The sequence below is a fragment of the Colobus angolensis genome, unplaced genomic scaffold (assembly GCF_000951035.1).
Source record: "Colobus angolensis palliatus isolate OR3802 unplaced genomic scaffold, Cang.pa_1.0 Scaffold136, whole genome shotgun sequence".
NCBI classification, from domain to species: Eukaryota; Metazoa; Chordata; class Mammalia; order Primates; family Cercopithecidae; genus Colobus; species Colobus angolensis.
In genome coordinates this window covers 4,444,549-4,516,637 of record NW_012114444.1, presented here as the reverse complement: position 1 = coordinate 4,516,637, position 72,089 = coordinate 4,444,549, and positions in this window count along the sequence as shown.

Genomic DNA, 72,089 nt, shown 5'->3' with positions numbered 1-72,089 from the left:
TTACCCCCAATTGCTTCAAATCATTAATACGCTGGGAAAAAATGTGTGTGAGCCACCGTCGCAGGCACGTTCTACTCTCACCATTCCTCTGCCTGACAGTCGGTGTGAGTTAGTGCTCATCAAGTGACCCATACGGTTGCAGAATCCACCCAAGGTCAGCACTGACCCTGAACTGGGAGCTGGACACATTGCTCTAGTCCAGGGGGGTTGCACAGCCCTGCGCTCAGAGGGGCCCTGCACTCCACTGAATGCTCTGCAGTTCTGACCTGAGATGCTCAGCACCTTTTCAACAACGACCCACATTTTCATTCTGCTCTGGGATGGCAAGTTCTGCAGCAGATCCTGCATCCAGTCTGTCCTGCTGCCCCTCATGGGTGGGGTCACTTTGGGCACCGTGCCCAGCTTGTCATGCCTCAGACGAGAACCTCACAGTGCTGGGTGTCGTGAGCACCTGCAGAAGTGACACGAAGGGCTCGGCATGGTCCTCAGTGCACAGCAAACAGCTGGGAAGTGGTGAGGGTACGATGACACATGGTCCGCTTTGGAGTATGGCACTGAAGTGGGAGCTGGGCTGAGATGCTGTGTTAGTCTGGTTTTCACTGCTCTAAAGGCAAACCTGAGGTGGGGTAATTTATAAAGAGAAAAGGTTTATTTGGCTCACAGTTCTGCAGGCTATACAGGAAGCATGGCGCCGGCATTTGCTTCTGGTGAGGCCTCAGGAAGCTTATGATCACGGTGGAAGGAGAAGGGGAGCAGATGTGCCCCACGTGAGAGGGAAAGCAGGAGAGAGAGAAGGAGGCTCCAGGCTCCCTGAAACAGCTGTCACTCATGTGAACTGACAGAGTGAGAATTCATTCATTACCATGGAGAGGTCACCAAGCCATTCGTGAGGGATCTGCCCTCATGACCCAAACAGCTCCCACCAGGCCCCACCACCAACATTGCAGATCACATTTCAACGCGAGATCTGGAGGGGATGCACATCCAAACCATGTCAGATGGGCTCCCCATGCCAGATTCCTCACCAGCCCAAACTCCTCACCACCTCAAACTCCTCACCACCGCACCACTGGCTCCCCACCCCAGACTCCTCACCAGCTCCACCAGGCTGATTCTCCCTCTGGCACTGAAGGAGTCTGGACTGCTTTACCCACTCCCACCTCCAGAATGCCACTGCAGCCTCTATCCTCTGCCCGGGGATTTCTCAGGGTCTCTACCACTCACTGGCAACATTTGCACAACAGACTATCTCCTTTGTTGTGCAAATGTGATCACAAGCTCCTTGGGGCTTAAAATTCCCTGGGATTTTACATTTTCTTCAAGAGAAATGGCAACTTTTTATTTTTTCTTTGTGTGTGTGTGTGTGTGTGTGTGTGTGTGTGTGTGACAAAGTCTCTCTCTGTCGCCCAGGCTGGAGTAAAGTGGGGTGATCTCTGCTCACTGCAACCTCCACCTCCCGGGTTCAAGCGATTTCCTTGCCTCGGCCTCCTGTGTAAGAGAAAGGACAACATTTTAAACCCGGTTTGTAAAGCCCAACCCAAGGTGCCTCCTCACCTCACTCATGTCTCTCCCCCTAACTCTCTGTGTTCCAGACAAACTGGGTTTCCTTTTGTTGCTCTAAGTCTCATTGTCTTCCTTGTCCAGGGCCTTCATGCATGTCTATCTTTGATGACTCTTACTTCATCTAAGGCTTCTTCTGAAACTGCTCTCTTTTCAGAAGCCTCTAGACTCAGAAGCTGCATTTAGCATCTGACACACGGCCACTACCCTCTGAATCATTCTCTCCACCACTCCTCATATCTGTCTTCCCTACAGAGCTCCAGGAAGACAGAGCCATGGGGCTAAACCCTCCAGTGCTGCTTCCTCAGTGCTTGGCACATAATAGCTGCTCAACAAACATTTATATCCTCACTGAGAAATGATGGCTTGAGATCTCAATAACGTAGGAGCTACCCACGATGTCATATTTTTTTTTTGGAGAGACAGTCTTGCTCTGTTGTCCAGGCTGGAGTGCAGTGGCATGATCATAACTGGCTGTAACCTCAACCTCCTAGATTCAAGTGATCCTCCCACCTCAGCCTCCCAAGTAGTTGGGTCTACAGGTGCACGCCACCACCCTTGGCTGATTTTAAAATTTTTTGTAGTAATAGCATTTCAGTATGTTGTCTAAGGTGGTGTTAAACTCCTGGCTTCCAGCAGTCCTCCTGCCTTGCTCTCCCACAGTTTTGGGACTACAAGTATGAGCCACTGTGCTTAGCCAACTCACCATGTCTTTTAAACATTCAATTTGCAGTTAAAGGGCACATTCAAGACATGTTATGAAGCTGGCTGTGGTGGCTCACGGCTGTAATCCCAGCACTGTGGGAGGCTGAGGCGGCCGGATCACTTTAGGTCAGGAGTTTGAGACCAGCCTGGCTAACAGGTGTGAAACCCCATCTCTACTAAAAATACAACAATTAGCTGGGTGTGGTGGCACACCTGTAATCCCAGCTACTCAGCAGGCTGAGGCAGGAGAATTGCTTGAACCCACGAAGTGGAGGTTGCAGTGAGCTGAGATCATGCCACTGCACTCCACCTGGGTGACAAAGGGAGACTCCATCTCAAAAAAAAAAAAAAAAAAAAAAAAAGCCATGTTATGGTGATCATGTGAAAATGGACAGGAAAAGTGGTGCTCCTGCTCACCAGGGGACTCTGAGGCAGAAAATCAACCACTCTGAGCCTGTTAACATCATTGGCGACAGGGAACCCAGGGTGCCCGGAATGGCCATCGCACACATTCTCAAACCTGCAGGAACCACTGGCAGCGGCAGGCCTGAGTCTCATCGTGTTTTATTTAATGCTGGTGTCACAGAGTTACTTATGGCCAAATATCTCAGGACAAATTATGCACTTTGGAGTTTAAAATATCTTTTTTTTTTTTCCCAGTGTAAAACCAATACATCCTCATTAGCGTTCTGCAGTATTTGAATTTTTATGTATCTTGTAAAACAGAAAGCCCCTCCAATAATCCCCGCAATCCTCCAGCAACATTTTCTCTGTAGATATATGCTAGCAGCAGGTTGTTAACGTATTACAAAATGAGATCAAACTATAACATTCTTGTACAGCTTGCTTTTTAAACTCATCAACACATCATGGATTCCTTCCTATGGGAGTACCTACCAACCTCATTTTTTTGAAGTTTTCTCTGTTACTCAGGACAATGAAATGACCATTGTTGATTTAACCAGTCCTCTGTTGCTGGAGATACGGTTGTTTCCCATTTTTCATTATTATTAACCATGCTGCAAAGACCATTAAAAAGGTTTTCGCATAATTGAGTGAGGGATTCTGCGGGCAAATTTCTTCCTAGAAATAGAATTTATGGGCAAATGGCACAAACATTTTAAATATTAATTGACATTGCCAAATTGCCATCCACACAAACTTGGGCAAAATGTACACTTCTAATGATCTGTGGAAACTTCTACCAGGAAGGATGCTTTTGGGTGGAAGTGACACAAAATCTAAATCAAACCAGTTTAAACAAACAAAATTGTATTGGATCACATAATGGGGAAGTTTGTCATAAGGCATAAAGGATGTGATCAGAGCCTGGTTCTCTCTGGCTCCCTGCTTAGCTGTTCTGCCTGCTGTGTCTGTCTTCCTCCCACACGAGTTCTTTCCTCATGGTCACAGGAAGGCTGCCAGCAGAAGCTGGGCTACAGGTTCCAAGGTCTGCATGAGGAGAATGCAGCTTCCCAGCACTCCTGGCGCAAGCCCTGGGAGTTGCTCTGATTGGACGACTTTGGGTCACATGCTCACCACTGAACCAGTCAATATGGCTGAGAATTGTGACATAGGGGTTGGGTGAGCTCAGGGTCACATGATCTTGCCCTTAGGGATGGATGTCACCTCTGTTCAAGCCTTGTGGAGGAGATGGGGAGACTGGCCTGGCTTCTTGAGTGTGTGGCCTGGATGGTTGCATGGGGTCCCTGTTCTCAGAAGGGACCTGCTCTTAGTTTAATTTTCTGCTGTCACCATCTTACAAATTCCTAATAATTGTTGAAGAAGGGGCTCCACATTTTCGTTTTGCATCAGGACCCACAAATCATACAGCCTAGCTGCTGAATGACAATTGGGCTATTTCCAGAAAAAGGGGAAGATAGCCGAGCTGGGAAAATGTGAATGTCCTCTGCAGTGGTCTGTGCTAACATGATTCAGATGGAGTTTCTCCTTCAGTGGTTTTGTCACTTGCCCTCTCTAGTCCTTTTAGTCCTTTTCCCTCCACATTAAATGGCAGTGTTGGGTGAGGTGGCCTCCAAGGATGTTTCAGCTGTGCTGTTCTCTGATTTATGATGTCTGCCTCACTTATGCTATGAAAACCCCAACCTTGCACCAAGTTTATGGACATGGTGATATTCTTCAATGTAAGTTGCCTAACTTGTATCGGTATTAAAAAGTGACCATGAATTACAGTCAAGTGCTGCATAGTGATGTTTGAGTCAGTGACAGACCCTGTATAGCATGGTTGTCCCATAGGATTGTAATGGAGCTGAAAAGTGTCTATCGCCTGGTGACATGGAAGCTGCCAAAACATCATCGCACAGCACATTCCTCACGTGTTTGTGAGCTGGTTTAAACCTACTGCACTGCCAGTTGGAGAATAGTCTAGCACATACAATTGTGTACAGTGCATAATACTACTTAGTGATTACAAATGACTGTGTTACTGGTTTATATGTTTACTATACTGTACTTTTAATCATTAATTTAGAGTGTACTCCTTCTACTTATAAAAAAAAAAATTTAACTGTGAAACAACCTCAGGCAGGTATTTTGGGGAGGATTTCTAGAAGGCATTGTTCTCATGGGAGATGACAGCTCCAAGCCTGTTTTGCCTCTGAAGACAACGTGTGGAGGTGGAAGGTGGTGATATTGATGATCCTGACCCTAGGCTAATATGTGTGTTTCTGTCTTAGTTTTTAACGAAGAGTGAAAACAAAAACAAAAACAAACAACATTGTTTTTTACAGAAGAAAGCTTATAGAGTGAGGATATAAAGAAATTATTTTTATACAGTTAAAATGTGTTTTAAGCTAAGTGTTATTACAAAAAGTTAAAAAAATAAAAAGTTTATAAAGTAAAACATTTACAGTGAGCTAATGTTAATTTTTTATTGAAGAAAAAAGATTTTTTTTGAAAGGGAGTCTCTGTCGCCCAGGCTGGAGTGCAGTGGCATGATCTTGGCTCACTGCAACCTCTGCCTCCTGGGTTCAAGGAATTCTCGTGCCTCAGCTTCCCAAGTAGCTGGGATTACAGGAGTGTGACACTACACCTGGCTAATTTTTGTAGTTTTATTAGAGATGGGGTTTCACTATGGTGGTCTCAAACTCCTGAACTCAAGTGATCTGCCTACCTCTGCCTCCCAAAGTACTGGGATTACAGGTGTGAGCCACCATGCCTGGCCTGAAGAAAGAAAAATGAATGTAAATGGATTCAGTATAACCAGAGTGTACAGTGTGTATAGAGTCTACAGCAGCGAACAGCGATGTCCTAGCCTTCACATTCACTCACCACTCACTCACTGACTCACCCAGAGCAACTTCCAGTCCTGCAAACTCCGTTCATAGTAAGTACCCTATACAGGTGGGCCATTGTCTATCTTTTATGCCATATGTTTACTGTACCTTTTCTATGTTTAGATACACAAATACTGTTGTGTTACAGTTGCTCACAGTACTCAGTACCGTCATGCTGTGCAGGTTTACGGTCCAGGAGCAAGGGACTGCCCACATAGCTCGGGTGTGTAGCAGGCTGTACCCTCCAGGTTCGTTCAGTTCTCTCTGTGAGGCTCCCACAAGAGGAAACTGCCTAAGGATGCATTTCTCAGAAGGTATCCCAGTGGTTAAGGGACGTATGACTGTAAAAGAAAAGAACCAGCTTCAAGAATCAGGAACCTGCATTGATGGGTCTCAACTTGATTCATCTCTTAACAACCACCAGTGTCATGGAAAATTTCCAATAAGAAAATCCCAAGGTTTTGGGAAATGCTTTTTGAAGATTTTTGTAAATTGGTAACAGTTTGGTGTCATGGATTAGACATATTTTCATAGTTGGCTTTCGTTTTTACAAGTAACCCAATTATTTTCGTCTAATTGAGGAACACAGCAGACACTTAATGACATCTAAGTATTTCTGACGTGCGTCTTTCCTTTTCATCCTCATAAATGATCCGATCCATATATTTCAGAGAAAATTATTAGGTTGGTGCAAAAGTGACTACGCTTTTGGCCATTACTTTCAATGGCAACAACCACAATTACTTTCGCGCCAACCTAAGTATATTATGGCTCACACTCCAAAAAAGTGATTAACATTTAATTTAGTTATCAACACATGAATACACTCTCTTGTTAAAAAAAAGAAAAGAAAAAAGAAAATAAAAAGAAATGGAAGCATTCCAGATGAAGGCGAAGTCCCTTTTGATCAAACGTCTCCCACCTCCTGTTCTCTGTCATCCCTTCTCAGCCCTCACCCATTCCGAGGTAACCATCTCCATCAGTTCTGTGTCTCCTTCCAGAATGTTTCCATGCATTTATATTATGGATATAGCTAGCCAACTAGATTCTCACAGAATATCGATCAAGTAAGTGGTTTTGTTTTGACCTAAAAGGCCTCATCATGGCCATCTCTCTCCCCCCTCAACATAGCTTGGTGAATTATCCGGTAATTCTGTGCAGACCTACCTCATCCGTTTCACATGCAGGAGAGTTAGTGCTGCGGAAATATTCGTCATTTTATACAGCCTTGATGGGTCTCTAGGTTGACTTACGGTTTTCACAAAGAAGTGCTGTGATGAACACCCTTGAGTGTGCCTGTGGGGTCAAGGTACCACCCTCTGCCTCAGTGAGGGTGCTGAGGAGAGGTAGAGGCCAGAGGGCAGCTCCGTGAGGCCAACTGCGACATGGTTCAGGGGGCTGTTCTCAGGGTCCCATTTGCAGCGAAGTGGAAGCAGTGAGGTTAGGCAAAGGAAGGCCGCGGTGGCCCTGGGGGTTGGGGTTGTGTCCTGGAGTAGGGATGGCTGCCCAGAGCCGTTCTGAGCTAGGGCCACAGGGTAGGGTGCCTGCACCCCCACATGTGTCAGTCACTGGATGTGGGTTGCCCTGGGGAGGGGGCATGACCCTGACCATCTTGAGCAGTCCCGGGGATGGGCTGGCAGGGGTGTGCGGTAGGGACCTGGCTGTGGCTGTCGGCCATGGGCACCGAGCAGCCTGAGGCCCCAGAGGTCTGGTTCTGAGGGAGGCAATGTGCGTACAGCAGGGCCTGTGAGGTCTGCACAGGGAGTGAGCAACGCACAATTGCGTTTAATGAGCCCATGCACTTGAAGAGTGGGCGCTGTCAGGAGATGGGTTGCTTGATTTTAGAGTAAGGAGACAGTGCCAGATAATCCGAGGCAAGTTCTGTGGCACTTGGGATGCATACCTGCGTTTTTGGAACCATTTCCAAAAGCGACCTTTATGTGCAGCTGCCTACAGTTGATCTCATTCTGTATATCACGTAGTCAAGGGTCACTTTACCACATTTTTTTTTTCCATGCAAATGATTTTTAAGGTAAACCTAGGAAGCTGGACCCTTTCTGCATGCCGACTAGTGACTCAGAGCCCAGTGGAAACCTCCAAATGGAAACGGCCACTCATTAATACACACTGCACCCTGCTGGGGGCAGCCACATCAGCTAGAAGAGCTTGAATTAAATTGGGGTCTGATAACTTATTTTTACGCAATAAATTTTATTAAACATAAATGGAAATCATTAGCTGAAACACTTAATTAAAACTATGGCCAGATCAGACGAATGCTAAGGCACGTTCTCTGAATTTATTGCCCAGTGATCTACAGGCTTGCTCAGTAATAGACTCCCAGAAACCTCCTTAATGAAGCTATTAAGTGCATAAATATCGTATGTGCCAAATGGCAAAAATTTAGCAAAGATCTAACCCAATTTACTTGCTAAGTAAATAAGCCCTGTCGAGAGAAGCCATTAATTTATACTGATGACAACTGTAGGATGAAAACCCCGTACCTGCCTGAAAACAGGCATTTTCAACAGGCAGTTTATTGCATCTTGAGGCTGGGCAGCGAGGAGCTTTTCCATGCTTCTTGCTCCATTTCCTGAATTTTTCTTCTTGTAAATGTAGAACACGTGCCATGGGCCACAGAGCCACTCTGGCTTTAATCTGCTGTGCTTATTGTGTGGAGTTTGAAGTTCCTTCTCAGGGTCCCCTCTTCTCTGCTTGCAGATTTCGGTGAGTTCTCGGCTGACTTCAAACCTGGAATTGCTGTGGTTTTGGAAATCCAGGTGAGCTGCAGCTGGGGCCTTGGACCCAGCCTCCCCACCCACTCCTACCCTTAGAATCTGGCTCATTTGAATGGTCAAAGCTTCATTGCTAAAAGCTGGGCTTCAGACTCCTCATTTAACAGCTGGGCTGGGTAGGCAGGAATGCAAAGGCCTGAGATGGTGGCCGCAGGTGGGCGTTGCAGAAATGGGCCGTCCTTTCCCTTGCTGACCTGGGTTGACTCCGTCTCTTGATCTCAGCCTCACTGCCTGCTCCGGCTGCATCAGCAGCAGCATAGTGGCCTTTCCCGCCACCTGGAGTGCCCCGTCCCCAAATAACCACACGCTGCTCCCTCCCCTACTGATGCCCGAGTGCTGCCCGCTCACCTCCTCTCACCACGGTGTCCAGTGGGGCTCCCACTCCTGTCATCTCCCCTCCCTGGCTGGTGCTTGCTTCAGAACTCCTGACACCACGTGATGTATTTTTATGTTTTTTATTAATTGTCCATCTCCCCTTCTTGAATGTAATGCCAGTGGAGCCAGGGGATGGTGTGGGTAGTTGTTTTGTTCATTTGAATTCCTAGTGCTTTATACAGTACCTGACTCCTGGTAGATGCTCTCTAAATATTTTTTTTTTTTTTTTGAGACGGAGTCTCGCTCTGTCGCCCAGGCTGTAGTACAGTGGCCAGATCTCAGCTCACTGCAAGCTCCACCTCCCGGGTTCACGCCATTCTCCTGCTTCAGCCTCCAGAGTAGCTGGGACTACAGGCGCCGCCACCTCGCCTGGCTAGTTTTTTGTATTTTTAGTAGAGACAGGGTTTCACCGTGTTGGCCAGGATGGTCTCGATCTCCTGACCTTGTGATCCGCCCGCCTCGGCCTCCCAAAGTGCTGGGATTACAGGCGTGAGCCACCGCGCCCGGCCTCTGAATATTTTTTGAATAAAGAAGTGAATGAATGAGGGGATGATACGCAGCAGTCACTTGGAGCGCCCACTGTGCACCAGGCACTGTGCTAGGACAAGAACCGCACTTGCCCTTAAAATGGTTGCCATCTATTGGGGCTGGAAATGAAGTCAACAGGAAGTTGCATGAAGCAGGTTGACTCTCTGGTGGGGCCGTTCATGGCGAGGAAGCAGCACAGGGAAGTGTGCCTAACCGGGTGGCAGATGGGGAGGGCTCCTGAGAGGAGTGCAAGCTGAGCTCATACCCTGGTAGTCTGTTCCTGTGTGTAGTGGGTGATAGCTGTGGGGGAGGCGCGATCTCCCTGGAGCATCTGCACAGTGAGGACAGACCGCCAAGGAACTCCAGGAACAGGAATGGAGTCCTCAGACCAAGTGCAAGGAGAGAGAGTGAGCCAAGGGCACAGTCAACCACGTGACCTGGTGCTCAGCAGGCAAGAAGGAGCAGGAGAAGCATGGCCACTCCTGGAACAAGGAGACTGTGCTGGGGGCCGGGTGGCCCAGGCCAGACCGCCATGCAGAGAAGAAAGTGTTAAAGGCAGAAGCAGACACAGTGAGGTTGGAGGCTCTCCAGGGTTGGCTGACAAACTTTTCACATGGTCTAATCCCCACTTGACCCCGTTGAGACCGAGGCTGCTCAACTGGACGTAGGTCGGCCTGGCTTCGAAGCGCGAGTTATGTCACTCTGAGAGTAGGTCCTAAAGTGCAGATGTCTTTGGGTGATACTTTCCAGTAGCCTGTGGGCATGGCACCAAGTGACAGTGACTTCTGTGCCTGAGGAGTGTTCTGAATGCAGAACAGGAAGCGCCTCCTCCGGGTTGGGAGAGATGCCTCTGCCCCACCTGCCCAGTATCTGCCTCTGTGCATAGGAGTACCGGGCTTTCCTGGAACCCGTGTTTCATGACAAATGGGGCTGGAGATGAAGTCAGCAGGAAGTTGCATGAAGCAGGTTGATTCTCTGTTGGAGCTGTGCATGGCGAGGAAGCATCAGCAAGGGAAGTGTGCCTGACCGGGCGGCAGATGGGGAAGGATCCTGAGAGAAGTTAATGCAAGCTGAGCCCACATGTGCACGGATAGGCTCCTCACCACTCTACTGGGTGGAACAGTGTCCCCCCAACAATCCCTGTCCGCTCAGAACCTCAGAATGTGACCTTATTTGGAAATGGAGTCTTTGCAGATATAATTGGTTAAGATGAGGTTGTACTAGATTAGGGTGGATCTTAATTGACCAATGTCCTTATAAGAAGAGGAAAATTTGGATGCAGAGATGGACTGAGAAGAAGACCGTGTAACAACCCAGGCAGACACTGGAGAGGCATAGCTGCAAGCCATTGTTATAAAAATGGAGTCGCTACATCAACCGTAGTAAAATGGGGTGCACCCCCCCACCACATGCCTGACTTATCACAAGACATCCCTGCTTGTATGCCTATGACAGGAACTATGCAAGGAACTTCTCAAAAACACAAGATTCCTGGTAAGCCACTTATGCATGCATATGCACTTGTCCAACACTGGCTGCTTCCACCAACGAGCTAACACCAACTCCCGCAACAAGCCTCTGTGATCAATGGTCTTCATTTCACAACAACTTACTGTGGACTTCTCCATTTTGTCTTTAAAAGCTTCTCCGGGTCCCAACCTCTTTGGATGTGCCTATGGCTCACCAGAGAATGCATATCCTGGATTGCAATCCTCTGCTATTCCCAAATCAACTCTTTGGAAAGTATCTCTCTGTGTTGTTATTTTACGAGGCCAAGTAATACCAGGGATTTCCAGCAACCACCAGAAGCTGGAAGAGGCAAGGAAGGACCCTCCCTAGAGTCTTCAGGTGGAAGATGCCTGGTGGACACCTTGATTTCAGATTTCTGGCCTCCAGAACTGAGAGAGAATAAATTCCAGATGATTTAAGCCACCTGGTTTGTGGTGCTTTGCTGGCAGCCCAGGGAAGTCATATCACGCCTTTTGCAAATCGACCAATTAATAATTAAGAAAATGGCCTGAGATGGTAAACCAATGAGCATTTTGAAATTCACAAAAATTTGTTCTCAGGTTTGTTATCCTGGGTGAATCTTCTGAAGCTGTATGTTAAACACACAAGATTCCTATGTAAACCATGATGTCTTCACAATATCGAGCATATTTTATCTTTTAAAAAAGTAAATTACCCATCCTTGCCCAAAAAAGTAGATTTCTGTTGATCTATATTTTTATTTAGAATAAATTTGATGAAATCAGGTGGTGGGACAGCTGGCCCAGCTTGGAATAATGATCCCTCTGGATATATCCTTGTCTTGTTCTCATTTACAACCTTTGAGGCATAAAAGCATATTTTCAAAAAACCAACGCTTCTATATGAAAGCAGATTTATCATTCAGATCCATCATTAATTTCCCAATGACATTCTCCCTGCCCATAAAAAAGACTTAGAGCTCGTTAGGAAAATTTTATTCCAGAGAAAATGGTCTTGGGACATGGTTTGCACCGACCTCTTTTAACCTCTGGTTCTCTGTGTTATTATTATTAAGCAATAATGTTGCTTCCTGCCAACATAACTCTTCCCTCTTGGTACTTCAGGAATCTACGGATGGGTTCGGTTGCGGAGGGCAGATCAGCACTTTGCCGTCGCCCTGTGCTCCTGGCCAGTCCCCGTGCCGCTGCTGGGATGGCAGTCTTACATCATCTTTTATGAGTACATCAACTTATTTGCAATTAAGTTCAGATTGTCTAATAAAATCTGGTGACATTTTAGCTTACAGTTTATGTCCCAGTAAAAGGCTCCAAATGTTATTGCCATAAGAATCTATGTGGCAACCCAACATAAACCTTTTATTTCTAGCTGGACAGCTGACTCTGCGTTTAGCAACAGGAGAGCAGGGAATTGGAGGACCAGGTTTGGCGGGGCGGTCGTGACTGCAGCCACCTCCTGCGGGTTGTGTTTTCTCTGTTGGGTTCCCCTTCTCCTACTCAAAAGCATCCAGCACTTTCTGAAGAGGAGGCCTGGGAAATGTCTGGACATGTCTCTGTTGTGGGCTTTGGGTGTGAGCCACAGAAGTGAGAGTTGAGGAAACCTCAGAGACCGTCAGGCTTCCTCGTGGGATGGTTTTGGGTCTTTAGGAAATTAGGCCTTGGCACGCAGCGTAGGTGACTTCCATTACAGTCCCATAGGTGTCAAATAGACATCTGGCTTGGAGGTTCTCCACTGAGAGCCACCATGGGTCAGTGTCTGGAGACGTTTTTGGTTGTCACGCCTGGGGGCAGTGCTGAGAATAGTGTGTGTACATTCATCTAGTGGTTGCAGGTGGGATGCTGCTGACACGTAACATGCACAGGGCAGCTCCGCCACAAAGAACGATCCAGCCCCGAATCTCAACATGACAGAGGCTGAGAAATCCTGATCTAAGTGATAACTTACTAAGCAAGGCCTTGGCGTTCGGAAGTGGTTGCCTGACTTCCTTCTCTTTCCCTTTTGAGTCATGATTTTGTTGAGTTCTTGAAAGTGACAGGCCTGCTGTAAATAAAATCACTGGATAAGGTTGCGAGAGTGGGTGGCCGGTCAGACTCCAACGCTTGCCTGATGTTGGGGGCGTGGCCGGCCAGACTCCAACCCCTGCCTGACGGGGGAACACAGTGAAAAGCAAAAAAAGCACCTGGTGTTTTTAGGAGACAGGAGACACAAGAACTGAATATGTGGGCAGATTTGGGGGAAGAAAGAAATGAGCCCCAATGACCTGCTTCAATTTTCTATTGAAAGAAATGCAACTTGGAAACTTTTTTTTTTTAAAGCACATCCTTTAAAAAAATTGCCCAGTGCATTTGGAAGTAGCCTTCCAGAAACCCTTGGGATTTATGACCCCAAAGTATGCTTACGGGTGCTCCCAACGAACCTTTAGGTGTAATGTGGATGAAGTGTGGAATGTGCCGTGACTCCTTTCTCTTAAAAGCTTACAGATTCCAGAAATGAAACCAGTTCATGCATAAAATATCTTCTCTGAGAGCACGGTCATTTTCATGCTTCCCCTTGTGTGGGGATCAGGGTTATAAAGTATTGTGGTTATACCAGAAGATCCTCAACTGTGTGGAAAGAGGCTCCTCTATTTATAGCTCTCCCCATCGTGACTTACAGCATATGCGTTAATCTGCCTGTGAATTCTGAGCTCCCAAATGCCAAAGGAGATATGCTAAACCCTTTCCCCGTGGCGTTCTTCCAGACAGAATTTAAGAGACACCAGAGGATGGCACATTTATACTGAGCTTGCAGTTTCCTAAACATGAAGAAGATGAACGGCTCTCAGTTAAGCAGCACGGGTCAGATAGGAGCTTGAAATTGAATGTTTGAGCTGACAAGGGAGAGAAATACTGTGAGTGGCCCCATGAAGTTAGCTGGATCTCTAAGCTTCCTAAGACACCATGATTAGAAATAGATTGAGGTCAGGGTATGTGGTCCTATTCGAATTAATGAAAAGCCAAATTGCTCCTCAGAATGCTGGTTTTTGTACTGCATGTCAGACCGCTGGATTTTGTGGGGGTTTGAAATGCCCTTTGCAGAGGTCGGGGGACCAGCTGGGCTCTGTTCTTTTCTCACCTTTTGTCTTCTCTCTCTTATAATTTGAGATTCCTAATATGATTTCCACGAAAAACAAAAAAAAAGACTCTGTTTTTAATTCAAAAGGTGAGGCATGGTTAATTAAAAGATTGATGTGAACTGTTTTAAAAGAAATAAATAATTTGTTGACTTTTGAGAGCTGAAGAGCCTTGGCAGGGAGGAAAGTAAAGGGCTTTGCTATTGATCAGACCTTGGTCAAAATCTATGTGCCCCTTACTAGTCCCATGACCTCAATCCTGCTGATTCTTAGTTTCCTTGTCTTTAATAAGGGGCTAGGAATTAATACTTTCAGTGGGCACTGGGAGGTCATAAAGAATGACACCCTCAGCTCCCTTTGATGGCAGCTGTGGCAGAGGGTCCAGACGACAGGTCTGCTTAGACAAAGAGTTGGGTAATGATGGCAATTGGTGAATGGAGGTCTTGGTTCCCCCACCGCAGGTCCCTTCTGACCTTTCTAAGCCCTGAATCGTTTAGAGGTCTTTGGTAGCAAGCAATAGAAACGAGTTCTATTTTAAGCAAAAATGAATTTGCCTAAAGTCTGCTGGGTGGCTGGAATGGACAGGAATGCTGTAGGATCAGGCTCTTGAGCCAGAGAGAAACCAGGGCAGCTCCCTTCAAAGAGCGGAAGAGATGGGAGTTTTTTGGGCATTTCCAATGGAAACAAGCTGATGCCCTTTTGTTTCTCTTTCTTTCCTGACCTGACTGCTTCTAACTTTGTTTGGGTCACAAGCCTGGTTCTTAAGGGAGGGCAGAGCACTTAGACTAAAATGCATGAAACCTGTGCACAGTGAGGCAGAGGTGAGCTCTCCAGGTACACCCAGATGTTATTAGGAAGTGGGAAGGGATGCTGGGAGCCAAAATGCTAACTGTACACTGCAGGCTTCATCTGTCGCGAGCTTCAGAACACCTTGCCCACCCAAAGCCATCCTCCTCTCTTAAGTTTGCTTACTTAAGCCACCCTTAGCTGCCAACTGGATAAAAAGTATGGTCAGTCCCAAATCAGCTGCCCCTGCTTGTTTATCAGAAGTCAGGCTTTTACAGAAGCACTGGCTGCCAAGGCAAATATTCTTGTCAACACCAGGCAGGCAAGTGGCATACGCTACCGTCTCAGGGAGTTAGAGTCTTTCCAATGATGCACTCCAAAAACTTGATCTGAAATCTCAAAAGTTTCCAAGTTAATTGATAACCAGGGTCCCCAGAAACGTGAACATTCATTCCCAGCATCTTTCCTAAGTAGGCCCTCAATATGTGGATTTGGGATGAAACCTGAATAAATGATTGGCATACATGCCGTGATGCAAATGCCCAGCTCCCCTGTGTGTTCCCTGTGCAATGATAGCTTTAGTATTCTGTTGGAAAACGCCTCAGATTTGTTTTAAAGGTATCTTATTCTGTAAGACAGTATAAAGCAATCTAGGAAAAAACGAATAATACAGGCATATAGGCTAATTAAAAAAAGCTTGCAAAACTAAGAGAAACAAACAGCCTCTGAGTTTCATGCTTATGAAATATTTATTCAGTGTCAAAGAAGACACCGAAGTCGGAAATGAACTTTGCAAAGTAATTACTTTTGATCCCGGCAAAATCCATTCAAAGGCCTTCAGGTAAACATCATCTTTGATGGGCGGAAGTTGGGTTGTAAAGCAACATTATATTTTTAAAGGAAACAAGGAGTGCGTCCAAGTAAGCCACTTGCCCAGGGCACTGTGGAAACTGTTCCTGGGCGGAACTTCCTAGATGTGCTCCTTGCTTTCCCTGTAGAGGTGTAAATAGGAGGAAGATGAGATACGATCAGATGGCAAATAAGAAAGCCACAGGCAGCAAGACCATGAGAGGGGTTTCATCCTTCCTTGAAAGACTCTAAATGTTGCACACATATTTTAAAAGAGAGTATGTGCCACTAATTTTGATATAGATCTTTAAAATGACATTAAAATGGAAATACACTCAAACTAGGCATCTCCTGGGAAAATGTCAGTAGTTATGTTACATTTGTTTTCCGTTTTGTTCCAGTGCTCCTGTGAAAATAGCTTTACCTTCAGTACTCCCAGAGTGGGAGAATACAGTTGTAGGGGAGAGGGGAGTATGTGTTTTTTTTAGTTTTAAATGAATTCTCCAGGGAGGGTTTGCTCTGTGTGATACACGCAAGCCTTTTCGAGGACCGAGCCCACCTGGATATTGATTCCAGGGGCATGCGTTTGCCTGTATTCTTTTATCTTCAGATTTTAGGCCCTCTTAGAGGAGGCCAGGGTCTATTCCCAAGCTTTAGAAGTAACATCATTGACCAAAGAGCCCTGTAACAAAACAACCCAGGGTTCTAAGTTCACATGTGGTTCGTACCCCGTAAGACTTAATTTCCTGGCTCTGAAGCAGAGTCCAGTTGGAGATGACTTGATGGCTTCAGGAGATGTCCCAGGGCTATTCATTTCTCTTTAAAAATTTTAAATCTATTTATTTTTTTCGAATTGACAAAAATTGTATATATTTACCATGTGCAACGTGGTGTTTTGAAAGATGTATATGTTGGGGAATGGCTAAATTGAGCTAATTAACATATATATTACCTCACACCCTTATCAATTTTTGTGGTGAGAACACTTCAGATCTACTCTCTGAGCAAGTTTTCAAAGTCCAATACATTGGTATAACCGTAGTTGCTGTGTTGTACACAGGGACGCTTCTTATCTAGGTTCATGTAGCCACCACTTCACCGTCTCATTCTGGGGGCATGTCAATGTCAAGTCTAATGGAAGTAGGTTCCCATCTATAAATTCCCCATATAAAAAAAAAAAGAGTAAAACATTCGAGCCCACCTCTTTGCTTTCATAAAACCTCTAAGACATTTTCTTATAACTCGAAAGTCATTTCTAGAACGCTGCTCTTGAAACCCTCCTGCTGAAATCTTGGGGCAGCACTTAAAGAAAGAAAAAGAAAAAGAACAAGAAAGAAAGCCGAAATTCTCTTTTCCTCCTCAATTCATAGGAAGAAGTGAAATTCTGCCTAACCTTTTTAAAAGAAGAGCCTGAAATTGGCCTATCTTTTTCCTGGTTGGATCACAGAGTAGAAAGGAAGGTGAGCAATAGTAATATTGAGAATAGTAATAATAATAATAATAGTAATAATTCAGAATAGTAATAAAGGTCAAATCATCCTCCAAAGAGGGCTCGAGACTAATCTTGGCCTCTGTAATTGGAGCAGTTTTAGGTTTTGCGGGTGTGCTTTGGAAGGTCTGGAGACAAAGCTGGAGGTGTTTTCTTTGGGGTTATCCCATAGAGCTGATCCTCGCTACTCCTTCAAAGTGGAGAAGTGGAGGGCAGCTTCCATCATGTGATGAATGCTACTGAATGCCTAATGCAAACCAGCCCTGAGCACCAGCTCTGTGCACAGGGGAGACATTAGGAAGCTCCCAGGGGCTACTGGCGGGGGATCGGGGCGGTGGGACAGAGGAGGCCAAGAGGCCAGCCAGGGTGGGATTTGCAGTTAGAAGCAAAAACACGAAGAAACCTGGGAGTGCAGGGCCACAAGCAGTAACAGTCAAAGACCAGAGGAGATCTGGATACATCTCCTATACCAAACATCACATCCTAAAAAGACAGCAAAGAGTAAGAGGCAGGGTAGCCTCGTAAGAGCTTACATTCTCCCAGAACGTCCTCTGTGGAGCTTCTGTGGTATGCAGGTCACTTGCTGTTCTTGATATTTTGCCTGCTACCCCCATCCTCCTGATACTGTGAGGTAGGTCTTGCTCTCACCTCTCACAGATGAGCTAACTGAAGCTAGAAGGCTGAAATCACATGCCAAAGGTGTTAAAGTCCCATTGGTCTTACTGGAAGGGCCCCAGCCTCTGTGTCCCACCACCCTGCCTTTCAACTTCAGCCAAATGTCCTTATAGGCGTTTTGTTATAAGACTCTTGGCAAAACCCATTTTCTCCCTGAGATTAAATAGATTCTCTCGCTCACCTTGCTACTTTGTATGCTTTGCGGAATCCTGGATTGTTTGTTTGACTACATCCTTCCTGTCCACGAGGAAGACAGGAAAGGACCCCATTCTCCCCCAGCAGATGTGACAGTCTTGCTAAGTGACAGTGAGAAGTAATTAGCACCCCGAGTCCCACTGCCTGCAACCTGTCTGCAGCGGTTCCCACGTTCCCTGTCAAAGGGGGCTTCTGAGCGCATGGATAATTCATGGTTACGTTCTGCATGCAGGTAGATTCTGCTTCGGTTGTTATTGGAAAAAGCTCAGCTTAGTGGGTGAGGCAGGTTTCCTTCTGAAAGAGGGTTTTGCACATAGAGCTCACAGGCTGATGACCAGCTCGGATAGGCTCTTTGGGACACACAGAGATACCCCAGCAGCCAGCCCAAAGCAGAGCCCCAAGAAGGGCTAAATTGGTTTGGGGGTTCCCCCATTTGTCCTTAAATGTGCTGTGGTAGCTTCTCAGGTTTATTCATTCGCCCAACATGTTTTTAAGGAGCATCACTGAATGAATGATGAACCCGGGACTCCACTCCTCAGTCATCAATATGGACAGACAGACATCATCTCTTCTTCACTGGGACATTCTGTATTTCACTTTACTTCTCTTGGGCCCCTTGCTGTTCACTGCCTCGTGATTCAGTTGGTCGAGTACCTGTCTGTTTCCCTGTGGCTGTGTATATCATCAGTATCCTGTCACTACTGCTCCAGCCTCTGCTCCTCCAGGTCCTCCCAAGCCACGTTGTAGACATGGTCTCATTCACCACAGCTCTCCCTCGGAAGGAGACCTATCACCGTCATAGGTAGCCTAGGAGACTGAGGCCACAGTCCGGATGGAACTCGCTCGAAGTAACGTGGTAGCTCTGAGATGCAGTGAGGACTTGAACCCAGGAAGTCAGCTCCACAGCCCACGCCATTTCCACCTTCTGCATTGTCTTTCTGTGCCCAGCATCCTGCCAGGTACGTAGGAGACATTGAGTATAAACTCAATGTGTATGTTTATTGAGTCTAAACACGTCTGAGTTACTGGGTCTCTAAAGGCTAACATGTTACCCTTTCTAGGGCTCTCTTGCAGGAAGTGATTTGTTTGTCAACAAAAAAACAAGGGAAGGAAATGAAGAGCTTTCCCGGTAAAAATTACATGGGATCACACACATCCTGCATTGTTTTTTGTTTTTTGTTGAGTCCAGGGACTGCAGCCAGTTGCCTGTCATTAAGCACTGAGTCTGGGCCAGGCACAGGTGTGCTGTTCACATGCCTCAGCTCAGCTAACCCATGAGCTCGTGCTGCTACCATCACTGGACACATGAGAAGGCCCGGCTCAGAGTGGTCAAGCTGGCCCAGGTCCTACGATTCGTAACAGCAGAACTCAGAGTCCCTGGAGCTCTCCCCTTGGCATGTTCATGTATTGACCGAATATTGATTGAGCTGATACTATGTGATAAGTTCAGGGACTATCGGATCAACTTAGCGTGAACACCGTCACCCTCTCCCAGGTCGGCGTTTGTGTTCTGGGTGTTGTCCACGCTGGACGTGCTAGCATCTCCCACTAAGCCAGGTCTTCGGAGCTAAGGCCAGCTTCATGTGAAGGCACAGCACTACTATATCCTGTGAGTAGCAGGTGGTTGCCTGCAGGTCAGGGGGCTTATTTTCTGGACTCCTAACCTGTGAGTGGGTTGGTAGAACATCTGCCTGCAAATGTATTGAAAAGCTTTACCTAGATAAAAATGGAGTTGTTGTAACATACACCCAATACCTTTCTTCTCTGTCTCACTACCTCTAGATTAATCGGACACCAAGTTTTTGGATGTTATAAGCAACCACCTCTTTTATTTTTAATGGTTGTTTAACCACAATGAGCAAGGTAAATTTTCTTGAAGTCATAATTCATAGTATGGTTGTTTTCCCATTGGAAGGGTTTGATCTTCTTATTCTTTCTTAGATAAGCATCAATAAGAAAAAATGGGCAACAGAACATTTCTCCTTAAGATTCTGCATGGTTCATACTATGGGTCACATTCTCAATGAGCCTCAGTACAATTTCCTCCACTTAATGTTCTTGCTCATTGGTTGTTATTTGGAAGAATAATGATGAGAATTTGGGAAGTCTTTCAGATGGAACTTAAAAATTCACATTTAATATTTATAGTGTAGAAAGGCCTAAATTGGAATTTCCAGAGTCAGGGTATATAGGAATGTAGAAGCTGATTCTGGGCATTGTTCAATCTGATATAAATCAAAGTGGATGCTTTTTTTTTAATTGTGCATTTCATCAGGATGCAGGTTGAACCCAGAATAATAATGTGAATGCTTTACACTAGTTGCTGACTTGAACAATGCGTTTTATTTACTTTAAATATTCTAGAATTCAGAGCATAGACTTGATACTTATTTATGTTGCACATTGTATCATTTAGTTGCTTTTTCTAGCTCACTGAAAAAAGTCTGAGCTCTGAAGCCATGGGCTCAAATCCTGGGTCAGTTCCTTAAAAACCCTCTGATCTTGGACTGCCTCATTATCTGTGCCTCAGTTTCCCCATCTGTCAAATGGAGATCATAACCATATCCCATTCACAGGGTTATGAGAATTGAAGGAGATCATTTGTGGGAGGAATCCACATTGTGCCAGCACCAAGCAGGCCCTGAATCAAACTGCCTGTTGTGGTTATTCACTGGAGAGACTAGACTTGTGTAGAGCAAAGAAGAGGTGGTTGCAAAATGCTGTGTGTGAGATGGACCAGTCAGCATGAACAGGAGAGTCTGGGAAATTACTTCTTAGAGAAGTTGAGGTTTGTGGAAGAACTGGAGGAATAGGTGGGATTTAAACCATCAGGGAAGCGAGGGCTAAACTGGGCTCAGTTCCAAGCACAGTGTGGGTGGTGGGCAGAGCACAGGCCATGTCAGTAGGTGTGTGGATTCCCGTCTGCATTTCTATCGTGCAGGATGGCTGATTTGACTCCATGTACATTTATCTTGTTCCTTGAGTCACATGGCCCCCACTCTCTGCATTTTGAACGTGTCTTTCTGTTCATTTGTGTTCTGCATACAGAGACCTGGCTCCAGAAAAAAATTCTGTATATTGGCCTGCCATATGCTGGTGAATGGGTCCATCAGAGGTGCAGGGGTCGACCTTCCATGAATGGAGAAAGAGAATTCAGGCTGTGGTTGCAGATGCAGTTAGGGTCTTATAGAGTAGAGGCAGGGCTCTGTGCTGGGGGTGGGGGAAGGGGTGCTGTCTTCAGAGTCTGTTTGTTATTCATAGAGGAAAACAAAATTTTGCAGAAATAAGATAAATGTTCCATGCAATTGCACAAGTTTTCTTGTCAAATTAAAAACACAAGTGGTGTAGCAGCAGCCTAAATATTTTCTGCTTGTTGTGCCACCTCCAGCAAAAAAAAAAAAAAAAAAAAAAAATGAGGATGGGATGAAAAGGGGAAAAAAAGAAGTTCTCAACACAGGTGAAGCTAAGCTTGTTGGCTTCACAGATCTGCATATTCTGTTCCTGTGCAGCGTGGCAGGCTGCCAGGAAAGGTGTGAGAGGGTGAGATTGTTTTTGAAAATAATCTGTCGCAGCTTCTAAGAGCATTTTGGTGCTGTTTGCTTTCATTATGCTGTTGGAGGTGAGAAAACTGTGATGCAGTCGACTGGCACCTAGCATTGCCCCTGTCTAGAACATCTGCAACCTAGATCTTTTCTGATGAAGTAGAAGCTGCAGATCTTATCCTGAAACAGGCCAGGTGCAAGCATCCTCTTAGAAGGGATCAACCATGGGATGCGGCATCGAGAGAAGAGAGAAGGACATCCTTACAACTGTGCTTGTCTTTCAACTCAGTCATGCGCATTAGGCTTTTATCAGTTAAAGTGCAGGCAAGAAATTTCAGGCAGAAAGGGAATCAGGTGCTCATAGCATTGCTGGCAGAATTGAGAGCAGCGGGAGCCGTGGGATGGGGGTGCTGCCTGGAAATCAGGAAACTGGAGGAAACTGCTGGAACCTGCTGAGGAACCCATTGCTGCCTGTGGCCTGCAGCAAGATATTGACAGTGGACTGTGGGGGCCAGGAAGGTGCAGGAAGCCCGTGCTGCTGCAGGAGAAAGGATGAGGGATGGTTATCTTCCACCTTCCAAGTCTCACGGGAACACCTCTTCTAGGTGGAATCCAAACTGGATTCCTTCTGGAAAGGGATTCTGGAAAATGTAGTTCCTACACTTCCAGCCTCTGAGATAACCAAGGACAATTGCTGGAGGGGAGGGTGTCATTGAACACCAAGGAAGGATAGCAGGGGTCATTGCCCACATGGCCACTCAGCATCCTTATCGACATCCTATGCAAGCTAATTTCCAAAGAACTATCATAGAAACATCATCATGCTTCCTCACAAAGAAGAAATGCTCACCTCCACTCCTAAAGAAAGGGTCCAGGTATCATCTCTGATTGATGGTCACCCTCTATATTTAGTAAAAATCACCCTTGGACAGACTGTGGTAACCTAAGGGTACCTAGGTTACCAGGTCACTATATCTTATATGAAATAAGAGAGGTGGGGAGAGCAGGGCAAAGAGATACTGGGTCATGTATGTAAAAACATACACAGCAAAGCAAACAAGAAATGATGTGTAGCTCCTAGAGTCCTCATCTCTATAAGTGGTCACAAGTCTTTTGGGATGGGTAATTAGGTGTCAGCTTGACTGGACTGAGGAATGTCTAGATGGCTGGTGAAGCATTGCTTCTAGGTGTCTGTGAGGATGTTTCCAGGGAGATGGGCATGTGAGTGGACCGAGAAAGACCCCCCTCAGTGTGGATGGCCACCGTCCAATTGACTGGGGGCGCAGTTGGGACAAACAGATGGAAGGAGGTATTCTCACTTTCTCTTTTTTTCTGTCTCCCTCTGTCTCAGTCTCTGTTCCCCACTTCCTGAGTGGGATGCTTAGTGAGGATATAGTTAGCTGGTGAGGATACAGAGAAACCGGATCACTTGTACTTTGCCCGTGGGAATATAAAATGGCACAGCCACTCTGAAAAGCAGTTGAGCAGTTTGTCACAAAACTAAATATGCAATTCTCCTCCTACCTTTGAACATCAGATTCTAGATTCTCTGGCTTTTGGTCTCTGGGACCTGGACCAGTGGCCTGGTAACCAAAGGGCCTTTGACCTCAGACTGGGGGCCACATAGTCTGTTTTCCTGGTTCTGAGGCCTCTGGACTTGGACTGAGCCACACTTCCAGTTTCTCTAGTTCTTCAGCTTGCAGACAGCCTGTTGTGGGACTTCTCTGCCCCTGTGATCATGTGAGGCAATTCTGCTAATAAACCCCTCTCAAATATCCTATGGGTCCTTTCTCTCTGGAGAACCTGACTAAATAGCCCCGTCTGGTATTTATAAATTCCTGGCCAGGCACGGTGGCTCACACCAGTAATCCCAGCACTTTGGGAAGCCAAGGCAGGTGGATCACCAGAGGTTGGGAGTTCGAGATCAGCCTGGCCAACATGCTGAAACCCTGTCTCTACTAAAAATACACAAATTAGCTGTGCATGGTGGCATGTGCCTGTAGTCGCAGCTACTTGGGAGGCTGAGGTAGGAGAATTGCTTGAATGTGGGAGGCAGAGGCTGCAGTGAGCTGAAATTGTGCCACTGCTCTCCAGCCTGGGCGACAGGGTGATACTCTGTCTCAAAAAAAAAAAAAAAAAAAAGAAAGAAAAGAAAAAAAATCCTCTTCCCACTACATTCCATGCTCTTGCTTCTCTTAGCCATTGCAGTTCCACCCAACATCTCATTCCTGAGGGGACTGTGCTCTCAGTGGTCTTGCCTGTTTTGAGATTGCTATGGTTTTCCATGTGCGAGTCCTGAGAAGAACCCCAGAGAGTCCCTGGGCTTACACTTTTCTCTTCCCTTCCCCCAGGGCAGCAGCCACGTTCCTGTTGTAGAACTACCCTCAGTGGGCTCAGCCAGCATGGGGGACCTTCCTTTGCCTTTGGTGGCACAAGGAGTCTCAGATTCTTGCACACAGTCTTAACTCCCAACATTGTTTCTTTGGAAACCAAGACCACTAATCTACAGGGTTGAGAGCTGCTGAGATAAGAGGTAAAAATCTGTTGAGTGGAGGGTTTAGTGTTATAGGGAGGGGGGCCAGTTGCATTTTCACTCCTTAGTTCCCAGATCCACTTATTCTGGTGAGGGGAAAAACACCACCACATATTGGTCACTGGTCCAGAGCTTACACTGCATCTTACAGATACAGACTTCAACTTGGCAAGGGGCTGCCTCCCATCAGCCTCATCATTGAGTCTTTAAAAGGCCATTGCTCAATCTAACTGATAATAAGACTTACAGTGTAGCTGCCGTAATCAAGTCAGTGTGACACTGGCAGAGATATAGACGTATAGATCAATGGAAAAGAACAGAGAACCCAGTGGTTAGGTTCACATAAATATGCCCAACTGACTTTTGGCAAAGATGCAAAAGCAGCTCGTAGGAGAAAGAACAGACTTTCAAGAAAAGGTGTGAGAGCAGTTGGACATCCATAGGCAAGAAGAAAAGAAAGATAAAGATAAAAAGAGAACCTCTACCTAAACCTCATCACCTTATGCAAAAACTAACTCAAAATGGACCATGGGCTAATAATGTAAAACTAAAACCATAAAACTTCTTAAAAAAAACCCATAAAATAAAATCTTTGGAGTTGAGGGCTAGGTGAACGTTCTTAGACATGACACCCAAAGCACAACCCATAAGAGAAAGAATGGATACTCATCTTTCTCATCAAAATACAAAAAGAAGCTCATCAAAATACAAAACTTTCATTCTGTGAAAACCCATATGAAGAGGATGAAAAGAGAAGCTACAGGCTAGGAAAATATTTAATAATTATATATCCAATAAAAGATGTATACTTAGACTATTTAAGGACTTCTCAAAACTCAAAAGTAAAAAGAAAATCCAATTAGAAAATAGGCAAAATACATGGAGAGACATTTTGCTGAAGAGAATATACAGATGGCAAATAAGTATATGAAAAGATATTTACCATCATTAACCATAAGGAGAATATAGATGAAAACCACTGCGAGAAATCACTCCATACCTGTCAGAATGGCTGAAGTAAAGAAATAGGGACCACATCAAATGCTGGTGAGGACGCAGAGAAACTGGATCACTCACACCTTGCCCGTGGGAATATGAAATGGTATAGCTACTCTGGAAAGCAGCTTGGGAGTTTCTCATAAAACTAAATATGCAATTACTATACCAGACACCCAACAGTTGTGCTCTTAGGAATTTATCCTAGAGAAATGCAAACTTAAATTTGCACAAAAGCCTATCCGTGAATCTTTACAGCAGGTTTGTCAATAATAACCCCAAACTGGGAAAAAGCCATCTGTCTTTTAGCGGGTGAATGGTGAAGCAAGCTGTGATATATCATATCATGGAATACGACTAGACAATTGAAAGGAATTAATTGTGGATAGTCATAAACGTGAATGAATTTCCAGGGAATTATGGGTGGAAGAAAGGTCAATACCAAAAAGTTATATATTTTTGTATGCATGAGTCTGTTTATATAACATTGTTGAGATGACAAATTTATAGATATGAAGAACAGATTGGCGGTTGCCAGATGTTAAGGAGCGCGATGAGGGTGAGAGGTAGGTGTGGTTATATAGCAATAGCACCAGGGATGCTCTGTTCTCTGCAATGACTGTGACGGTGGAGACGTAAACGTGCACACGGGACGCAATTGTGTAGAACTAAACACACGCATGCACACACACACGCGCACCACCCATGCAGGAGCACAAGGAAACTCATGGAATCTGAGTCAAATGGATGGGTTATATCAATGCCACTTTCCTGGTTGTGATATTTCCTTTAGTTTTGCAAGATTTTACCACCAGAGGAAATGGATAAAGTGTACACAGGATCTTTGCATTACTTCTTGCAGCTGCATGCGAATTTACAGTTATCTCAAAATAATTTAAGAAAAAGGATGGTGAGATAGGTGGTAAGAACAGTCAACCTCTAAAGTGGCCCCAATGACTCACTTCTGCTATAAAAAAAAAAAATGAAAAATCAGTGTTTCAGTAGCTATGTGTTGGCTGGATGGCTGGATGGCCGGATGAATGGCCGTGGTAGGCTCACACCCTTCTCTCCCAGTGTCTACCAGAACCGTGCGTTTGATCTTACTGGCGGACAAATCCTGGTTGGTCTGCCCTGAGTTTTAAATTTGCTGTTAAGATAAATCATTTTGACAAAATAAGTGAAATATTTTTAAGAATAAAAAGTAAGTAATTAACTTGTATATATGAAGGCTGTTGACTGTTGTGTGATAAATCTCCTGCTGCCTTAATGCATTACCTTATTATTTGCATTTCTTCCTTGGATATTCCTTTAAAAGGAGGTTTGTATGAAAATAACAGCATGGCTAGTGGAAATATAAATTTATGTCCTTTTCTTGAGAGGTAACATGACAACATGAATAATAAAAAAAAACCCTGAAAATAATAATAACATAAAACCGCTTAGTCTAGCAATTCAACATCTGTGAATTCATCCTAAGAAAATAATTGGACAAGTGTGCAAAGATGTATGTGCAGGGTTACTGACTAGTATTGTTTATAATGGTGAAAAAATGGTAATAAGCAAAATGTCCAAAACAAACAAACACAACTTAAATGAGTCGTGGTACAGTGAAACAATTGAGAAGGAAATAGCCATTAAAAGCTTAAAGTATAATAAAAAAAGAAAGAAAAAAGAAACAAGCAGAAATACACGTTCCTAAAATTCTCACACACACAAAAAAAATGGTACTGTGGTTCTGTATTTGCCAAAGTGAGAGGTTGTTTCAGAATAGTGATCTGAAAGAATCCATCGTTATTTGCAAAATACAGAGGTTGTGTGTGTGGGGATACATAAGCCGAAAATAGGACATCATATGACAGGGTAAAGACCCCACTGCAACTGTGGGTGGGGAGAGTTCAGCTAATTACGTAGTTTGCAAATGTATCCCTTTGAGTATTTATAATTATTTTCTGTAATAATTACTTGCATACATAAAAATATTAATGTCTCTTGAGTTATTGTGCATGAGGAATTTTTGTTTTGTTATCGTCTGTATTTTCTAATTTGTAATAAGTTTACTACAAGGAAAAACTGAATAAAAGCAGCAACGTTTATTAAATACAGTAAAGAAAAACAACCTAATTCTGACGTCGGAATGAGCCTTGCTGCCAACATCTAGCTGAGTCGGTCCCAGTTTCAGGCAGCTGTCTTCAGGGGGCACAAATGAAGAGGTAGGGGTTGATGTCCATTCCTAGGAGCTGGACATTTAGTTAGGCCAAGAGAAAAGGATGGGCCCAGAGCTCTTTGAGGGCAGAGAACACGCCTGCCTCATTCACTAGTGGGTCCTTGTATGGAGCTCAATACCAGGCTCACCAAAACGTGTGTTGAGTGAAGAAAAGAAATGATGTCACTTGCTCAGGATGGACTTCGGGCTGCCTGCTCTGTGCCAGGCATGGTTCTTTGTGCTCAGGAAGCAGCTGTGAATAGGGAAGCCATGGTCTTGGCATCCAGTGGGGAAATAAAGAGGCCAACCGCAGAGAGAGGTATGGGAATAAACTACCCGGGGCATGAGACAGACGGCAGTCCTGTGGGGCCACAACAGGAAAGGACTTTCCAGAGAGGAAACGTTCAAACCAAGCTGGCCTCCTGAGTCACCACCAGACATGGGATGACCTTGGAGGGGCACATTCTGGGGAAAGCAAAGAGAAAATGCAAGAGCTGCAAGGAAGAAACAACTTCAGGGCCTGGAAACAGGGAGAGGCCAGGTGTGGCCAAGGTGCTGGGATGACGGATGTAGGCTACACTTGGCCTTGTGGAGTCTGGGCAACTCCAGCAAAGAGTTGGACTTTATTCTGGGTGATACGGCAAGCTGTTGGAGAGCTTAAAAAATACTTTAATTTTAGAATGGTTTTTGGATTGATAGAAAAATTGCATATATAGCACAGACTTACTACATACCCCTTACCCCGTTTCCCCTACTATCAACTTCTTACATTTATATGGTGTGTTTGTTACAGTTAAGAAACTAACGTAGGTATGTAGCTACTAATGAACCCCTAAGTCTTATTCTGGTTTTACTCATTTTCATTAATGTCTTTTTTTCTGTTTCAAGACCCTGTCCAGGGCACTGCCTCACACTTAGTCATCATGTCGCTAGACGCCCCTGGGCTGTGATGGTGTCTCAGACTTTCCTCATTTTTAATGACCTTGACGGTTTCTAGGCTTCCTGGCCAGGTGTCCTTCAGTCTGAGTTTGACTGATGTCTTTCTCATGGTTGGAATGGGGTGACGAGTGTTCAGGGAGAGGCCTACAGAGGTGGCAGGCCCGTGATCATATCCAAGCTCCTGCTGTCAACACGCCGTTACTGGTGATGGGAACCTTGGCCACTTTGCAGGTGAGGGCAGACATTGGAGAGATTTAGCAGGAGAGGTGACCTGGTTTGCTACATCCTTTAAAAGGGTCAGTTGGGCCGAGAGAACTAGGTAATGTGAGTGAAGCATAGTAGAATGAAAGCAAAGCTGTGTTGGTGACAGTGGGTGACCAAGCGGACCTGAGACGCAGATTCACGCAGAGGTGTGTGCAGGGGTGAGTCAGTGAGAGGCTCTGAATGCCAGGCTAGGGAGTTGGCATTTTATCTCAGTAGATTTCAAACACTGGCCTCAGAGTTTTGCGTTCAGATAGAGCTTTACGAAAACAAAGCCAAGGGCGATACAAAGCCTGAAGATGAATCTCCTGTGATGGAAAGTGAGGCCCCGAGTGCAGCGTCGCTGGAGGCTCTAAGACCTAAATGGAAGCTCCTGGGTGGCTGACGGCAAATGGCAAACTGTCAGCAAGGCATGTGACGGGCGCAGCGAGCAAGTGAGGCTCCTCCCCTCCTCCAGCTAGGAAGCACCTGTACCTGGATCAGGTGGGCAGAATGGAAAGTGTGAGGAAGGCAGGAAGGGCCGAGGTCAGTGTGTCTGTTGGCAGAGGTAGGGGCCAGGACAATGCCGATATTGACAGCAGTGAGAAGCCAGTACCTGCACATGGGGAGGGTGGCATGGGCGGCGAGGGCCCTTTAGAGGCAAATGTGGGACACCTCTGTTCCTGGGCTCCCCAGGCTTTGGGTGTCCTCTGGGCCTGGACTCATTGAGTAGTTCAGGTTGGAGATTCAAGACTGCAGAAGATGCTGTGGCGGGGGGAGATCCACCTTTGTGTGGAGTTTGGCCATCAGTGATCTGTGCATTGAACTGAAAAACCACCTCCTGGACCCACGTTTCTTTTCACGTGAGTGTTTTTGTGATGTGGTGGTAGACAGAGCCAGATGATGACCACAAATGATTGCTCAAGAGGCGATCTGTTAAATATTTAATGTGCAATCACAACTGCTTGCTGTGGAGCTCCTTCTCCGTCTGAGATGAGTGGGGTCTGTTGGCGGGCAAGTTCAGTTTAGTAATGAGATCATTATAATCCTGACCTCCTTGGAAGGATCCTTCACACCAGAGCAAGCCACTTCTCTGAATCCTCTCCATCTCTTCCCAGCAGGAATTTAGTTCTCACAGCTCTCAAAGAAACTCCCATTTCCTGTTTCTCGTTTACTCCTGACCTCACTCTCACTCCCCTTAGCAAAGTTGTTCTGTCCTTCCAGACTCCTTCACGATGCCTTTGCTTCATCTCACAAATGAGATGCTGAACACCTGCTACGTCCACGTACTGAGCTTTGTCCCTTCAGGGACAGAGCTGGGGCCTGGTTTCAGCTCATAAAGAGCTCACAGCCTTGTGCTGGTTCTTGGACCAACAGAGTCAGAAATAGTAGAGGTGCCTGTGAGCACATAGAATGTTCTGGAGCCCATCTGAGATCTTTGAATCAGACATTTTGGGGTCAGAGTCTGGCCTCCTCCTTTTAATACACAAGACCCCTGGCTTTGTTTGTTTAATACACAAGACTCCTGGAGTGCTTGGTGGTTTCACCCTCTGTGGTGGTTGGTCTTAGGTGTCACCTTGACTGCACCTCTGGGTGCCCAGGTTAAACATTGCTTCAGGGTGGGTTTGTGAGGAGCCTTCCCAAAGAGATTAGCATTTGAGTCGCTGGACTCAGCAGAGTAGATTGACCTGCCCCATGGGGATGGGCATTACCCAATTTGTTGAGGGCCTGAATAGAACAAAAGGTAGAGAAAGGAGGAATTCGCCCTTTTTCCTGCCTCTCTCCTTGAGGTGGGACATCTCATCTTCTGCTATCACAATAGCATTTACATCTCAGCTCCCCTGAGTCCTGCGTCTCATGGCTTTGAACTCCAATTATACCATGGGTTTTCCTGGGTCTCCAGCTTGCTGATGGCAGACTGTGGGACTTCTCAGCCTCCATCACTGCACGGGTCAATTTCTTTTTTTTTTGAAGACGGAGTCTTGCTCTGCCGCCCAGGCTGGAGTGCAGTGGCGTGATCTCCACTCACTGCAACCTCTGCCTCCTGGGTTCAAGCGATTCTCCTGCCTCAGCCTCCCGAGTAGCTGGGATTACAGGCATATGCTGCCACACCTGGCTAATTTTTTGTATTTTAGTAGAGATGGGGTTTCACCGTATTGCCCAGGCTGGTCTCGAACTCCTGAGCTCAGGCAATCCGCCCGCCTCAGCCTCCCAAAGTGCTAGGATTACAGGCTTGAGCCACTGTGCCTGGCCACGAGTCAATTTCTTATAATAAATCTCCCCACACTCGTGTGTGTGTGTGTGTATATATATATATGTATAATATCTCCTATTGGTTCCATTTCCCTGGAGAACCCTAACTAAACCACCTTCTTAGAGAATCTAGAAAGTAGATCTTGCAGGAATATTTTCTCCCTTTTGCTAGGTTGTTTTGTCTTTTGTGAACCCTGAAAGCACCCGTTCTCCAAAACAGCTTCTGAGCATCTAACTGGGCCGAGTTTCCAAACAGAGCCAAGCAGTCATTTGCTGACTAGAGGTCACACACATACTCTGTTCCAGGAAAACTCACACCCTTGCAGTGTAACTTAGGGACATTCAGAGCTGTCTTTTCCTGTTTGTGCCACCTAGATCAGTAGCTGTGGGAAAACCTTATTTTGCCTCCTGGACCTGAGCAACAGACTGTGACAGCATCAGCCAATCGAAACTGACCAGTTTACATCCCACAACTGCATAAGCGGGCCAGAGTGGGAAGCTGGGTGGGAACTTTCTCTATCAAAGACAACTACTCTCTTGGTTCTCTCCAGGCCCAGCTTTGTTTTGTACTGAAGGCTGCATCTCCCCAGTTTGCACACTGCTTGTGGAAATAGAGTCTCTCTTAACCTGATGCTTCTTTCTCGGGTGTTCGGTTAACACTTGCACATGGTAGGGCAATCCGTCCATATTTGTTGGGCAGATGTGTGCGTGGACGGCGGCTAAACTTTCCCAGCCAGAGTGGGCATCTCTTCTGGGGTAAGGAGTTGGTGACATGCAGGCACCCGAGGCCCTGCCGCGGGTGCTTGGGCTGTGATTGTCCATGGACCACGTTAACTGAAACTTCTGGTCTAACACATAGGGTGGGCATCTTCCTAGGAAACCGTGGAAAAGCAGCAGATAGGACTGGCTTTCAGCTGTGATGAAAAGCAATAAGAGGACAAAATGTGGTGCTTTACACAATGGAGTACTGTTCAGCCATAAAAACGAACAAGAACCCGTCATTTGCAACAACAGGGATGGAATTGGGGGTCATCATCTTAAGTGAAATAAGCCAGGCACAGAAAGACAGACATCACGTGTTCTCATGTATCTGTGGGATCCAAAAATCCAAACAATTGAACTCATGGAGATAGAGGGGAGAAGGGTGGATCCCAGAGGCTGGGAAGGGTTGTGGGGGTGAGGAGGACGGACGTGGGGATGGATAAGACCTAGTGTTTGATAGTACCACAGAGTGAGTAGAGTCAACGGTAATTTAATTGTACATTTGAAAATAGCTAAGAGTATAATTGGATTGTTTGCAACACAAAGGACAAATGCTTGAGGAGATGGCTACTCCATTTTCCACGGTGTGAGTTTTGTGCATTGCATGCCTGTATTGAAACAGCTCATGTTCCCCATAAATACATACACCTACTGTGTACCCATAAAAATAAAAAAAATGATTACAAGTCTAGATATAATTTTAAAAAGAGGAAACTGTCTTTGTGTGGAGGCTGGCTGAAGACAGATACTGCATCAGGCATTTGGCAGCCTGGTTTCCAGTAGCTTCTCTACCCAGTGGAGTAGACTCTGTGGCCCCATTTTACAGAAGAAGAATGGCGGCTCAGAGAAATCACAGCTCCAGCTTTCTCAGGAGGACCATAGAGGTCCAGGGGCCGGAGGTCTGAATATTTAAGAGGGATTTGAATAACCATGGAAGTTAGCTTGGAGAGAGATTTGGGAGGCAGGTAAGCCTAGAGTTCACTGTGGGGGCAGATGCCTTCCCCATTTGTGCAGAAGATTGGTCCAAGTGGCCGTGATGACATGGCTACTGCTTCCTAATTAATGGACCTCAGAGAAATAAACAGCGAGGACAATAGCGAATGTTGTCTCTCGTACCTTCGACTTTTCCAGGACTGCCTGACCTTTCTTTGTCCTTGTTCAATTTCAAGTCAAGTCAGCTCAACCCTGATTGAGCCCCAGCAATGAGTCATGTCTGTGAAAACGACATGGCCCCTGTCCTTGAGGAGCTTCGAGTCCGGTGACTGTCACTTCAACAGAGTCGGGCTGGACACAGGCAAATGTATATGCCAGACATGAGGCTTTGTTCTCATTAAAATAATTGCTCTGCATGATTCTAGCAGTTAAGCTTCTTGATGTGTGTGGATGCGTGTTCCCAATTTTTTTCTGGCCTCTACCGAACCCAATGTTAATATTTGATAGCAGTCCTAAAAATTAAACTTAAATAATTATACAAACTGAATTAGGATAGCATAATTTTACCAATCAGAGTAATATGGCTTTGTAATCCAGTATGATGTCATATGAATCTACAAATTAGGAAGCATGTCAGAGGAGGAAACCACATCCTTTATTGCTTTGCCTTAAATAGCTTAAAACTAATCTTTTCCATGAGCCAACAGCTATCCCTCATGTTTAATAATGCTCCTCCCTGCCCAGATTAAGCTAACTAAATGATGTTGCCCCCTGCACCTGCAAATGCCTGGTGCCAGGGCAGGGACACAGGGAACGACAGAAGGGGAGACCAGATGTTGGCTGAGGCATTGATTTATGGGTATGACCTTCCATGTGCCCCGAGGATGGCCGAGACCGGGGTTTGACGAATGCAGTGCTCTGTATGAGAAGTTCTAAGGTGACAAGCAAAGATTTTATCATCTGGAGGGGCAAGCCCTATTATTAGTTTGGTGCAAACGTAATTGCAGTTTATGCAGTTGTAATGGCAAAAACAGCAATTACTTTTGCACCAACCTAATACCACACAGAGGAGGTGCAAGTGTATGCCACCAGGGCAGGTGCAGGTGATGGGGACAGAGAAAACTCAGATGTCTCCAACCTGTGCAGAGTAGGGAAACAGAAAAAGCTAAGTGAGGAAAGTGAGATTGTTATCACACAGATGCATGTCTTAGGTTTTCTGATTCCATTCCCTGTGAATTTCATTAAGTAATCAAAGTGTTAGGCATGAAATGTGGGTATGCTGTCACCAGGTGGTGGCAGCATCCACTCTCCAAAATGCATTTTGTTCAAACCTAGTATGTGCTAGGTATTCTGAGCACATAGTGGAGACTAAGGCAAAGAGTCCCTGGCATTGTGGAGCATAGAGGTTAATGAGGTGGCAGGTGCTTACATTTTGTAATCTGTTGTGAGGAATAGCTAGTGGTAGTTAAATGATACAGTGATAGTTAATGGAGAGAAAAGTTTTCTCTTCAAGCTATATTTTTATTATCGCTATTAACATAAATAGAAAATAAATATTAAAATAGTTATTAAATAAGCAAAAGATAATATTGCATTTAGTTATACAATTAAGTAGAGGCTTTCACATATTTTTTAGCTTTGTGCAACCAAAATTATATGAGAAAGCAAAAACCACAAATACAGAAAATAAGAACTTCTCTGTTTGAACAGAAACGAGGAGGCCCTTCCAATGTAGGCCAGACCTTTAGGGGCTCGACAGAACACAGCTGGAGAAACACTCACACCACGCGCGGGTTCACCCGCCACGCTTCGGCCCAGGTGCCCGGATCGCTGTGGGCGGAGACTTAGGCTCACGGGCGAACCTCTTCCGGGTTCCGGTCAGGGTGCTGCCTCCCCATCCACTGGGAGCCCTTTTGTGTTTCAGATGCTCCCAGGCTCTCTCCCAGTTTAAGGACTTCAGCGTCTTTCAGGGCCTGTGGTTAAGCGGCTCCGAAAGAACTGTTGCTGGTGGACCGGTTCAGGGTCTTGACTTCGCCACCCAGAAGAACTTGAGAGCACGTCCAAAGTAAAGGTAAGCAAGGGAGTTGATTGCACGGCGAAAGTGCGCTCTGCCAGCTGATCAGAGTGGCCGCTCAAAGGCGAAGCAGTGCGGGCCGACACTGGGGAAACCCCCTTTGTGGGAGTCTTACATAATTATTCCTGAAGGACTGGGAAGGGGTGTTGCCATTACGCATGTTCTGGGCTGTCTCCTGGTGTCACATGTGCTGTGGTTGTGCTTGCTAGTACACACATCGCATGTCTCATTAGCATCGTAAATCTCCACCCAGTTCTTTTTTTTTTTTTTTGAGACGGAGTCTCGCTCTGTCGCCCAGGCTGGAGTGCAGTGGCCGGGTCTCAGCTCCCTGCAAGCTCCGCCTCCGGGGTTTACGCCATTCTCCTGCCTCAGCCTCCCAAGCAGCTGGGACTATAGGCGCCCGCCACGTCGCCCGGCTACAGTTCTTTAGTATTATAATGAGCACAGGTCAGCCCAAGGACACTAATCTTTGGTTTCTGCACTTGAATGAATTCGCGGATTTTTCCTTCTGCTTTTCTACCTCCTTGATGCAGGATGGTCTAACCACGAGCCTGGGATGAGGCTTGTGCACCATCCGGTGGCTTGTTCTCGCCGTCTATTTAGCAAGTTTGCTGTCCTCTAAGTGAGGCCGTGACCGCTCTCTGACCTACCTCAGAACCTGTTGCTTAGCTCCGGAAATCCAGCCTGGTGCTGGGCTTCCTTACAGCCTGAGGTCAGGCAATGACTTAACTGCCCTTGGAAACCAATTTTCAGCAACAGAAAAGAATGCAAATAAAGTTCACATGAGGGTTAGTGCTGCTGGCGATGAGAAGGTCCTGTGACTATTTTTATTACCACTTCAACGAGAAGGAGGTAACCTTTCATTCTCATTTCTCTCTCTCTCATATTTTGCATTCTCCAACTATTATCTGTAAGAACATCTAAGAGCACTTGACAAGCAGGAAAAACATATAATAAAACCACAACCAACCACACCATCTTAATGATAGCACTCTTATTTTGTTGTAATTTCTTCCAGTATCTTTGCTCAAGGTTTATTACTTGTTAAATATTTGCAATTGTCCTCAGTAAAATTCTGAGACGTGAGTTTTAATTTAACATATCTTAAGATTTTTATTTGCAGGTAGCTGAATTTTTTCAGAAAAATTATTTTAGAGGCTACTCAACACTGAGCAGTTAGTATTTATTCAGGCGGCCATTCTCTGACGCCTGCATTTCCCTACAGATGGAAGTATTGCCTCCATCTGTAGGGAAATGAACCCAGTGGAGAATATTGTTTTGCTTCTGCTAACAACAACATCCGTTAGGACAGATTTCCACATGTCTGATTGCTGGGGCCGATGACACAAACATTGACAATAGCGTTTCACGCATGTTGACTGATGATTTCCAAAAGCTTCTCCTTCCCAGTTGGCAGTTTGCCAGATGCTTCCAGCAATAGATGGGAATGCCAATTTCATCACACTGTTGCCAGCGCTAGCTATGTCCACTACATTTTAATGCTAGTGTAATAGGCAAAGGGGACTTGCTGTCTGTTTCACCATTCATTTCTTTGCATGGCTGTCAGGTGGGACATTCCGTTCTCCTGGAGAGGCCAGATCACTGTCTCCAGGGAGGCCCTGGTAGAAGCTGCTCTGGTGTCCAGCTCCTGTGTGAAGCCTTCTCGATCCTCCCCTGTTGGAACAGACTTCTTTTCTGCCCTTTGAACACCCCTAACATCATGTGTGGGCCTTTGCTGTGACACAGTTCTTCCCCATTCTGCATCATCATGAGGCTGTCTACACCCTTTCTCTCTCCTGGGCAGGGCTCCGGCTCTACAGGGGATGGGGACGTGTGTTACTCTCTTAGTCACCTGCCTTGTCCAGCACAGCATTGTACATGCCACAGAGGCCCCACAGAGTTTGATCATAAACTATGATTAAACCAAAATTATGAATGGATAAAAAATTTCCATCAAGAAACCTCAACATTTTAATGTTCATGAGGGGATATAAGGTAAATGCAACTGATAGTAATAACTTAAGCACACCCTTAGAATGACCCTGTATGGCAGATGTGCCTAAATGTATGTTCCACGCTAGAGAATCCAGGAGTGGCCAACCAGGAGATTCATTCCGTGTCTATGATAAACATCTGAGCCCCTAGCCTGTTCCATGGAACATGGACCCTTCAGGGGATTGAGACCCTGAGTCTGGGATTGGATGAAGGTTGCCAGGTGGAGGTTACCAGGAGGGTGTTAAGTGAAAATGCTGTGTACACGGCATGCTGTTCAGAAGAGGCTACAGTTTTCCTGCCCGGCCGGCCACCACTGGACTATTTCTGTACATAAGGTGATTTCCCTGTTCAGCCCACCACCACTGGACACTCTCCCTGCATGTAAGCCCCTAATGAAACTCCATGGCTTGGTTGCTAGCTCTGGGTCTCTTCTTCAGCCTTCCTATTGAGCTTAATAGGGGTTCAGCACAACCGTGAAACAAAGAACAAAAAAAGAATTGGGGATCGTAGCTCTAGTTTTCTTTCCTCCCTGAATCACACATGAAGGGAGTCATGTGGGCTTTCAGCCTTACCCCATTTGAAAACAGAGGCTGTAGGATCAAATCTCAATCCCCTTAGTCTTATGTTTGGGAGTCAAACTGACTTGTTCATGGGGCTGTCATCAGACAGAGCACACAGGGCAAGGTGGAGCAGGAAGCTGCTGGATGCTCTGCCTTCCTTATCCAAGTACTGAGGTTACATGGGGAGAGCTGTGGTCTTGAACTTATCGATTCACTTGAGTATTTTTTTAGCGACCTACTATGTGCCAAGCATTGAGCTGCCTCTGATAGTGAAGGTAGAATGTGATCAAGAATAGGTGTGTTTCACAACACTGTTGTCTGAGCTGCTTATGATGTTAGAGCTTGATGTCAGGGAAGCCAGCTGATCAGAGTTGCCACTCAATATTTGGCCTCACTAGTAATTTCTTCATTCTATAAAGCAGTGCTTCCTGTGCACTAGCAAGCATCAGCGTCACCTGGAAGACTTGTTAAAACACAAATTTCTGGGCCCACTCACTGAGTTCCTGCTTCAGTAGATCTGGGGTGAGAGCTGACAATTTGCATTTCTAACACATTTGCAGGTGATGTTGCTGGTCTGGGGAACCACAATTTGGGCACCACTGCTGTCAATTGAAATAATAACAGTTTCCATATGTAGGCAATTTCCCTGTGCCAGGTGTTATGTGGACAGCTTTACTCGCCTTATCTCAATCTCCGGAGAGACTTACAAAGGAACTATTGATAGCTTTAATTTCTGAGATGAGATTTCTGAGAGCAAAAGCTGTGAAAACCCTACTGAAGCTGGCACAGTGAGTGAGATCGGGGCTGAGCCCCCGTCTCTCTGGCTCCAGTCACTGCTATCCACGCTTGGTGCATCCACCCGGTTACCAAGCCACTCTACCTCCTTGGGGACCCTTCTCCCTGATTACCAATGAGTCACCTTCAGATAACACTGTGCCTCCCACAGGCAGTGCAGATGCCACCTAACAACATTCCCAGTTCCTCCCTCAAATTCTTGGGATGTTGTTGCCTTCACCCCACTTCTCCATGTGCCATACTAACTCAATAAATTGTTCTTGTGATTTTAAATGATTGTCTTTTAAAGATCAATAAAAAAGTTCAAAGATTATATTTTATCTTCATGATTCCTTCATGATGCCCTTCCTTTCTTTATGGAGATCTGTATTTCTGACCTCTTCCTTATTCCTTCTCCCTGAAGAACTTTCAACAATTTTTTCAGAGCAGGTCTATAGGCTGTGAATTCCATCCAGTTTTTGTTTGTCTGAGAAAGTCTTTGTTTCTCCTTTACTTTTGAAGGACGATCTTTCTGGATAAAGAAAGGGTTTTCTTTTTTTTTTCTTTCAAGACTAAATGTTTCATTCCATTCTCTCATGGCTTGTGTGGCTTCTGATGAGAAGTCTGCTGTGATTCTTATCCTTGTTCCTCTCTAGTAAGAGGTTTCTCCCCCTGCCTTTGTCCTGTTTCAAGATTTTCTCTTTGTCTTTGGGTTTTCTGCAGTTTGAACATAATATACCTAGGGGTGTGTGTTTGTGACTTTTGTTTATTTGTTGCTTGTTTTGTATTGATCAGTTCTCTGGGTCTATCATTCATTTTGAAAAGTTATTAGTCATTATTACTTTGAACACTCAAGTGCTGTTCTCTCTTTTTCTGGTATTCCAATAACACATACGTAAAGCCTTTTGATGTTGTTCCACAGTTCTTGAGGATTCTGTTGTTTTTTGTTAAATATGTTTTTCTCTTTGCATTTCAGTTTGGGAGTTTCTCTTGCCATATGCTCAAGCTCACTGGTTCTTTCCTTGGCTCTGTCTAGGCTACTGAAGAGCCCATCAAAGGCGTTCATCATTTCTTTTGCAGTGTTTTGATTTTTTGTATTTCCTTTTGATTCTTTCCTAGTGTTTTCTTCACTCTGCTATATTACTTATCTGTTCTTGCATGTTCTCTAGTTTTTCACTGGAACCCTTAACATACTAACCATAGTATTTTAAATTATCTGGCTAATAATTCAGAGCAATAGGAACTGAGGTCAACAGGCCTTAGTGTGAGGGTTTATGTTCATCTGCCTCAGAGTTGGGCTGTGTTCAATATTTGCTGTAGGTGCCAGAAGCCTCGCCTCTTGACCCTGAGTCCTGTTCTTCAGAGCCTCTGTCTGGAGCTCTTTCAACTGTAATTTACTGCAGTTATACTGAAGCCCTGTTGATGAGGTGGTAAATTGCAGGGGAAGGGGAGTGTCCTATAATCATCATACTAAATCTCAGTCTTTCAGTGTGGCTCTGTGTCTGGCCTGTGATTTCACAAGTGTTTCCCCCAGCCTTAGGTGAGACTGGAAGGCTGGAGGGAGCTGCAGTAGAAAATGTCCTTCCCCAGGCTGGAATGAGGCTGAGAAGTTTTTCCCCTGGAGAGTGGACCTTCCAGGGGAAAGGAGAAGGCTCTGGTGTGTTTCATAAGGAATACTCTTCCTTTCCCTGCCTAAGCTGGGAGCAGCTCTTTCCGGGATCTTCACCATCAGAACCTGAAGGGCTCCTGGAGATAAAATCCACAAAAGCGTGAGGTCTCCCCAAGGCTGCAGTGCCCAGTCTTTCATTGCCTTCCTCAGTCTCACACATTCAGTTCATAGCAGTGTGTCAACTTGATCATCTAAGTGTTCCTACCAGTTGATGTCTACAGCGGCTTCTGCTCCAGGGAGGCAGAGCTCAGCCATGATTTTCTGGACTCATCCAGAGATGGAGAGCTTCCAGATTTCTGGGTAGTGACTTACCCTGTTATCAAAAGGCAGACTTGCAACAAGCTTAGAGATCTTAATGGGCTTTTATTTGCAATTTGTCAACACCTCATTCTATAGAGTCTGTGTTCTAATGAGCTGAGCATAGGAGGTTGGCTTTATAGGCAGAAAGGGGCTGAAGAAAGCGGAAACAGAAAGCAGATTGCTCACTTTGAAGATATTCTCCTTATGGGACTAAAACAAAGAAAACTTTCTTGTTACGCTGACTGGTCATTTTGAAGATATTTTCCTTATGGGACTAAAACAAAGGAAACTTTCTTATGCTGACTCAGGTTGACCAGAATCTCCCCTTTTATAGGAAAACTGGTTAATTTCAAAGTTCAGTTTCATTAGGTAGCCCTTAGTACATTGACTCTGTTCTGGTCTGCCAGGGGCCTAGTGCAGGAGGCCAGTCCTAAACAGTGGCCACCATGAACTCTGTTTCACGGTGAACTCAGTTCTCCAATAGGTTCGAGAAAGGTCATTGATTTTCAGTTTGTCCAACTTTTATTTGTTGGAAGGACTGGAGTAATGACTTCCAAGCTCTTTACATATAAACTTGAAACCTAAACTGTCTTCCTTATAAGTAAAGGAAAAATGCTCCCTTTCATGAATATATCAGTGTATGTCATCTGTCAACTCTCTGACATAATTTACATACTCAGAGAAACCCAAGTTTTAGCATTTTCTAATTGAGCAAGATACTTACGGTTTTTTTCCCAGGACATGTGGTGTCCACTTCTCCATTTCCTTGCATGAGATTTTTTTAGGGAAACAGGAGCCGAGGAGAGCCCAGGTGACACCATTTTAGAATTAATGCCGTCTTAAAACCAGCAATGCACATACATCCTTGCCAATCACAACCCATGGTCATAAGATGTTTATGGCTAAGGAAGCAGTTTACAGTGCCTGCAAGGACAAATTCCTATGACAACAAAATGTGCAGATGCCCCAATGTACATAATAATATATGCCTTCAAGTTCATTCTTATTATGCTTTGGTGTACATATACACTAAAATGCCAAGGACAGTTTTCTTTAAATCAGCAGAATAATAAATTTTGTCACGCTGTCAGCCCGTCTGCACATAGTCATAGCTTAGCTTAGCGTTTGCATAGATAAGACTGCTATGTAAGGAAAACTTAAAACAAAGATGTTACGTTCCCGCTCTCGCTTTCTGAGGATCCCTACTCTGTAATTGGAGTAGCTTTCAACAAACAATCTCATTTTATTGTATTCTGTGACTCACCTTGAATTCCTTCCTGCACAAGATCCAAGAACGCTCCCTTGGGGTCTGGATTGGGACTCCTTTTTCTGGTAACAAGATAATAAATGAGAGATGGAATTAATTCAAAATACCACTTGTTGGAATAACATTAAGGGGTAAAGATCATAGGAAAGTTGGGAGAATCACTTCTTGCTTGGTCCAAGATTTGAAACACTGTTATCAAATGAGCCCCGGATATTTTCATATTATTTAAATGACTGACTTCTAGCCCCTAGATTTTATCTTCCCAGGAATGTATAGGCAACTTTAACAACATGCTGTATTAAAACACATCGACACAATTATATTACAAAATGAGTGTATTTTTTCAATACATTGGGATTAAAATACATGATCAAAGTAATAAGAATTTTTCCCACTCCTCCTTCCCCTCCTGGCAACCTCACCTCCAGGATTTGCAACAGAGCCTCTGCCCCGAGCAGCCCTGTCCTCACCAGTGCTTGCAAACTCCAAATTATATGCAAGTTGTTAAAACAGTGCCTGGAGGCCTTTATCAGTCTGCTAAGGTTTATACATGTTTTGTTTGGTTGAGAGGAATAAAGCAATTAAAATCGGATGCGTTCTGTTTATCTGTGAGATTTAATGTAACATCACCAGTGCCTCTCGATGTCTTAAGGCACTGTCTGATACCAAGAACACAGAGGCATCTTTTCTGAACTTCTCCCAGGAAAAGGGTGAGGCCTCTCATGGGGTTTGGGAAGTGTCTCTTCCTTTCTCCAGAATCGTGTGCTTTGTGGGCAGAGATCTTCACTGGATTTATCTAGACAACTGTGTGCAATGGGAAGTCAAAGACAGTGGATTTCAGGGAATTAAATATATGGGGGTTTCAGGAAGAAAAAGAAGGCAGTTTGAGGCATTTGGACCTAATGAAACTTACTCAGATGGTGACAGCAGCAGTTTTTTGGATGCACAATTGGCCACTGGGGATTCTCATATAGCATTATTTTTTTAAGGACTTGGTGGCTTCCCAGACAGGAAGAATTTGTTTTGACTAATTGTGTTCTCTAAGGAACCCCTAAACACACTTTCTCTGATAAGCCCGATGAAGTGCTTCGCCTGGGAAAAGTCTTGGTGCTGATTTCCTCCACCTGGCTCTCTGGGGTGCACTTGAAGCTAGCCCGGCTCCACGCTTGCCAACTGATTCTCCATCCTCCCCCACACCCAAATCACTCATTTCATGCTGGTCAAACGATTAAGACAATGATCCAGATAGGGCAGCCATAGAAAGCCATACACATGTATCTTTGAAACCTTTGATGGTTGTACTTTGGCAAGGAATAAATTATTTGTATTACTATTGGATTTTCCATTCTTTTATTCCATTGCTTCACTGATCCATTTGGATGTCACACAAGCCCCAAATTTAACAAATGTGAAATAGAATGCTTAATGCTACTCTCTACAACTTATTTCTCCCCCGTTTTCTCCATCTGTTCACCTACTGTTCCTCTTTCTGCAGTGGGCTTTCCCCAGAGTTTCAGATGGCAGGTTCCTTCTCATTCTTCAGGTCTCACCGTAAGTGTCACCATTCTAGAGAGTCTTTTCTTGACCACCTGTTATGGAATGAATTGTGTCTCTACTCTCCATCCCACCGCCATTCCTGCAACTCACGTGCTGAAGCCCTAATCCCCCAATGTTACTGCATCTGGAGATGGGGCTTTTAGGAGGTCATTAAGTGTCAGGCCTCTGAGCCCAAGCTAAGCCATCATATCCCCTGTGACCTGCATGTATACATCCAGATGGCCTTAAGTAACTGAAGAATCACCAAATAAGTGAAAATGGCCTGTTCCTGCCTTAACCGATGATGTTACCTTGTGAAATTCCTTCTCCTGGCTCATCCTGGCTCAAAAGCTCCCCCACTGAGCACCTTGTGACCCCTGCCCGCCAGAGAACAACCCCCGTTGACTGTAATTTTCTTCTACCTAACCAAATCCTATAAAACGGCCCCACCCCTATCTCCCTTCGCTGACTCTTCAGACTCAGCCCGCCTGCACCCTGTTGAAATAAACAGCCTTGTTGCTCACACAAAGCCTGTTTGGTGGTCTCTTCACATGGACAGACGCGAGAGAAATTAAGGTTAAATGAGGTCATAAAAGAGGGGTCTATGAATTTGCAGACTTATTGGTGGAACTCATGCACTCCCTCTTCCTCCCGGGACATGCACAGAGGGAAGGCTCTGTGGGGTTTTGACAAAAAAGAGTCAAACTTTGTAAAATATTTGAAGGATTTATTCGGAGCCACAAGTGAGTGACCAAGGCCTGAGGCATAGTCTCAAAAGATCCAGAGAACATGTGCTCCAGGTGATTGGGTTATAGCTTGATCTCATACATTTTAGGGCGATAGAAGTTATAGATGAAAACAGAAATGAATACGTGCAAGGTGTCCATTGGTTTGGCCTGGAGAGGCAGGGGCTCCCAGGTCATAGTTGGATTTAAAGATTTCCTGATGGCAGTTGGTTGACAGGGTTAAGCTCTGCCTGAAGAGTTGAAGTCAGCAGAAATGCTAAGACAAGGAGGGTTGTGGAAGCCAAGGTTCTTGTTATGTAGCTGAAGCCTCTAGGTAGCAGGCCTCAGAAAATAGATACTAATAGTAAATATCTTTTATCAGATGTGAAAAGGTGCAAGACTCTTAGTTAAATCTCTCCTGGGTTAGGAAAAGACCTGGAAAGGGAAGGGGATTCTCTACAGAATGTAGAGTTTCCCCATGAGAGACAGCTTTGCAGGGCCATTTCAGAATATGTCAATGAAATATGTTTTTGGGGAAAATACTTTGATGTCTTTCAGGGCCTGCTATCTGTCCTGAGACGCTCTGCTAGAGTCAGGTTGGAATTTGGTATCTTATTGCTACATGGATTCTCTTCCGTCAGTCTTAAGATCTACATTTTAATGTTACAGCTGGTCAGTGGTGCCTGAATTCTGGGGGAGGAGGGTATAAGGAGGCATGTCTGACCCCCACTTCCCATCATGGTCTGAACCAGTTTTTCAGGTTTAGTTTGAAATCCCCTTGGCCAAGAGGAGGGTCCCTTCAGTCAGTTGGGGGACTTTGAATTTTATTTTTGGTTTACAGAGGACATTGTGACAAGGTAGCCATTTGCAACCCAGGAAGTGAGGCCTCACCAGAACCTGACCATGCTGGCACCTGATTTTGGACTTGCAGCCTCTAGAACGATGAGAAAATCCATCTCTTCTGTGTATGCCACCGAGTCTGTGATACTATGTTATGGCAGCCTGAGTGACTAACATCACCTGATGTAAAGAAGCCCCCATTGTACCCTTCATCAGGGCACCCCGTGTTTTCCCTTTATAGCAACCGTCCCAATCAGTTGGAATTTTGCTGATGGTCCGTCTGAAGGTCAGGCTTGGCCAGGCCAGAACAATGAGTCTTTCATGCATCATTCACCTCGATGGCCCTTTCCCCACCCCATGGACAGCACTGCAGAGCAAAAATAGGTGAGCAACAAAGACCTATTAGAAAAATAATTTCAGGATGTCAGTCCTGTTAGATGACTTTAAAATTAATACTTCCTATATTTGCATAAGGTTGGACTATATCCAAAACATTTGTACTCACATGGTCTTAAAATAGCCACTCAGAAACGCTATGAAACGGTGGGCCAGCACCGAGGCATCCAGAGAGTTATGTCTTATTTCGGGAGGAGAAAGCCAGACATTCAAAGCAGAGAGAAACCTCACTCTTCAGTTTTCTTTGTGAAGAGAGCACTCTGAGGATCTATTTCATAAATAATAAAGAATGAGAGACAGACAGAGGGAGAAGCAGGAAGAGATACAAAGACAAAGAGGAAAGGGACGCAGTGTGGAAGAAAACAGGCCAGGCAGGAGCAGGAAGAGAAAGCGTGGAAAGTCACAAAGACACAAAGGCCATGGGTTGGAGAATGAGGCCGGGGGAACAAAAAAAATAAGCATGGAATGTCGCAGAGATGCAGGGGCCGCGGGGTGGAGAGTGAGGCCAGGGGCAGCATAAAGAGTAAGCATGGAAAGTCTCAGAGATGCAGGGGCTGTGGTGTGGAGAGTGAGGACACTCATGATGGCGTGGGAAGTTCAAAAAGCCACAGAGAGGGAGCAGGAGCGGTCCTTTCATAATAAGATGTTTGGGACATCAGACTGTTAGAGTTGGTATTTAGGCAGACATGAGCAGGGCGGAAGAGGGCCCCGTGCCCCAGGGATGTCACATGACCATCAGGTGATAGCCAGGTGGTTGTTAAGCTGTCTCTAATTGGCCTCGCCTGGCCCTAGGGAAAGGCTCTCTTCCAGTAGATAGGAAACATCTGAAGCTGGTGATCAGCTTCCTGATAGGATCTCAGGAGCTGGACGAGTGGGCCCAAGTATGTGCACTAAGAGGCAAAACGGAAGTTTAACTGGTGTATGACCTTCCTCTAGAAATGCTTACCTGGAAAGGGAAGAGTGCCTCAAATGAGCTTGCACACCATTTCAGCAAACACACTGCGCATGCTCCTCTCCCAGGTGCTGGCAGGCCACTGTGCATGGAAGCAGCCTGCTCTAAGGGAAGAATCAGGGGAGAAGAAATGTGGACCCTGGAGTCTTGTCATCCAAGACCCCACCCAAGTTGAGGGTCAGACAGAGCACTTGGATCTCTCAAGCTGCCTGCTTGGCCCTTTCCAGCGGTACTCCCTTTCATTCCTGCTCTAAACTGTTTAGTAAACTTTTACTCCCTGCCTTCTGCCCCTGGCTGTATTCTTTCTTCTGTGAGGCAAGAACTGAGTTGCTGCAGACTTGTACAGATCCACCCCTGCTAACAAGACTAGACCGCAGCCTCTAAAGGCAGCCCCCACAGTGGGCAACTGCTGGCACAGGGATCTGGGGAATGATGACCTCACTCACAAATTTGCCTTAGGCTGGATATGTCATTTGCACTTAAATGTTTATAGAAGGGCTGATAGGTGCCATGACCCAGGGGCAAGGAAAAGCTTGGGTTGCCCCAAAGTTCAGAACCTCAAGAGCAGTTCTGAAGTGGATGGTTCTTTCTCTTAGCATGGTGGCCAATTCCAAGGGAAGATGCTCAGAATACGATGGACTCCTGTATTTGGGAGCTGAGACTGCTTGGGTTTGCTCAGCCAGTTCACTTGCAGACTGAAAACAGAAGCTGTGTGTGTGACCTCCAGGACAGCCCCAATTTCTATGCCCATGACCATGTGTTGCATCTAGTTCCTTTCTTCTCCGTTATCAGGAGCTACTTTCTATCTGGCTCGACAGGATAATGTGCCCCATCATGTGGAGATCAAATGTGTTCCCCGAATGCTTAGTATGCAGTGTGTGCGCACACACAACGCATGCCTTAGATATATGACTTGTCTTCGTGAATAGTGAAAGCATACGTTTTCTTCCCTCAGCTTGCCTTTCCAGAATAACAATAACGTGAAGCCCACATGACTCCCAAATAGGATCTTTGGGGATTCCAATTATCTGATAATTGGCACCAAAGCGATCCTCCCGACTTGAAGTAAGAGGAAATGTGGAAACTAGGGCAAACGCTGCTTATGAGAACATCAATGTGTGGTGTTCCCTGTTCTCTTTGCTTTAAAAAATAAAGAATTATATTTCTTTTTCTTCAGGCAACTTTGCAGACTATCAAAATACATAGATATCTGAAAACTCTGTCTGCCTATTCCCTGTTAGCCGTCATTTGGAAATAAATTTGATCCTTGGTTACTGCTTGACATAACCTACAGGTGACCAGCGGGAGGGAAAGCAAAGTGTAAACAGATCCAGTTTGTTGACAGGGATTGAGTGATGCAGCAACTTGACCGCATTGAGCCATTTAAACTTTTTCTTTTTTAAGCTGGAGCTTGAATTAAAAAAATGAAGTAAACTCGAGAAATCCATTAAGCCAGATTAGTATTGAACTCCAGTCAAGATCATCTGTGGTCATTAGATCTGGCTGTGGGTAAAAGAAAAAGTAAAATATATAAAGTCTGGCTCCTGCTTCTCATATCTACACTTACCCAAATCACCTGAGATTAAAAAAAAAAAATATCCTTTAACTGGTGTTAGAGAGGGGACCTAAGGTGGAAGATGTAAAGCATGAACTACCCACAGTGACGCCTTGACACCATAGAACCAAAAGCTCCAGACCGCTGCTTTGAGGATGGAAACGCGGTTCAGCTGGACTTAACTGTGCTTGGAACCCTGCGCTGGACTGTGTGGTTCCCCTAGGAGGACCACTAGGGAGGCTTACAGACAGGAGCCACAACAATACAAGGCAGTGACTGCTGGGCTAATTAATAACGATAACTGTGAAAGGTCATGAGTGGAGAACTGAAGAAAAGAGGAAACTAATATTTAAATGCCTCACAATGTGTGATGCTTAATTCAGAGAGCAAAGTCCAAGTCTGCAAGCAGTAGATTTTGCATTAAATGAACTGAAATTGGAATAGGACTCAGTGGGTATTTCATTTTGCCTTGGTCTTAGGGTAAGTAATTAAAATCAACATCAGGTTGTGCCTGAAAGGTAGAGCAGCTGAGCAAGGGCTAATTGTTGTAGCGGCAAAATGAGCAGAGGATCAAAGAGAATTTCAGAGTTTCTTGCCAGAGTAGATATGCATAAAATTCTATCCTCTGGTCCAACAGAATACATACAGGGTACAATTAAATTTAACTAATTAAATTAAGTATAAATTAACTGATTTTTTGTATTTCTTACACTGTATTAACATTTATCAAGACTTTGACCAAAAAGTAGAGATTTTAAAGTTGGAAGGGACCCAGGTGATTAGCCTGTCCCCCATCCTCCATTAAGAGCTTCACCCTCACCGTTTCTCATTTCCCTAGACACATCATGTGTGTCCACACTCTACTGGAATCATCCCAGAGACAGAGAACTCACTATCACTCCCCTCCCCTTTTGAAATGACAGTCGGAAATATGTTGAATTCATAGAAGAGGACGTTAAATTGTCAGATTCAAGAAAGACATTGAAAAATAAAGTTATGAAGAGAGGATTTCAGAATGAGTGCATTCTAGTGATCACACATAAGGTGAACCCCAAAACATCGTAATGCGATAAAGTGGAACACTACGTGGCCTATGCTCGCGGCATCATTTTGCGGGAAGAAACTGGGAGAAGGGCAATCTCATTCTTTGAAGGGTGGCTTTTCTAGCAAGGATTGACTTCCATTTCTTTGCTTCCAGTGAAGAAGGTTGAGCTCATCCCAAAAGGCTAGGATGAATAGAAGTGGAATTTCTTTGAGAGCTTACATTGTTGAATGGTTTGGATCATGGCAGTAGTCTCCTAACTCACCTGCCAGCAGTTCTGCAAACTCTCTGTTAAATTTTATCCATTCAGCATCTAGAGATTAGATATTATTTTAAAATATTTTTATAATAAAGGATTACTTTATGAACAATAATGTGCACAGGTATTGCAGTCTTAAGTATCGATTTCAATGAGTTTTGTCAATGGTGTGTGCTCCTGTGGTCGTCCACCCAAGGCATGATGTAGAATACTTTTGCCATGAACACCCCAACCAAGAAGTTCCCTAGTCTCCTTTCAAGTTGATACCCTTAGTCTAGAAAGGCAAGTACCTTCTGATTCTGTCACTGTAGATGAGTTTAGCTGTGTTCTTCGATCTCATATACATGAAAGCACACAGAATGCCTACTTTGGGAGCCGTCTTTATTTTTGTGACTCAATCATGGTATTGTGTATTAGCAGTAGTCTTTGCCTTTTTATTGCCAAGAAGCATTTTATGAATATACTTCCATTTGTTTATCTACTCATCTGTTGATGGACGTTTATGTTGTTTCCAGTTATGAGCTATTATAAATAAGGCTGTTATGAACACTCTTGTACAAGTCTTTTTGTGGACACAGATTTTCATCTCTCTTAGGTGAATCTCAAGAGGGTAGACTTGCTGAGTTATAGAGGACTTGTATATTTAACTTTATAGGAAACTGCCAAAAAGTTCTCCAAGGTGCTATTCTACCCTCCTGCCAGCAACATATGAGAGTTTCTGTCACTCTATGTCCTTGCCAACATAGGGTATTGTCAGTCACTTTCACTTTGGACTTACTAGTGAATGTGAAATCATATCTTGCTTTAATCTAGTTTTTCCTAATGACTAATGGGGTTAAGTGCCTTTTCATGTGCTTACTAGCCATTTTATGTCTTCTTTTGTGAAGTGTCTGTTAAAGTCTTTTTCCCACTCTTAATTGGAGTGCTTGTCTTTTTATTATTGATTTTTTGGAGTCATTTAAACATTCTGGATATGAGTCCTTTGTTAGACAAATGTGTTATGGATATTTTTTTCTTCTCTGTGGTTGTGTGTTCATTTGCCAAATGGGGTCTTTTAAATAGCACATTTTTTTTTGGATGAATCCCATTTAACCTTCTTTTACATTTCAGTCTATTACATGTTTTGTTATTATTATTTTGAAGTGGAGCAAGGTGGGGGTCAAGCGTTTGTTTTCCCCTGGATACAGCTGTCCACTTGTTTCAGCAGTATTTGCTTAAAGCACTTTCTTTTCTCCATTGAGTTGACTTGATGCCTTTCTCAAAAATCAATGTGTGGGTTTCTTTCTGAATCTTTCATTCTTTCCACTGATGGATGTATATTCTATTTTTGTGCCAATATCAACTCATCCGGATTACTATAACTTTATGTAACTCTTGAAGCAGAAATTGTAAGTCCTGCAACTTTGTTTTTTTAAGATTATTCTATTTTAGATCCTTTGAATTTCCATATAAATTATAACATTCGCTTTTCAATTGATGCAAAAATCCTGATATGATTTTCACTGGGATTGTGTTTAATCTATGAGTCAACTTGAGGAGAATAGACATCTTCACAATATTAGTTGATCAGCCTGTGAGCATTTACTTAGTTTTTATAATTAATTTTTATTATTAAAATACAATGTATGGTTGTGTTGCATACAATGTTTCAGTCCATGAGGAAGCACATAGTCAATGGTGATCTCACAGGAATATAGTACCATATTTTACTGTTGCTTTTCTGTGTTGAGATATATTCAGATACACAAATACTCACCATTTTGTTACAGTCACCTATAGCATTCAGTATAGTTACATGCTTGTAGCCCAGAAGCAATAGGCTCTACAAGATATAGCCCAGGTGTGTTGTAAGCTGAACCATCTGGGTTTGTGTAAGTGTAGTCTATGATGTTTCTGTAAGGACAAAATCATATAATGACCCATTTCTCAGTAGATGTCCTCCTTTTTAAGAGATAAATGATTGTACTGTAGTTTTCAGTGAGGAGGTCTTACAGATCTTTTGTTAGATTATTCTAAGTATTTAATGTTTTGGGATGCAACTGTAAATATATATGTATATAGATTAAAATGTTTGTTTTCTCATTGTTATTGCTTATATATTGGAAGTACACTTGAGTTTGGTGTATTTATATTCTGTAACCTTTCTAAATTCAATTAAGTCTAGTACTTTTTCTTTGCAGATTCTACTGCATTTTTTACATATACACAATTACGTCTAGAGTAGGGACAGATACACGTTGTTTTTCCCAGTGATTATAGTTTCTTTATTTTTTCTTGTCTTCAACAGCTAAGACCTCTAGTACGGTGTTCAATGGAACTGGTGAGAGAAGACGTACTTGCTGTGCTCCTGATATGAAGAGGAAAGCAATCCTTTTCCGTAAGTATAAAACCATAAACCTTAGGTTTTTCATAGATGTCCTTTATCAGATTTTGAAATTTCTCTGCTATTCCCATTTTGCTGAAGGTTTTAAAAAATTATTTAAATAATGGATTTTGAATTTTGTCAAGTACGTTTTATGCATTTATTGAAATAATTATATGGTTATTCTTAATTTCATTTATGTAGTGAGTTACACCAATTGAGTTTTGCACGTTGAAAACACCAGAATTCCTGGGTTAAGCCTTTCTCAGTTATGATAAATTGTATATATTGCCATATTTGATTTGCTAGTACTTTTGCAATTGTACTATGAAGGATATTGGTCTATAATTTTATTTGTTTGATTTGTTGTGTTTTGCTACTACGGTTATGCTGCCCTAAAACAAGTGGAGGAACTGTTCCTTCTTCCTTTTTCTTCCCCTTTAAAGAAGTATATACGTTTGGTATTGTTTTCTTTCTTAAACATTGGATAGCATTCACAGTGAAGTCATCTGGGATTACATTTAACTTTTGGAAAGTTTTTTATTACAAATTCAAATTCTTTAAAAGATATTTGTTATTTAGAGATACTAGTTCTTGTGTCATTTTTGCTGGCTGTGTTTTTCAAAGAATGTTTCCATTTTATCTGACTCATTAAGTTTGTTGATAAAACGTCATTCCTCCTGTTACTCTTTTAATGTCTGTAGAATGTCTGGTAATATTGCCTCTTAAGGTCTTCATATTGGTGATTTATATGTTCTCTTTTTTTCTTATAAGTCTTAATAGAAGTCTGTAAATTTTATTAATCTTTTTCACAGAACCAAACTTTGACCTTTGATTTTCTCTATTGTTTCTTGGTTTTCTATTTCTTTGATTACCACTCATTTTAAAATCACTTGCTTTATTTAACTCCCTTCAGTTAAATGTGTTTTTTCTAGCTAATTAAGTTGAAGGCTCAGTTCACTGATTTTAAACCTTCCATTAAGTGTATATATATACATATATAAAGATATAAGTTACCTCTAGACATCAATTCAGCAGCATCCTAAAATTTTGATATTTCATTATTTGTCTTGTTATTCAGTAGATTTAATTTCAATTTTTCCTTGTCATTTATTCTTTGATATACATTATTTAGAGGCATTTTAAAAAATTTGAAACCATTGTAAGGTTTTCTAGAAATCATATTGTTTTCTTAGGTTATATCATTTTAATTAGAGAACATACTCTGTGCGTTTCAATGCTTTGCATTTATAGGGACGTGTTTTTATGGCCCAGCACTGCTCTATCTTGGTAGCTATTCAATGTGTATTTAAATACTTAAGTTGATTGAGAGTGTTGAGCAAATTTTTATAACCTTATAAATTTATTATTTAGTTGTTCTAGTAATTACTGAGAGAGAAGTGGTAAAGCCTCTAACTAATATTGTGGATTTGTCTGTTTCTCTCATTTCCCTGTCAATTTTTACTTAAATTTTCATAATCTCTTTTATTTTTGTCTAATATCTAGCACTGTTACATCTTCTTTATCAATTAACACTTAACATAATTATGAAATTTCCCTCATTGTCTTTATTAATATCACTTATATAGAAATTTTTTCTGATATTAATGTAATTTTCTTATGTTTATTTTTTGCCCAATATATGTTTATCCACACATTTCCTTTTAACCTGTATGTTTATAGTTAAATAATGTTTCTAGTAAATAGCATATAGTTGTGTCTTGATTTTTTTCCCTTGAAACTGACAATCTCTACCTTTTACATGTTTAGTCTACTAACTTTCAGTGTCGTAGTCAATAGGATTGTATTTCAGTCTATTATTTTGTCATTTAAAAGGATTGTCCCATTTATTCTTTGTTGTTCTCTTCCTTCTTTCCTATCTTCTTTTGGGTTAACTAAATATTTTTGTAGTATTCCATTTAATCTCCTTTTTTTTTTTTTTTTAAAGAAAGCAATTCTTTTAACATTTTTTTAGTGGTTGTGCTAGATATCACAATATTTATCTTTAAATTATCAAACACATCTTCAAAGAATAATTTGCCATGTCATGAACAATGTGAATTTTCTTTTTTTCTTTTCTTTTTTTTTTTAGACTGAGTCTTGCTCTGTCACCAGGCTAGAGTGCAGTGGCATGATGTTGGCTCACTGCAACCTCTGCCTCCCAGGTTCAAGCAATTCTCCTGCCTCAGCCTCCCGAGCAGCTGGGATTACAGGCACCTGCCACCATGCCCAGCTAATTGTTGTATTTTTAGTAGAGACGGGGTTTCACCATGTTGGCCAGGCTGGTCTCGATCTCCTGACCTTGTGATCTGCCCATCTCGGCTCAAAGTGCTGGGATTACAGGCGTGAGCCACCGCGCCCAGCCACAATATGAATGTTTTATAGCTACATACTTCCATTTACTTCCTACACTACTCTGTCCTCTTAGTGTTGTGTATTTTACCTCTGTGTATGTTATGGACCTGCAATAGTTTTATTCTGCTTTAAGCAGCTCATGGTGTGGTATCATTTCTCATAGTCCTACATGTTAGCATTTTTTTAAGCAGCACATATGTGCTGGATGTGAATTCTTTCAGCTTTTGTCTACATAAAATAGTCTTTATGTTCCTTAATTTTGAAGTATATTTTAACAGGATAGTATACTGTAGATTAGGAGGTTTTTTTTCTCTTAGCCTTTTAAAAATATTGTTTCATTGTTTTGGGCCACCACAGTTCTTATTGTGAAGTAGCTTACATTCTTTTTAGTGCTTCACTGTATACAATATCTTGTTTTTCCCCCTGTGGATACTTTTAGATGTCTTCTCTGTCTTTGATATCATCAGTTTGAGTATGTTATTCTTAGTTGCAGGTTTCTTTGTATTTATCCTGTTTGGGGTTTGCTGAGATTGTTGGATCTCTAGAATGATGTCTTTCATCCCTTTGTAGTAATTTCAAACTATGATTTCAAATATTTTTCTTCACCATTCTTTACTTCCAGTTTTGGGGGGTTTCAATCACACTTATATTAAATACTTCATATTGACTCACAGTTCTCAGACATTCTCTAACATTTTTAAAAATTGCTCTTTTTGGAATATAAATCATTCTATTACAAAGGCATATGCGTATTACGTTCATTGCGGCGCCATTCACAGTAGCAAAGACATGGAATCAAACGAAACGCCCATCAACAGTACACTGGGTAAAGAAAACACTGTACATATACACTATGGAATACTATGTGGCCATAAAGAAGAATAAGACTATGTCCTTTGCAGGAACATGGAGGGAGCTGGAGTCCATTTTCCTAAGCGAACTAACATGGGAACAGAAAACCAAAGACTGTAGGTTCTCACTTGTAAGTAGGAGTTAAATGGTGAGAACACATGGACACATAGAGGGGAACAACACATACTGCAGCCTATTGAAGGGTGGAGGATGGGAGGAGGGAGAGGATCAGGAAAAATAACTATTGGGTACTCAGCTTAATACCTGGGTGATGAAATAATCTATACCACAAACCCCCATGAGACAAGTTTACCTATACAACAAATTTGTACATGTACCCCTGAGCTTAAAATAAAAATTAAATTTAAAAATTGCTTTTTTTCTCTTTGTGTTGCAGATTGAATAACTTCTAATGTCCTCTCTTCAAGTTTCCAAATCCTTCCGATATCCAGTCTATAAAATTAATAAAATATTAAGTTTTCATATCATGTTATTCAGTGATTGCATTTCCAATTGTTATTTAAGGCCTTGAATATTCTGCAAAATTTTTCTACCTATCTACTGGACCTTTAACACATTTTTCATAGTTATATTAAAGTCCTTGTCTGTTAATTCAATGATTAGGCTATCTATGCATTTACTTCTAGTGACTGTTTTTCTCTCTTGGTAATGAGTCACCTTTTCTTCCTTTTTATGTCTCATAATTTTTAATCCTATTCCAGATATTGCCTATATGAAGACAGTAGATATTGAATAAATAATATTTACCCCTGGAAAGGTGGTGTGCCTCTTCCTTTGTTAGGATATAAGTGTTGGCAGCTGAGTAGATCCGATCTGCCTTAGAGCTGGGTCCAGGCTTTCATAAGGCTCATCCCCATAGGGAATTAATTCATTTAGTCTGGTTTCATTTTTACCTCTCTGGTGGGTCTTTAAAAACTGATTTTGTGGTCCATCTGTCTTGTTCTCATTGTTCATGTGGTATCAACTGTCTCTTGCAACTTTCTGTATTCTTGTGATAACATATTTCTGTTATCTTTGTTGCTGTTATGATGTGATGATTTTACCAACTGCAACAACTATTTTAATCAGTGTTAAGTCATTAAGCTGTAACGTAAATCATAGGCAGAGTGTGTTGCTCCATGAAAAGGGGGATGGGGCTATGAAAACTTGTAGGCTTGGAAGAGAACTGTGCTATTTCTTATTGAACAAAATAATGATTAATGGCAGGGGCTGTTGGAAACCAGCTGGTTTCCATGCCTACTTTAAAAGCAACACTCAACTTTAAGAAGCCATAGACTGGATAAAGAAAATGTGACACAGTATTATACATCATGGAATACTATGCAGCCATAAAAAAGAGCAAGGTCATGTCCTTTGCAGAAGCATGGATAGAGCTGGAGGCCATTATTCTTAGCAGATGAACACAGGAACAGAAAACTAAATACTGCATATTCTCACTTATAAGTGGGAGCCAAATTATGAGAACACATGGACACTTCGAGGGAAACAACACACACTGGGGCCTTTTAGAGGGTGGAGGGTGGGAAGAGAGGATCAGAAAAAACTAATGGGTACTAGGATTAATACCTGGGTGATTAAATAATCTGTACAGCAAACCCCATGACACAAGTTTACCTATGTAACAAACCTGCATTTATACCCCTGAACTTGAAAGTTAAAAAAAACACAAAAAAATCTTTAAGAAGCCGTATCTCTCACCCTGCATTCAACCTGAGCAGTCTGAGGGCAGTTGTAAGTCCATGTAATAATTCCCGAACAGTACGTAAAATTTTAGTGTAACTGAAGCCCCAGGCGAAAAGGCCTGGGGCCTCCGTGGGGATACTAGGAGAAGCTGATGGGAGATCTTTGCATATGGTTATTAAATAAGAAGCCAGAATTCCAATGCAAATCATGTGCATTTTATAGGTATGTGACAATAAATTGGGGGTAACAGGAAGCTATAAGGATGAGAGTTTTCTAAGAGGCTCCAAGAGGTAAACAAATCCATTCAAAAACCATTTATTGAACATCTACTACATTTCAGATTCTGGGTTAGAACAGGTTAATATGAGATAACATTTCTTGAACCAACATTTTCCCCAGGAACTTTGCTAAGCATTTTGTGTGCATTATTTCAATTTATCTTCATCATAACCCCATGAGATGGTTACTGCCCTAATGCCTGTTTTACAGGCTTAGAAATGCACAGAGAGTAAATAACTTTCTGAAGCTTCCCTGGCTAGTAGCATGTAATGGTGGTATAATTTGACCCTTAGCTAGCTGAAATCACAATTCTAGTTTACAAGTGAAGGAACTGAGGCATTGTCCATGACATCATGCACTTCACGGAAGCAGGTACTATCCATTAGACCACACATTTCCCATACACAGATGGCATTTGTTTGGTTTGATTTCTCTGTCTCCTGTGCCCAGTATCATATCTATACGTTGCGGAGCCTCAATAAATATTTGAATGAAGAAATAGGTTTATTAGTGAATGCTAGGTGCTAGGAATAGTAGGATAAGGCAGTCATGCTTCTGCTCCCATTCCAAGCCAAGGTGGGCAAGGTAAGCAAGCAAATGAGCAGATCCCACGGATCACAGGGGATTGACGGAAAGCTGGGCACCGTGTACTGTCCTTGTCACATCCTGTTTACTCAATCGTCTCCCACTTTGGACTCTGAAGTTCTTGACGGTGTGTCTGTTCCACTTATCATTTTGTGCCCATCCTTTTATTTGACAGGGATCAAGATGCTTGATCAGTGGCTGCTGAGTAAGTGCCAAGTGGAGGAAGCAGGGGTGAACTTATTTCACCATGGGAGGAGGTTTCACAAAGGCAGTAACAGCTGAGCATGGTGTATTTTAGTATAATTCAAATGGGTTTCGCCTACTGAAAAAGAAGAAGAGTTTTTGTCTAGACTGAGAAATCGGATCGCAAGCACTGGAAGACATAGAGTCTTAAAGAGAATAAGGGAGTATGTCCAAGAGGAGACAAAGTAGGTAGGGGAAGGGAAAAAAGCAGAAAGGAAGAGGAGAAAGAAAGGGAAAGAGAGGAAGAGGAGGAGGAAATAGAGAAAGAGAAAGAGGAAGAGAAAGCAGAGGAGGAGGAGAACTGATGGAGGGAGGGAGAGAGAAGGAGAACCTTGATACAATTCAAACCCCTACACTGGTCATCTCTGAATGCCAATCCTTTGGGCTTCTCAGTTATAAGTTTTTACATCCCCTGTTTTGACCGAGACTGGTTGGAGTTTGGTCCCAATTTAGCAACTGAGAGCATTTTAACTATATATTGATTACTTTCTGTTCAGTGGCTGTATCTTAACCTATTTTTACATCCATTTAAAGTAAAAGTTGGCAAATTGTAACCAATGGGCCGAATCTGGCCCACTGTCTGCTTTTATAGTCCATGAGCTAAGAATAAGAATAGTCATTGCATTTTAGAATGGTTGAAAGATGAAAGAATATGACATTCGTAAGGCATATGAAATTCAAATGTCAGTGTCTTAAATAAAGTTTTTTGGAACACAGCCAAGCCATTCATTAATGTATTGTCTATAGCTACTTTATTCTCATACACATGAGGCAGAATTGAGAAGCTGAACTAAGACTGGATGGCTCACAAAGCCTAAAATATTCACCATCTGCCCCTTTACAGAAAATGTTTGCCAATCCCTGACCTAAAGAATCTACTGCAGAAAGCACTGGCATTTAGGGGGGCCATTAAGAAGATGCCCTTTATTTAGGGATGAGAAAGGGGCAGAAAGCCCCATGTTCATTCTAGAATTGCCCCTTAAAGCTCTGACCTCACAGTGTCTGCTTCCCTCACCTTTCTTTACCTCCCTTTGTTTGGGCGCCAGCATGTTCCGGGCTCTGCGGGGGGCAGTCACAAGTGAAAATTGCACTTGACCAAAGGTCCAGAGACCATTTACACACTGCACAATTCCTGAGGACTCACCCAAAGCCTCTGACTTCCAGATAGTGAAGTGGGGTACTTAATGACACCCTTTTCCTAGGTTAACTGGGAAGATTAAGTGCATAATGATATATGTCTGTTACATAGAAATGGGCAGCAGATGCTTCCTCTCACTATTATTGTGAGAAGCAGTGAGATAAACTTTGGGAATGCACTTTGTAAATGATAATGCACAGCTGAAGGGAAATAAATATAATGTTATAATAATGGATACATGTGCGGTTAGGACCTAAATGACTTCAGAGTCCCTACATTTTCCCCCCTTCGATTAAACAATTTTATATTGCAAACCTAATCGATGCCCTTGAAAAATTCAGAATAGTGCAAAAACACAAACAATGAAAAGTGAGACTCCCCTGTCCCTCACACACTCTTCCCAAAGGCAGATGAGGTTGTTATTTTTATACACTTCAGAAATGGTCTCCACATATATCACTAGTGAGTATTTGGGGTGCGTGTATGTATTTGTGTGTATGTGCCTATACCACCATCTCTGTTTCATATCAATGACCATAACATAACCTGATCTTTACTTGACTGCATTTACTTAAAAAAATTATTACATTCACCAGGGATATGTTCAAGAATGTCTAAAGCAGTACTGTTTGTAATAGCTAAAAACTAGAGAGGAACTAAATATCTGTCAACATGGGAATGAGTCAGCAAATTGTATATTTATACAATAGAATGTTATCCATTGATAAGAATGAACAAACTACAGCTGTACCCGACAAAGTGGGCAAATATCACGGACATCATCTTGACTAAAAGAATCCAGAGGTGAAAGTGTAAATGGCCCCAGGATTTAGCTGTGAGCTCACAAGTTAGGATGGTGGTCATCCTGTGTAAAAGAGACCCTGGGTGGTTGCCTGCAATGTCCTGCTCCCTGGTGTAGCTGTTGGCTGCCCAATGTGTAGACTTTGTGAAAATTCATCATCACATATGGTTTGTGCACATTTCTGTAAGCATGATTTTCTTCAATAAAATTCATGCTAGAAATTTAAAAAAGCATATCTTGGAAATCAATTTGAGAACATATGGGTTTGCCTCCTCTTTCATAGCTGTAGACACCTTTATTGTACAGACGAATGGCGTTTTCCCTCAGACTCCCACCTTTTCATGCACACTTGTTTCCAGCTATTTGCTGTTGAATGCATTTTCCAAGATATTTTCTAATCACCCTTCTAAACAGAAGCAGGTTGTTATGAGCACAGACAGATGATACCATGGGGCATGGAACCAATTCTGCCCTGCAGATGCCAAGAGGGAGCTCAACCTGTTCCAGGCCACCACACAGGTGCGTGGAGCCCTGAACCTTCCTGACCCAACAATGGCATCGTGTGGGCAGACATGCTGCCTGCACGGACGCATTGCTGCCAATGGGTATTCCCAAGGCATGGGGTTGTTATTTGCATTTTCTTGTTGTCATGAGCACCCAGTGTTCTGAATATTAATGAAACCATTTGCAGCCTCCTTTGCAGCCTTAAAATATTCAGCATCAGACATACTGTTTTGTTCCCATTTCAGCCAAGTTTTATTTCTCTTAACCAGCTTTGTTGTTGTAAAGTAAAATTAATGTATGATTTCAGTGTTTAAATCTTAATTCTCAGCAATTCACGACAGATTGCAAGTGAATATGATTTGTTCGTTAACACCTAATGGGTTGAAATAATTTATTGCACAAACATTTCCAGGAAAATGAAGCCACTTGAGCAAGAGCAAAGCAGGAAATGTTACTTGTTTATCTAATAAACTACCCTAGGGTGAGTGAGTACATTAGCATTGCACAAACTTTGTGACTTATTTATCATCACTATTTATTATTAAAACTTTATCTGCTTCAACTTAGTGAATGGCTGCCTTGGGATACACCGCTTGCAGCAACAACAACAAAATAAAGTTTATGCAATTTGCATAATATTGTACAAAGAATATTAGCTTAGAACAATATGAATCCCTGGATCATTTGCACAGCCCTTTGGTGTTTAATGTTGGTAAATATTTAAATAACAGCAAGCCTGTATCATTATAAAGATTTCTCTTTCTAAGCTGCCCTGGAGGTACAGCTGTTATAAATCACCACAATCACGCGATTTGACGTGGAGAATGTTAGGGATGACGAAGACGTACTTGTTGCTTATGTTGGCAAAGATGATGGAGACAGAAGCACCTGTAGGAGAAGTCTGAGACAAGATGCTGAGGTCTTGCTGTACTTCCTTTGTGATCGTTTATGACAGCGTTGGTGTTTCACATGAACTGGGTTCTGCATAGAGTAGGCATGCAGGAGATGGGTCTCTGCAGTTCCAGCTCCTCTTTCATGAATGCAGTATTTGCCTATTAAGAGAAAATATGATTCATACTCCTGGGCTTTTGCACATGCTGTTTTCTCTCTGGGTCATTCTCTCTATGTGTCACCTGCTCACCTCCTAGCTGTGGCTCACTCATCCTTTTGGTCTCAGGGTAAACCCCTGCATTCTTTGTGATGCCCACTTGCCCCGGCTGTGTCTCGCTTGGTCTCGCTGTTAAACACCTTCTTGATGCTTTGCGTGGCTCTCCCACAGCTGAGTCGCTCAAATGTCTTTTTTCTCCACTGGACTCTGAGCCCCATGAAGTGGGGGGATGTGTCTATGTTGGTCAGTGGCAAATGGTGAATCCTGATTTACAGTTTTGTTGAATTAAAAAATGAGTAAGTGAATGCCTATAGTAATCCATTTAAAGAAGTGTCTACATAAGCCACCATCACAGGCTATGTTAACCTTTCACATTAGACACATTAAAAAGGAATGCTGGCCAGGAGCAGTGGCTCACACCTGTAAACCCTGCACTTTGGGAGGCCTAGGCGGGTGCATCACCTGAGGTCAGGAGTTCAAGACCAGCCTTGCCAACATGGTGAAACCTTGTCTTTACTAAAAATGCAAAAAATTAGCCTGGTGTGGTGGCATGTGCCTGTGGTGCCAACTACTTGGGAGTCTGAGGCACGAGAATTGCTTGAACCTGGGAAGCGGAGGTGGCAGTGAGCTGAGATCGTGCCATTGCACTCCAGCCTGGGCGACAGAGTGAGACTCCATCTGAAAAAAAAAAGAAAAAGAATGCTATGCTAATATGCTAATTCCTTATGTTGGTGAGAGTCTGCAGATGAGGGAACTCTGAAATACTTCACAAGAACACTTTAGCTGCATGACGCAAAAGTCTTAAAGGGATTATTTTGTTTTATTTTTATTTTTGGCTCAGCAAATACGTTTGTGGGAATTGACCCTAAAACAGTAAAATTTGGCAATGTGTGGACATATTTGGTCCCAAGGATATTCATCACAATGTCGTTTAAAATTGTGAGAAATTGTAAACAACTGAAATGGTCAACAGTAGGGAATTAGCTTAGATAGTTGTAATTTATCCAAATGATAGAATACTATGAAGGTATTAAAATAATGATTTGGAAATATGTTAATGACATAGGAAGAGGTTTATGATACACTCTGGGGTGAATAAAGCAAATATCAAGCCTTATGAAAATATAGTTCCATTTTTTGAAATAACATTTATGTAGGCAAATGACTAGAAACACATATATTAAAATGTTAAGCCATTTTCTGTGGTTTGGCATGATTTTGTTTTTAATGTGATTCTTTTTCAAAAGCAAAAGCAAAGTGAGACAAATAAACCTATGCATTGAGTTGTTGGTTTAACCCTCACAGAGGGACATCAGGTTAAGTTGCTATAAAAAGCAGTTACTTGGCTGTACATCTTAATGGCATATATGTTAAGGATGTAAATAACATCAAATAAATTTTATTTTCTTTTCAGTAATTATATTGTGAATAATAACTTTGGTATTTTGTTTGGAAGCTACTTAAGTAAATTCTAGGAGAAATCAAATTATGTTAACATGAACAAGAAATAATATATTTAGCTTAAGAGAGAAAAATATAAAAGAATTTAAATAAAATCCCTGCAACCTTAAATTTGAATTGAAAATATCAGCATAGATGCCCAATATGCTTTCACTTAAAAGATACATTTTCCACCTCTGCCAACTGAACAAGCCCTAGAAGAACTTAACTAGTAGCAATGGATGTACTTACCACCCACGCTGTGACTGCTGAGCACCTATCCACTAAAACAAAGCAGGGATTCTTCGAGTAATGGCTGACTCCTGATCTGGGGCACGAAATATATGAGAAGATCCCAGATCACCTTACTCAACCCCAGGAAGCAAGAAAAAAGGTTGCTGGGTCTCCTCGGAGGACCCAGCAGCTGACCTAAATAGGCTCCCACCAGCCAGAGGTCACACACTCGGGGCTTCAGTGGGAATAACAACGTGGAATGGAAACACGTTATCTGTGTTCACATCCATGCGCAAAACACAGACCACAGACAACAATGGAGCAAGACACATCAGCCGTGTCGAAATCCACAGGTAAAGCACAAAACCACCGCAGAAGCTGCAGCAAACCAACACCACCACGAAATGGATTGAAAGAGTGACAGGCAACCAGCTCACAATTTTGAAAACCAGCAAATAAAGAGAAAAAAGTGAGCATTTTTTCCTGCCTTAATTTTGCAGCTGTACCTCAGGATAACACAGTGGTTTATTTGGGAACGTTTCTTTTTATTTTGAAGAGTTCCAGCTCAATAATAATGATGGATGATAGAATTAGAATATCATAATTTTTCAGCCTCATAGGCAATAATTGAACCATGCTGTCGTCCCCAATGACTGCTGGCATCACAAAAAAGAGCAACAGCCTGGTATTGTGTCTCTAGATGAAAGCACATGATACCAATTAGGGGTTTTCTTGAAAAACATTGAACTTGAAGACTGGGGATAGAGCAATACGTTAAATGATACCACAGGGTTGTAATCAACAAATTTGAGAATGTGAGAGACCCTGTGTCATTACTGACAAACTGTGAAGCCATTAAAAAGAGAGGAGGAAGAACCTACGGATAGAGATTTAAGCATCATGTTAGGCAACTACAAGGTGTGGCCTTCTTTGGATCCTAACTTGAATAAGCCAACTATATATATAAACACATATACACTATATGTAAAAAATATATATATACACTATATATAATATACACTGCATATATGCATACACTATAAAATTTATATGCAGTATGTAAAAATATATACACACACAATTCTACATATACACACCATATGTATAAAATATATACACACACAACTGTGTATACACACACTATATATACTGTATATATGCACACACACATATATACACACTATATAAAATGAATGCTAATGCCTAGTGTCAATGAGAGTTTAGAGATATTTTACACTATATAAAATATATATATACACACAACTATATATACACACACACATATGTGCAGTCAGGGAAATGACACTCCCTGGATGCTGGTTATATAAAGATGTTATTATCATATGTTATGCTGATAATGGTATTGTGGCCATTTAAAAAATCTTGTATTTTAGAGGTACATGTGAATTATTTCCAGAAAAAAATAAGCTCACCAGAACGTGTGACAGAGATAGTTTCTTTTGACTTTCACTAATTTTTTAGCTCCTTGAGACTGTTCTGTTTTGAAGATTTAAAATGAGATTTAATTATTTTCAGAGCTCAGAAATTTTCTTCTATAATTTTACTGATCCTTGCCACAACTCCATTTATTCTGTTTCTCATTTTGAATTCCCTTGGGTAAATGAGGTAGCCTGGGCTGGTTCTCTATTTCTGTTTTCCTTTTTTCTCCAAATTCATCATTCAATCATAATAGAATTAATTGAATTAAATGAAATTGATCCAAAGCAACTTATATCCCACGTGGGATACGCCAACATCTAGATTTCACATCAGCCAGATATCACTACAACGGAAAGATTGAAATATGAAAGAAAAATACAAAGATCCTTCTTATTTTGTAGGAAAGTGAAGTTTAGGGAAAAAACTAACAATCACCTTTTATTCTATAGAGAAGCAGTGGGAGCTGAGAGCTTCAGACACACTGGAAATAATATGAAGTATTTGAATCAATTATATGACGGCAACAAAGAATAATTCTATTTTCGTGGGTCAACCACTAATTGCAGTATAATGTTCTCAGCACTTTCATCTGTCGTTGCTGGGAAATATTAATGGGACACTTAAGACCAAGGCTTCAGCACAACTATTGGGTAATTAGGGCATGAATCCCTACGCATACTTAATTGTATGATATAGGACCAGGCTAACTTTAGAGTGGGGGTGGTTTCAGAATGACAATACAGAGAAACACCTCCTTGGTTTCTACAACTCTAAGACATCAGATTTAATTGAGTACATTAAAAAAGAATAGCACTGACATATCCCAGACTCTGTTTCCGTTCTAATTAGCTTATTTACAAAGTTTAGTTCATCTATTTTTCCAAAAAGACGTTTCTCTGGACTGCCCTACAATTCTGTTTTAGTCTTCTAGTTACTGAAATCCAGCTCAAAACAGGTTCATTTTCCGTTTAAAAGGGAATTTATTGTCTCATAATGGAAAAGCCAGAAGCCAGCATCCCAGGCATGGTGGACCCAGGTGCATAAATGGTGTCCTCAGGAATCAGTTCCTGTTCTCGTGTCTTTCCACCTGGTGATGAAGGTGGTCACCAGGAGTTTCAGGCCACATCTTAGCAGTTTAGCAACCCTGCTATAAAGAGCACGAAGGCTCTTGTTAGCCTAGCTGTGGTCACATTTGTAGCCCTAAACACATCACTTGGCCAGGGGGATGCTGTCCATTGGCCAAGCTTGGGTCCCAGGCCTGCCTCTGAAGCCACACTGTGGGTTCAACCTCCCATATGCCAAATGGCCGAGGGTAGTTCTTTGATGGAAACTTTGTCTCCACAGCCTGGAAAAGGGAATGAATGTTGGGCAGGCAGAAATCACAACAGACATCTTTCGTGGAATTTTAAATAACTTCTGGAATATTAATCACTACTCTGTCTAGCCTGACCATTTCCAGGCTTGCTAAAGGAACAATAGCAAGGCTGACTTGAAATGCTGGTAGAGGCTTTGCTGTTCTGTATTTGAGGGTAAAAGAAGGAGCAGTTTGAGGAGAATGTGGAAACGTTGAGCTGTCCATCTGTCTTTCTCTCTAAGGATGCAAAAGCAAGAATGGTCAGATATACATTTACTGATGGATCATTGACTTTTAAAAATTCCTACGAAAAAACAACCTGTAATCTTTCGAGATTTTAGAAATGATAAAATGAATCCCTGCTAGTCAACTATACTAATGGGAAATACAACAGACACTTATTTATTCTAGCTTTACATTAACAAAGGTTACGTGATAGAATAGCTTTCAAGAATGCTGTTTCTAGAACTTTCTGTTTGGTCAAAGAATGAATATTATACAGTCACAAACACATGGCCAGCCACCTGAGGAAAGGTAGGACCTAAATGACACTATGAGATAGGCAGTTCAAATAGTCAAGTGTTTATTAAGGTGGATACTCCGAAGTCTCATCAAACTTTAGCCCACGTATATTGAGCACTGACTGTATGCTGTATGATTTGCTGTGCTTTGGGGATGCAGATATGTTAATAACATGACCTCTGGTGTCTAATAGGGATGATCTGCTTATAACAGGTTATACATGAGATTAATTCAAAGAAAATGGAGAAGAGGGCTTACATAGTGAAATATCAGGAATTTTATGTTTTTCAATAAATGAAGTTTCATTCCTAGACTTACTGACGGAATGAATAGAGTAAAATTCAATTTTAGGATTTTTGTTCCAAAACTCCTTACAGCCAGGGGGCATAGATGTTAATCTCTGAAATGGGTGAGTTTGCTTTGTCTTAAATTGTGTACTGCCAGGACATATGATGTCAGACAAAATAGATTCAGGCATTGATTGCCGGGTGAGTTTGATTGATTGCTGTTTCTTTCTGCTTGACTAGAGACTGAGGTTTGCTGATGTTTCTGCATGTCTAATATAATTTCCATTTGGTATTTGGCTTGCTTATATAAAGGAATACATATTCAATTGAGTTGAGAAAGACCAGACCATGGTTGTTCAAAACCCTGGGGATGTGGCTTATGCTTGTTAGCACTTAGTCTTCTCTGGTTTCTATACACAGTTTCATTGTGACACCAAGCTCCCTGTCAACTTTCACCACAAAATAAGTACAAAAATATTTACATGGGTGTAAAGACTGACAGTTGCCTTAACATCTATGGCCAGTGCAGGGAAATAACTCATTAGAAGGATTAGAAGACCTGGGCCAATTTAAAATTATTTATAAATGCCAGATTCTAATGAGCATTCCAACCACAGTGGGTGATAGTAAATTAATGTAAGCAAGGTTTTTCTTCTTTTATTTACTTTCTCAAATCTCAGTGGGAGGCATGTAGAGTAGGGCCCTGTTGCTCCCATCTCAAGTACAAACATTTCTTTATGTCTGTGGCAAAAGTGGGGATCTGTTATTGGGTCATTTCAGCCTATCTCAACACATGCAGGTATCCAAGTGTGTGTTTGCAAGATGAAGACAAGCTACATTCCAGGAAGAAAGTTTTCAGGCTAATGGCTTCCAGACCAATCATCAGTTATATCAGGACAAACAGGACTTCTTCATATGGAGGAAGCCCACGCACTTGTCAATTCCCGAAGCTTCCAATACATTGGAAAATGAACGAATCTTGAAACAGGGTTATAAAAATTGGATATATTTATATTCTTTTCATTGAAGAAATTTATGCTTTTTACACAGTCAAGTGCAACGACTAAATGCGTGATCTTACTTGAGATACGCCTAGCAATTACTCCCTGGACATTTGTGAGTATAAGGCCAATACCATGAAAGACAGAGGGCAGAGGAAGAGAGAAGCTGGGTTTTAGGCTGTCACTGAGCCACTGAATGACTCCTCACCTGAAATCCTCAGGTAGATGCCCTACAGCTGTACTCTTTGTAGTTGAGCCAATAAATTATTTTCTAAGTCAGGATGAGTTAGGTGCTGGCTCCTTGCAGCTGAAATCATCCTAGCTGATGCAGACCTGCTTCCTCCCAGTGCCTCCACACTTTAACCACTCTTAGCACACACACAACACTGAGGCTATCTTCATTTAATTGAAAGGTTAATCATAGGCGGAGGTCTGTTGTAGAATATGTGGTTATTTTGGTCCCTGTAACAGTAAACAGGTTTGACAGTCCTCTGACTGACTTAACTGGATGGATGGATTGTTGATATGACATAATTCTAGCGATTAGCTGTCAATCCTTTCATCCTTAAAGATGCTGTTTTCTCATTTCTTTACACTGGTTTGACAATTTGTACAGTGTGAAATGCTTTCCTATGCATTATCTCATCTGATCATAAATCCACCCTTGGAGTCATAGAATAGACATTTTCTACCTTTTCAGTGGAGGAAGCTGAGACAACAGCCACCCCAGGCCACCCTGCCAACATAAACATAGAATCCAGGGCTCCCCATGAAATGTGTGTGACCTCCCTGGCTCCACATGGATGGGCCAGTCTAATCAGTGTCCGCATTGTTGGTCTGCATTAGACTATAAGCGACTGAACACAGTGACTCAGACCAATCCAAGCAACAAGGATATCCATGGTGCTATGTAACAAGAAATCTGGAGTCAGAGTGGGGTCTAGGCATGGATGTCAGGCTCTGGAGTCTTTATCTGCATTTTTCTGAGCTCCTATTGCCTTTGAGGGATTGGCGTCATCCTCCAGAGATGGCAAGGTGGCCGCAGCTGATCCAGGCATTATCTGACTCAACAACGTCCAGGAGCAGGGCTTTCTCTTCTCCTGTTCTTTATTGGAGCCTGGAAACCTTTTCCATAAGGACATGCAGCAGACATTTCCATTTTATCTGCACTGGGTCCATGCCCACTCCCCCATCAGTCATTGAAGGGGAAGGGAGCCTGTAATCCTCTTAAAATAACCTGCTGATGAGAATCAGCTGTTGGATAGTGAACCACAGTAACCCCCACAGCATGGATCTAAAATGCACTGACCTGGAGTATGCAGCAGTTGAAGAAAATTGGTTTGGACATGGTGGATTGCTGCTGTCACAGCCCCTCATTTGTTCCTGCCTCTCTGTGTCCTGGCATTTGTGTCAGTGTGGTCCCCTCTCACACTGACTCAGAGCCTGGCCAGGGGACTTGTTTAGGTCAACGAGAAAAAATCAAATGTTACACAAAGGGCTTGTCTTCTGTTTGCTCTTGGGAACTGTTATGGACTGATTGCATCCCACTAAAATTCATAGGTTGAAGCCCTAACCCTCAATGTGACTGTATTTGAATGTAAAGCCTTTAAGGAAGTAATTAAAGTTAAATGAGGCCAGAAGGGTGGGGCCCTACTCTGATAGGACTGTGTTCTCATAAGAGGAGGGAGAGATACCAGAGACCACTTCCTCTCCACAGGCTCACAGAGGAAAGGTCACGTGAGGACAGAGCAAGAAGGCACCCATCCACAATCCAGGAAGAGAGGCCTCACTGGAAACCAGTCCTGCTGGCACCTTGATCTTAAATTTCCAGCCTTCAGTACTGTGAGAAAGTAGAGTCCTATTGTTTAAGGGCCCCCCTAGTTGGCAGTATTCTGTTATGGCAGTTTTAGCAAACTCATACAAGAACTTTACAACCATTATCCCAAGAACAAGCTTGGGCAGGCCTGCTGGGTGATAAAAGACAGGACACCTAGGTACCTTCATGGCCTTGGCCTGCAACCAACCAGCCTGTAGGCAGGCACGTTAGTTCAATGACCACCAGCTGACCACAGATGAGTGAGTCTAGTGAGATCAGTAGAAGAGCTACCTACTTGAGCCAAGTCCAGGTTTCAGACACACATAATTAGAAGCCAAATACATGCTTGTTTTAAGTCACTGAGTTGTGGGGAGGTCTGTTATTCAGCTGTTGGTAATCGACACATGTGGGCTATAGAGGTTTTCAGCCACATACTCCACTGAAACAACTTGAGTTGCACATCCTTCTGTTGGTCTGATTGGGAATGCAATTTGTTGACACTGTGGGTCAAAGCCATATCTACAGGGATCAGGTAGTCAGGCAAATGAGCAAGGCAGGTTGCATAGAAAAATACTCATCAGGCCCTTTTAGTTTGAGTTTTATTTTACGTGTTTGGATAAATATACAGATACAGAAATAGCCACATACCATCGGAAATCAACTGTCTAAGAGAGGTGCCGGATGACAATTGGTACACACAGTCTCAAGGATGGGGATTCAGTAGGGAGTGGTGGGGACTGTGGGGAGCTGGAATGAGCATGCCACCAACAGGGATAGCCACTGTTCCGCTCCAGCCCTTGTTGCCAGGTAGGCATGTGGGCCCAGTGTTTTGTTATGAGAATTTCCAATTTTTCAACAAATACCAGAAATCTGGATTTTTATGTAACATTTTATATTTTTAAAACACTGATTCACTCAGAAGTAAAATACTGAACAGGCCAAATAAAGCTCATTTTAGGCTAAACTACCACTTTGTAATGTCTGCTCTGTACAAACTGGCTAATAGTAGAGTCAGAAGTCAGTAAACTACCCTGATGTCAAGTGGCTGGTTTGGCTGAGTTTTTCCTTTCCTGATTGTTTGGGATTTGCATATTTATAGTATACAGATGCAAATGAACGACTTTGCAGAAAAGTGGGTCCCGAATCCAAAATATAATAGACAGGAAATCAAACAATGAAAAAAACACAGTCCATTGCAGTTCTTTCTGCCGCCAAGCTCAGAGAAAACAAACAAAATGCAAAATCCTAGTATGAGTAAACCCAGTACAAAAACTGTTTCAAAATCAGAAAACAAATAAGTGGGGGTTTGGACCTTTGCATTCCAAAATTTTTCTCAGCCAGATGGTGAATTTCTCGAATTAAGTCAGGGACCAGATTTTATTTATTTTTGTGTCCAGGGCAGCTGGAAGCATCGAATCAAGTTTAAATGAATGAATGAATGAATGAAAATTTCACATGGATTTATAGGTAATTAACATATGATGCATGTGTTGGGGAGTGGCCCTGTGTGTGTTACCACCATGCCCTTTGGAGTCAGGAGACATGGCTTTTTTTCCAACCTGCTCTTCCATTTTGGCCACATTAGTTGCGTAACCTCTGTGTGTCTCCATTTCTGATGTGTGAAGTGAGGATAATAAAAAATGCATACCTGTTAGTGCTGTGAAGATGCAATGAAACCTGCCTGTAACTGTACTGCATGGCCTGACATGGAGCTCTTGTCCAGTAAATGTTTCTGAGGTGGATGCCTAGTTAGTTTTAAATAGTAGATTACCAGGGGAGTGGGCAGGAGGAGATGACACCTACTTAACTGCTCTTTGGGGACACGAATTTTGAGTCCAGCAGCCTGAATTTGGACTAGCTTATGCCAACACATTATTTCTATGGATTCTGTGAGAATCAGCTGAGGTCACCTCTTGGGCAGAGGTCTGAGGAATCTGGAAAGCAACCCAGTGCTGTTTCCAAAGCACTGTCAACAGCAATGAGGCAGATGTTGCCCTTGGGAATGATTCTTTGCTACAGAATTGGCCATTTTCAGCAGCACAGAGTGATGTTGTAATAAGGAGATAAAACATGTGAGTCCACAGCCGGCCTTTTATGGGGTGTTCGATGCATCCCAGTTGTTCTTAAATAAGCAAAGAGAAATTGCATCCTCTAGGCCAGTGGAAGCTTGCGGCTTTTCATTTGCTGCCTCTTTTTGGGTATTGTTGCTTTCCTTTTCACTTTCCTCTAATAAGGGATGCTGTCTCTAGAGCAAAATGAATGCCAACCTTATGCATTTCTGAAGGGAGAGCTATTGTAGTTGGAAACTACTGAATAATTCTCAGAGTATTATTTTGTCATTATTACTCAACCTTTACTATCATATTCCTGATGTTGGTTGGGACCTCCCGGTCCTCTGAGGCGCATAGACAAGGTCAGGGCCAGCTCCCATCACGTCCCATATTCGGAAAGGCAAAACCCTGCACTGAAATTTCTCCTCTCCTCTAGTGGGCAGCAGGGTGAGCGGTGGCTCAGAGGGCGGGAGCTCATTCTCTCGGTTTCTTTGCATCCCAGGGGACACCCGCCTTGCCTGTGGGCTATTTTACCCCATGTTGAGCCAGATGGAAAGAATCTTTTTCTTTACAAATCATAAAGTGGCCCTATTCACATATAAAGTGTGTGAATACAGAAACCTTAAAAAAAAAAAAAAAAAACGAGATAAGAATGATGAGAATGAGGGGGAAAACTTGTACTAGAATAAGAAGAAAAAGAAAAAAAGAAGTTCAAGTAGAATAGTTAGGTAGTAATGCTGTTGTTAAAATGCCCTTTGGCCACCCCCAGTCCTTTGCCAGGGAGTTACTCTGATTCATTCCATATTTCTTGCTCCTCCCTCAGAGTTTTCCTAAAACTCCAAATTCTCAGGGTATTTGCAACCTCTGCAAGGTCCATGCTGCAACCTAACAACAAATCCATGAAGACAAAGCAGGCAGCAAGGCACCCCTTCAAGAGCAGTTGAAGTTACAAGAGGAATCTTGTATTTCTGTTATGTTTTCAACAATCACATTTGCTGGTTCATTAGTGAGGTGAGCATATGTTCTGGCTTATGCCTGTTGTTCTAGTGTGATTATTAAGAATGCTTGTGGGCACTGTCCAATTGTCCCACTTTGGATCATAAATTAAATGGTCACTCCATATACTTGCTTTACTCATTGCTTATCTCGAGTGGCACTATACAATAGATATATGATAGAAGTCAAATGTGTAATTTAAATTTTTCTGGTAGTCCTATTAAAACACAAAAGGAAAAAGGTAAAATTACTTTTAATAATATACTTTATTCTCCTGCCTCAGCCTCCCAAGTAGCTGGGATTACAGGCACCTGCCACAACACCTGGCTAAATTTTGTATTTTTTAGTAGAGGTGGGGTTTCATCATGTTGGTCATGCTAGTCTCGAACTCCTGACCTCAGGTGATCCACCGACCTTGGCCTCCCAAAATGCTGGTTGCAGTGAGCCAACATGGTGCCATTATCCTCCAGCCTGCGTAACTGAAAAAAACAAATATATATTATACTTTATTATAATCTCAAAAAAACAAATATATATTATACTTTATTAAACTAATATATCCAAAATACTATGACTTTGACATGTTGTCCATATAACACATGTAATGGGATATTTTACCTTTCTCTTGTAGTAAATCCTTCATATCCAGCAGAGTGTATATTTTAATTGTGGCACATCTCAGTTTGGACTAACTACATTCCAAGTGCTCAGTAGCAAAATGTGGCTATTGGCCACTGAACTGGATGCTCAGATCTAGGTCCATATTACTCATTTTTATAAATGTTGTAACGGTGCAATGAATAATTGCAGAATAATCA